We start from the raw sequence: 71,007 nt of genomic DNA on the forward strand, positions 1-71,007 counted from the left end.
CCTTCGTCAAGTATAGCGTCAGCCGCTGCCCCCACGCGATGGATTACTCCGCCTCCTTCCTCGTCTGAGGCTGCGCGTGCGCGCCGGGGCTTTCCAGTGCGTGGCGTGCTGTACGGAGGAGGTGGCTGGGGGCGGGGCGGCTATATATAGTGCGCGGCCGGGGCGGCGGCCTCCCCCTTGTCCCCCGGCCGCTGACGGTGCTGTGTGTGCAGTGTGTGTGCTCCGGCCTTCCCGGACACACCAGCTCCGCCGCACCATTTATTACTAAAAAAAAAAAACCTTTAAAAATCCAAAAAAATCTTAAAACCCGAAAAATAATTATTAAAAAAAAATCCCCATCTCCTTCTTTTCCTCCCCATCTGAAACCGGCCGGTTTGGTATAAAATAACCCGGTGAAGCGAAGCGAAGACCCGGACCCGGCGCAGCCGAGAGGAGACCCGCCCAAACCAGCAACAGCCACCGCAGCAGGAAAAGCCGCCGCCAGCAGCAGCCCCCTCCGCCCGCCCGCCCTCCCTCCGCCGGCAGCGACAGCAGCGAGCGCTCGAGCGACCCGGAGCCGCCCAACCGCCGCCCAACCGCCACCGCCGCGGAGCCGTTAAGTTTGGAACCCCGCCGGCCCCGTCGCGGCCTCCTCGGCGCCCGCGAGTCTGCCCTGCCGCCTCGTCCCCCCTCCCTGCCCCCCCGCCGGCATGAACCCCAGCGCCCCCAGCTACCCGATGGCCTCGCTCTACGTGGGGGACCTCCACCCCGATGTCACCGAAGCCATGCTCTACGAGAAGTTCAGCCCCGCCGGGCCCATCCTCTCCATCCGCGTCTGCAGGGACATGATCACCCGCCGCTCCCTCGGCTACGCCTATGTCAACTTCCAGCAGCCCGCCGACGGTGAGCAGGGCCGGGGGGAGGGCAGAGACACGGGCCGCGGGGGGTGGTGGTGGTGGTGGTGGGGACTTTGCTCTCCCCTCCCCGGCACATGGGGAGGCAGGGAAAGGAGCCATTGGGCCGCGGGGGGGGGGGAGAGAGACACACACGTGGAAGGGCCGAGGAGGGAAATGCCGGGGGGGGGGGGAGAGAGCCGTGGCGTACAATTGACCGGGGGGAGGAATGTAATTTCTGCTTCTGCGCGGCGGGGGGGGGGGGGAGAAAGGCAGAAGCGTCTTCCTAAGCCCCCCCCCTTCTCCCGTGCTGCTTCCGGTTTCTGGAGCCATGTTCTCGCTCCTCTCCGAGGCCTGCTTGCACGTTTCCCCCCCCTCTCTCCTCCCGTTTCCCGGAGCATCCATTTTACAGAGCGGGCTGAGCCCTTCTCCTTCGTAGTCCCGGGCCTTGCCGCCGTGTTGCAACCTCCCTCTCGCTCCTGCTCCTCCCTCTCTCGGAAATGGAGGCTTCGCATTCGGGGGGGGGCAGGCCGAGAGGCGCGTGGCCAACTCGAGGGAGCTTCGCCGTCGCTCGCTGAACGCCGCGCTGGGTGGGGGAGAGAGAGAGACACGCGAGGCCTCGTGGCGGGGAGGCGCCTCCTCCACGCGGTCCAAACGCGAGGGCTTCGCAGGCCTCGTCGGCCGAAAGAGGCCTGCCCTTCCGCGCAGGGCCGCCGCCGCCGCCCCCCTTCGTGAAGTTCCCGGGGCCGGGCCGGCCTTCCGGCTCACGAGGCGCGGCCCTCGGCCAAGGGCGGGTCGGCGCTCTCCTCTGCCGGCTGCCGGGTGTCAGGCGCGGGGTGGAAGCCCGATGTGAGGCGTCTCGGGAGGAAATGCCAACTTAATGAGCGCCTTAAATGGCGGTGGAGAAATGGGGCGCAGGCGAGGCTCCTGTGCCCTCAGGAGGATAAAGCCAGGGGATACAAGGCGCGCTTAAGTGGGAGTAGTTCTTCAACGAGGGTATTTTTTGTTCTTAAAGTCAAGGTGTGGGTTGTGGCTTATAGCGTCCATGTCTGCGGTGTAATAACTTTTAAACCATTTTTTTAAAGGTGGCTGGTATGTCAAGGGGAACAGCCAGATAGGACTCCCTTTAGTCTCCAAGGGTAGCACCGTTTGTTTTATAATAAATTGCCTACAGTTCACACTAGGGAAGCAGGGCTTGGGGGAAATGCTCCCCTCTGCTAGCTGACAGAGCGGTGTGTGTTGCTGGCCAGGTTACTGTCCGTAAGTACTGATGAAGGGATAGGTGAGCATCTCTCAATCAAGAAACAGAAACTGGAGTGGAAGAGAGGAGCTTCCAGCGCTTTTAAACCCAAATTTCGATTGCGCCTTGTTTGCATTGCACCAGGCCGATCAATGTAGCTACTGAAATATACTGATGATTTAGTTAAAACAATCTGGACTGGACACACTGATTCTACAGCAGACTTACACTTAAAAATAAATAAATCCATATAAGCTAAAATACCATTCAGCCGTCCTTAAGGAAGGGTTGGCAGCGGGGCTTAGGAAAAAGCATTGGAAGCAAGTTTTCAGTTTTCACAGCTCTTTCTCATTTTGACACTCAAGGAAAATGAAAGAACATGGTGTTTTGATTGTTTCCTATATACTTAGCAGGAATAAGCTAATTGAGATACGTAGAACCCCTGAATAACCATCCAGGATTATGGATTTAGATTTGAACATTTTCTGTTAGACATACTGCTGTTTTCCTTCTGTCAGTTTGAGGGAGCGATCCTAAGCAGGTCTGCTCAGAAGTAAGTCCCATTTTATTCATACTCTCAGGAAAATGTTCTTAGGCTTGCATGGTTAGTCACCTTTGCTTAAGTGGATTTGTTCTTTGCTCAGCTGGTGATTAATTCAGCAGAACCTCTGGTAAACTCAGTATAGTAAGTGTTTAGGTAGCTGTTAATAACTAAATTACCATCTTGAAAATACCAGTCATGAACTAAATATCATGTCTGGATCTTTTTTGTCTTTACTATAACTAGCTTTGAAAGTGAAGGAATATAACTTGTTTAACCTGGCAGCCTTGAAGTTTGGGAATGTGTGGTTAGCCTTCATATTAGGTACAAAACTGTTATACCTGGAGATGGAAAGGCTTGTCATTTTTCATTTCCTGATTCAATTAGCTTTAAAAACAACTATTGGGTATTTTTGTATGGTTTGAAGAACTCTTAGTAATCAGGTTATACAAATTTTACCATGAAGGGGGAGAGCTCTTTGGCATTGTTCCAAAGAGGCTACATATTAATGCTTTTTCACAACTGGCTTCATTATTATTGATATCTGTGAGTTAATTATTCCAGTGGGAAAAGTATGAAACCCACATTTACAGCAGCGTTACCAATAAGATGACAGGAAGAAGCTACCCCCATTTTTTTCTAGCATGGGCTGTGTTGCATCTTGCCATATTCCTGCTCAATTCAATTTTGTAGGCATGGAAGGGGCTGGACTGCAACAAAGCTGTGCTGTGGTGGCGACTCTTGCAACTCCCTCGGTCCCTGGAAAGAGTCAGGCAGAGCTGTTATCTTTGCTGTGCTGTGAAAAAAAAGTGTAGAATTGAGGCATTAGCCTTAACTGTCTCTCTTCAACCTGACTGAGATCAGAAGGTGCAGAGAGAGTATGAAGAGGCCACCACCTTTATTTTCTGCCCCCACTAGAGAGGCTAGCAGAACCCAGTTGTACTTCCTGGTGGAGGAAATATACCTAGTTGGGACTGAGTAGTACCATTTTAATATGCGTTCAGCTTTCTACCTCTGTTCCTTAAAAGGATAGAAGCTTTTGACAGGTGACTAATGATGCTGAATGTATCACCAGATATGTGTACTGGCTGCTTGCTTGAAATAGGGTAGAGGTGTGGAAGAATAGCAATATAGGCAACTTTAAAAATACAACCAACTGGTCAAATAGAAAGTGTTATATTCCCATGAGCTTTCAAGAGGTGCACCTTACTTTGGGATGGAGGACTTTGATAGCTGTGGCTTCTTATTCGATTCTCTTAATAGAGGCAGCATCTACAGCTGTCACAGAAGCTGCTGCTGACAGGAGCTACCCATAGGTCAAATGGAAAGATGGAAGACCTTTTTCATTTACTTGGTCTGTACATTATTTGAAAGGGCGCATGGGAGGAAGGGTTCCACCTACCAGAAAAGACTCTTCCATTCATATATTTTCCTGGTGTCCACAATGGCCTATTTCTAAAGCGAATTTATGCACCGGAGAGAAGATGCACACACATACACACATCCTGTGGCTCCCTTTCCTTGACAGATGAACCCTTTCCATTGGTTGAAGGTACTGTCATATAAGAATTTATGAGCATTTATACAGTTTAGTTACTCAAATTTTTGACAGATTTTCTTATCTTATGGAATTGGGGATTGTCTCGCATGGGACCGAATTGGTTGAAAAGATCTATTATACCATTTTGGTCTTGTGGAAAACATCGCAGAAGGCCTAGAGACAGAGGAACAGAGATTGGGGGTTAATTGCTGTGTGTATTGGTTGGTACTAAATTATAGATGTGGTTGGAGTTCACATTTGTTTGAAATACTAGGAACAAATAACCTTACCTATCTTACTCACCAGTTCCATTTTTAATAGAAAACTTCTTTGGTCCTGCAGTGTTGAACAGAATGTTTTGAAGCATATTGGTTAGGGAGTCATTTCAAAGAGATTTTGTTACAAAGAAGATAGCTTTGGAGACTATGGGTTGAAGCTGGTGATCTGTGACGAGAACAAATTCACTGAAAGCAATATCTGCCCATGTAGGATGCTGTGCAAGGTGTTGGCTGCTGAGTAGAGATCAGAAATCATCCTCTCTCTTTTTGTGCAGTCTTTTCTGTAAACCAAGCAAGAGCTTGAACAAGAGTAGCACATGATTTCCTCCTTGCTGCATCATGCTTTGTTCACAAATGTCTGTAACCATTGGGAGCAGATGGGGAAGAGGTCTGTTGCATCAGCTTCTTACTATCAAACTTCATCGGTGCCAATGCCATAATTTTACATTTGCTGTACCTTGGGAGCATTGTCACTTCAGAAGTAACTGTATTAGAAACTTCTGTTCTCCAGAATTGTTGTATCTCATAGTAGTGGACTGTTACATAATTATATCAGAAAGTTTCAGAAACAGGATGTTTCTGGGCACATTGGCTTTTGTTAGGGCAAAATACCCACAGTGGCATTTAATTAAGATATCCAGTATGCTATACAATTTAACTTTTCTATGTTGCATCTACCCTACAAGGCATTGGGCTCCTTCCTTGCCGGGAGTTGAGAAGTTTCTGGGCCATCCCAAGTCACTGCTTAGCAAACTACCTTCTTCCCTCTTTTCCCCCTGATCAACCCTTTTTTCAGTTGCTGCCACCACCCACTGAATTGAGTAGAGTATAACCAGCTGGAGGAGTGTGACCCCAGAGCACTATACCTCCAGAGCCTCTTGCTGGCTCTGCTGTCTTACTGTGTTCACGACCTCCCTTAGCCAAGCTCTGACAGGAATGAGCAGATGCCCTTTTGCGCAGGTGGGGATGAAGGAGTCAGTTTGCCCACTGCCCTTACTTCATCTTTGGTAATGTGGTTGAGAGTAAGACATGTTATTAGCGGAGTACAGAAATCAGACTTCTAGTGTTCATGTTATAAATGTTTAATAAAAGAGTCACATACACACTGCAGATTATTTATAGGCAGCAAGACTGAACAAAAAGATGGAAAGCAAAATGGCAAACTGCAGTCTGTCTTGTCCTAACTATGTTTATCCCTGACTAGTGTAATTAAAGGAACAGGCACCATTTCTCAAAAGTACAAGCCCTCAGAGAAGTTACACTACCATGGCCCCTTTGAGATTACTGTTCTAATCTGAATGATGTCTGATGTCATCCGTTGTTGGCCCATTTTCAGGTAAAGCAATACAGAGACGGATGTTTCATACAGCTAATTTCAATCAATTTATGAGCCGTCTCTAAAGCACTCTGGCCATTTCAAGCAGCACTGCTTCCCACCCACCCCTGCTTACAATATTACATGCATTGGATTGCTGTGGTGCTATAGCACAAATCTCAGGACATTTTAAAATAGGCTAAAAAGAAGACGCCGCAGAAAAAGGCGAGGGGGGAGTGATCCTTTCCGAATCGCTGCAGACATTTTAAACAGCACACTGGAGTGATACAGAAGCACAAGGAAAAACTGAAAATGGGAGAAAGCAGTTTTCATAAAAACTGGCTGAGCCCCAGAATGCCAACGGGACACAAGCAGCTTTGAAAAGGTAAAAATCCGTTAGCAGCTGGGAGCCAAAATGGTTGTGTCTGAAATGACACCAAAAATCCATCAGCAACCGGCTGCTAAAACTGATTATAAGGGCAGTTTGAAGGGGAACCATGAGCCTGAGGTTTGGACTTCCCATTGTGTGGCTACATGTGATCCAAAGGAGTCCTTCATTCCTGCCAGCATGAGTCCAGAGATGTGAGCAGTACAAGAGCACCTGGCAGGAGAGAGCTTTCCTTTTGGGCTCAGATAATTTATACTCCCCCCCCACCTTAGTTTTCAGCTCTGTTTTCAGATTTATACAATCCAAACACTATTTTTTTATTGGATGCTGTTGCGCCTTGAATCTCAGTGAGAAAGGTAGACTATAAATAATGTAAATGTATATTGTTTCCTCCTGTTTCAAAGGGAGAAGTGACCTAGCTATCCTTTGGTCCCTTTCCCGCTCTGGTACAGGTGTGATTTCTTCCTCCTTTGATCTTACATTGGCAGTGTCCGTTTGTATGTCTATTGCCTGATAGTCCTTAGCTGGGAGTCAGTTTGTTCCTAGTGTCTTCTTAGCCCTGAATGATTGACATTGCTTTATTACACCAATCCTCCAAGGTTGGCTAACTACAGTGAACTTTATGGAGAAATTGGGGGCTGAAGGGCCATTCGTAACATAGTCCATCACCTGGAATAGTGCCTGAATTTTATGTAGTTCAGGAAGTCAAGAGAAGCTTGAATTCTGTATGGGAAGTCAAGAGCAATTTTCTTAGCTGAAAGGCTATCAAATGTCATATTTGGTTTGTCTTGAGATTAAAATTAACACTAATTAATTTGTTTTTGCAGCTGAGCGAGCTTTAGATACCATGAATTTTGATGTCATTAAAGGCAAGCCAGTGCGTATCATGTGGTCCCAACGTGATCCATCTCTGCGTAAAAGTGGTGTTGGAAACATCTTCATTAAAAACTTGGACAAATCGATTGATAATAAAGCTTTGTATGACACATTTTCTGCTTTTGGAAACATCCTCTCTTGTAAGGTGAGCTGGACAGGATGCAGAATGTTGTTATAGCATCGTGGTTAATATAATTGCATTCAGATGGTCTCACAATAGTTGCAATATTCTTTGTAGGTTGTGTGTGATGAAAATGGATCCAAAGGCTATGGATTTGTACACTTTGAGACGCAAGAAGCTGCAGAAAGAGCTATTGAAAAAATGAACGGAATGTTGCTTAATGATCGCAAAGTGTGAGTATGCAGATGTTTCCTTGGAGCCTTTAAAAGTCAGAGCTGAAATTCAGCATGAAAATACACGTTAGAAAAATCTGTAATCTAAATTAGTGTAGCTCACTGGAAATATATTCAAAAAACTTCATTTCACGTGAACCAAGTGACTGTGCCATCATTCAGACAGTCATAGCCAGAAAAGCTCAGTCGGGAGGTTTGGCTTCCATGCTGTCTGCAAGAATATTCAACTGTTCATTTGTGTTCCAACAGTTTGCTTACGCTGTCAGTTGTGTATGCATTCTCTTACTGCTTTCCCACAGCTTCCAGCACTCTTCTGCTCTTTGTCACATTTCCACACATAAAGTTTACATTTCACAGTGAGTGATGTATGGATGTAAGGCTTCTTCCTCTGCCCCTTATAGCTATTTCACTCGGTATCCATAAATAGGAAAAAGCAGGCAGACTATTCAGATAAAGAATAATTCAAGCATGTTTGTTTTTAAAGTGGTTTGCCATAGCTTTCTCCTCCCTAAAAACAAAGGGGAAAAAACAGCTTACAAACATAGGGGATGAGCATTCCACAGCCAGGAACCTCCTTTTTTCACTTATTTGGTCAGTTGCACTTTATGTTCCTGGAATCAGAGCATTCCACCAAATTAATCAACTAAGAATGCTTGCTCTGTGTATTTGAAATGAAATTGACTGAGGACTTCAGTGACTTAAGAAAGCCTTGGTCAATCAGTCTTCAGTAGACTTGGCTGAACATTCTTCTTTGCTTAGTTTGAAGCGATGCAACTCTGAGTCTAGAGACTTTAAATTAAATTCACCAAGGCTGTCTTAACCACAGAGGCATGTGTCTTACAGCCTCTTGATTGAAGATGAGAGAGAGAGAGAAAAAGAGGAATGCTGTCAGGCACAAGGACAGTCCATACATCCTAACTGGGACAGACCTTCTGATTAGCAATTATCTAGCTACTATGCTAAATGATTGCTAGTCTATAAATACAAAACTCTTTGCAATATTGCTTGTGAGCAAGTCTTTGAGGCGTTCAAATGGTTTCGTAGCATGCTGTGGTCTGGTGATGCTAAAAATGGACATTTCAAACCAGGTTCAAATGAAATTCACTGTTCTTGCTAATGTTCTCAGCATCCCTGACCATAGCACACTACTATATTTTCTTGGCAAGGGATACACAGTTGCATGCAATGACTACCCCATTCCCAGCATATCTTTGTGTCTGGACAGACAGGTAATTTGGAGGAAGCTTAGTACTCAGGTTTCCCTAACTGAAGAAGTACTGCAGTGAGCTACAGAAGTTGCTTACTTGCTGAGTGAGCTCGCATGCAGGAAGCTGGAGCAGACTTGCTTTAAAAATTTCAGAAAGTTCTGCTTTATAGGAAGAAAGTGATTACTTAAAAAGACTGAAGGCATCGAAGCAGCTGTTCATCTTGTTTCTGTAACTAGATTTGTTGGACGGTTTAAATCTCGTAAAGAACGTGAGGCAGAACTTGGAGCTCGTGCTAAGGAATTCACAAATGTTTACATCAAGAATTTTGGAGAAGACATGGATGATGAGAGACTTAAGGAACTCTTTGGCAAGTTTGGTAATGTAATTTTTTAAAATCAGAACTGAATTTTTTATTATGCTTATGGGTTTTACGCTGCCTTTTCAATGACTATTTCATTAAACGTTCTTGCTTCTGTACCTACGTAGTGTAGTCCTCTATTTCAGTTCCACAGAGTTCTTGAGCTTTTGGCTTCAAGCATAGGAATAGGCAATGCGCTTAGTGCTTTTGTGGATGTAATGCTCACTAGCTAAACTAACTAGGGCTCCCACTTAACAAGGAAATAGTTCATATCATTTGCAAGCTAAAATGTCAAGCTAGTATTGGTTTATTTGTTGGTTGGTTTTATATCCCGCTCCCCGCCCCCAACCAAAGCGGAGCCCAGAGCAGCTTTCAACAAGTTAAAATATATGTAGTTCATACAAAATAAAATTACATTATAATTAAGTATAGATTAATAATAAAACCAAATTTAAAACCCAATGTTGGTCAAGTTACTGTAATAGCAGCTGTACAGCAAATCCAATGATGTAGGGCGAAGCAGCCTTCAGATAGAGAACATTCCACTCCCCAGCATTTGAGAAAACAATGATAGGGGAGGGAAGGAAAAACCAGTTACCAACTGTAGCGCTGGGGGGAGCAAATGTGCTAAATACTAAGCCAGTGGTCACAGTCTCAAAGAAGCAGAAGTCGATCCACCCAACAAAAGATGAATATGTTGCCCTCAGCCATAAGCCATAGTGATCTCATTCTAGAGGAACAGTTTCCTAAATTGGGCATTACCTTCAGATGACTTTGTCAATATTTAAGCAATTAATATTTAGAAGCAACTATGCTTTCTTGTACAGAGAAGATCTTAAACCCATGGATTAGATCGTAAAGTAGCTTCTACTAGCACAAAGGGGCACTTCTGATAATTCTAGAATTTCGGCTAGTTCTCCCTGCCAGTGCCCCACCAAACCTCCAGGAGTTGCATAATTTCAGGGGCTGCACCAGGAAAAGGGAAGTGGGATGACTGTGTCTATGAGTGCTACTGCAGCTGCAGTTCTTTAGGATCCTATTTGTGGAAACTGTGTATGTAACAAATCTTGTGTGTCTTTTAGGGCCTGCCTTAAGTGTGAAAGTTATGACTGATGAGAGTGGGAAATCCAAAGGCTTTGGTTTTGTTAGTTTTGAAAGACATGAGGATGCTCAAAAAGTAAGTGCATGCTTTCTGTTAACTTCGTACAGTGTTGTAATGTCACTGAGTTTGTGTTTATGGATCTCTTTATTTATCTTTTGTGTGAACATGTAAAGCAACATGTGCTAAATCTGCCTTTCTGATGTGGTTTTATGTTCACTTGCGCTGTTGGTTTACTGATGCAGGTCTTATATAGATCTAATACCCAAGGAATATTTATATATTCTTCAAGTCTCACCTTTGTACAGAGGTTCATGCTCTGTATGAGACACCTCTTGTATGTGGAGCGTGGAAGCAGACTGACTCAGTCTGTAGTACATTCTGTGCATGGGGTTCTTTGTTTTTTCTTAATAGCTCAAATGCTGTTCTGGTGGAACCTGACAAATGTGTGAAATTAATGACAGCAGACATTTTAAATTGCCCTTTTTTATTAAGGCTGTAGATGAGATGAATGGAAAGGAACTGAATGGAAAACAGATATATGTTGGCCGTGCTCAGAAAAAAGTGGAAAGACAAACAGAGCTCAAGCGTAAATTTGAACAAATGAAGCAGGACAGAATCACCAGATATCAGGTAGAACTTGAACTGAGCAAAATGTTTTCACTATTGATCTTATGTTCTGCAAGCAGTACATGTACTCTATTTAATTTTTCAGGGAGTTAACCTTTATGTGAAAAATCTAGATGATGGAATTGATGATGAGCGCCTACGCAAAGAATTTTCTCCCTTCGGCACAATCACTAGTGCAAAGGTAACAGCTGGATTTTCAACAGCTCTTGTGATTTGACAGTAACTTGGAAGCAGTAATTTTCAGCCCGAAATGACTTTGTGACACTTCTGAAAACTAGCTTATGTTTTCAAAAAATAGCTAATTTTTCAGCAAAGTATATACAAACAATTCTTTTACACATAGTCATGATCTGCGTCTCACCAGCACTCTGCTTACTCCCTTTTGCCTGCTGCTGCTTGGCTTGCTGCCTGAGCTAAGTCACTGAGAAGGTCAGTTTCATGGAGAAAACTTTTAACTGGTTTGGGATCCTTTGGACCAAACAGAATCAGGTAGTGTGCTGCCACCAGAGAAAGTCCAGTTACTTACTGGGTTTTCTCAGTGTAGTACTGGAAGTTATGTTCTCTGGTCTACCTCAGCTAGGTGTGTCGGTATGTATGACATGGGATGGAGCTGTCTTGCAGGACTGTCCCTGTCCTGCATAGTTTGATTTGTGGCCATGCACCCCAATCTGGTGTGGGACCATCAGTGCCCTTGGAATGCAGGAGCTTCCACCAGAGCAAAGGTGACAGCTAGCAGATGCTTCACTTCCTCTTCCCATCACACTGAAACTGGCATCATCCCCTGCAGTGCACCTGGGATTCGATTCCCCCATTCCAACAAATAAACTTGGGTTATTTTAGCACCAGAGTGACACCCTCCCCCATTCATAACACCCAACTGTCCTGTTGTACTCTAGATTAACATTTTTAAAAAGCTGTTGACTGGTTCTTGCTCTAAAACTTAGTGGGATTAACATACCAATTCATGGTTGTTGGATATTATAGGTTAGATCCAAACTTACCTTTGAAATCCCTCACTTAAGCAGGGTTCAGAGTTTACATAGACTTTACACTTAATCGGCGCCCTACACTACTTGAAGTCTCCTATCCTCAAGAGCAGCTTTTTGGATGGAATAAGGGGAAGCAGGCAAGATCTGTTGTGTAAGTGGTGTAGTCACAGCTCTTGAAGTTCATTGCCACATTTGGTGCAATATTTGCCCCACCTAGCCACCTCTGTGCCATTAAAAAAACCAGTCAATCTCCGTGCCCACATAGTGGGGAAAATAGCTACATGTTGATCCTTGCCATCTGGGTTGCTTCCAGAGGAAGCAGGACACTGACATTTGGCTACTATACTGTGGAAATTTTACAGTCTTGTACTCCATTCAATAACGTTTTTAAAAAATGTTTGGATGTGCTTGTTCCCGTTTCTGTGCTTGTTCACCTAAGGCTGCATTTTTATTTTTGGCAGGTCATGATGGAAGGGGGCCGAAGTAAAGGATTTGGGTTCGTCTGCTTTTCCTCACCAGAAGAAGCAACCAAAGCAGTTACGGAAATGAATGGTAGAATCGTGGCCACCAAACCACTCTATGTAGCCTTAGCCCAACGTAAGGAAGAACGCCAGGCTCATCTCACCAACCAGTACATGCAGAGAATGGCAAGCGTAAGGGCAGTGCCCAATCCTGTCATCAACCCTTACCAGCCAGCGCCTCCTTCAGGTTACTTCATGGCAGCTATTCCACAGGTATGGCTTATAACTTCCTTTTTGTCCTTGAATGGGTAGAATTTAGTACAGACGGAATGACTAAATAGTTGTACTGTTTAAAATAGTTTGTGTGTGAAATGTATATAGGCTTACCTAACTTTTGGATATGATCTTTTGGATACAAACTAATATTGACACCCTGTTTTTGCTAGACTCAGAACCGTGCTGCATATTATCCTACCAGCCAACTTGCTCAACTCAGACCAAGCCCTCGCTGGACTGCTCAGGGTGCCAGACCTCATCGTAAGTGGCTTGCTTTGCTTAAGGGCACTGGGATTTGCATCAGTGTCAGTTTGACTAAGTAAAAATGTCTCTGTTGGTTTTGAAATGGACACTTACCCTGAGCTATCTTTAATGCAGCTTTCCAGAACATGACAGGCGCCATCCGCCCTGCAGCTCCCAGACCACCATTCAGTACCATGAGACCAGCCTCATCACAGGTTCCAAGAGTAATGTCAACACAGCGTGTTGGTGAGTTGGGAGTTCAATAAATGGAAAGAGCTAGGAGGGCATTTAATGCAGGCTGCTCAAGTGGGAGTTCAATAAATGGGAAAGGTAGCAGGGCATTTAATGCAGGCTGTTCAAATGGTGCCTGTACATTTGAGCTGAAGACATTTCTTAAACTAGAGGCCACAAGGAAGTCCATGGAAGTGCAGTTCCAACAGCCCCTTCCATTTAGCCTAAAATTTCTTTTTTCAGCTAACACATCAACACAAACTATGGGTCCACGTCCAGCTGCCGCAGCAGCTGCAGCTACTCCAGCTGTGCGCACCGTTCCACAGTACAAGTATGCTGCAGGCGTTCGCAATCCTCAGCAGCACCTTAATACTCAACCTCAGGTTGCTATGCAGCAGGTAAATATAGCTACACAAAATTTTGTTGGGGGAAGCGTCAAAGCCTTAGCTGATCCCGTGCAGGGCCAGCCGTGCCTAAACCCATTTAAATTAATAGGTTTAGATGTTCCTGACTTGGCCGACTTGGATCGGTTCAGGCTGCAAGTCTAGTTTTTATGGGAGTTTATCATGTATCTGCTCAGAGTTGCAAAGTACGTAAAGGCTTGTCTTGTTGGTACGTACTCTTTTGTTAATAAACAGGTGTACAGCTCAGGTTAGAAGATAATGTGGTTCAATAGCTGATGTATAATGGTTAGAGTGGACTAGGGCCAGTTTACTAGATCAGATCCTCTGCTCAGAAGAGCAGCTTACCAGGTGACCTTGGTCCAGCCACACTCTCAGCCTAACCTAATTCACAGACTTGTTAAGATAAAGGAGGGGGGGAGGAGAGAACCAAATATTTAGGCCTTCTTTCAAGAAGCTTATTGGAAGAATTACTAATTATTGTGAAACTGCTTTTTAAAGTAAGATCAGTTGACTGCCTTTTAATGTGCAGGCATTCTTCCTTGCTAGGGTTCAGATTAGCAGACCATACCAAGATATTAACTGAGAACTAATTAAATCTTGTTAAATGTTTCATATTGTAGCCTGCTGTCCATGTGCAAGGTCAGGAACCTTTGACTGCTTCCATGTTGGCTGCTGCCCCTCCACAAGAACAAAAGCAGATGCTGGGTAAGTCATTGCTGGATAAGGCTGTGACTCTGGGGACACCAGGACCTGGAGATAGTGGGCTCACACTGGATCACACTTGCATATGTTATTACTAATATCTCAGAAATTTAAAAAAAAATGATGTTTGAAAATGTTGATTGTGGCTACTGCAGATATTCTTGCCTTAAACTGTGAGGGGGATTGTGTAAAAGCTAGAAAAATTGGTGTATGGATATTAGGTAGAAAAACATGTGGAAAGCGAGTGTGTGTGTGCGCGCCATCAAGTCACAGCTGGCTTATGGCAACCCCGTAGGATTTTTGAAGGTAAGAGATACTCGGAGGTGGTTTGCCATTGGCTGCTTCCGCGTCGTGACCGTGGTGTTCATTGGAGGTTGTCCATCCAAATACTAACCAGACCTGACCCTGGTTAGCTTCTGAGATTGGACGAGATCAGGCTAGCCTGGGGCTGTCCAAGTCAGGTCAGTGGAAAGCATGGTAGAAGATATACACTTAAGGGTATATGCTTTTATATTAGTCCAATGTGGTGTGGTATTAATAGCATCAGCCAAATTCAGAAAAGCTTCAAGGTATGCAGCGGGTGTTTTAACATATAGAGTTGTTAGCGTTGTTAATTTTGTAAACTTGCCAACTGTTTTCCAGGAGAACGGCTGTTCCCTCTTATTCAAGCCATGCATCCTACTCTGGCGGGTAAAATCACTGGTATGCTGTTAGAGATTGACAACTCCGAGCTCCTCCACATGCTTGAGTCTCCTGAATCTCTTCGTTCGAAGGTAAATGGAAGTTTTGTGTCTTGCCTTTCATGTTGTGCCAGTTGCTGTTGGACTACCTTACTTTTAAAGTAAAATTGTTTCTGTAAATAGGTTGATGAAGCTGTAGCCGTACTGCAAGCCCATCAAGCTAAAGAAGCTGCTCAGAAAGCAGTTAACAATCCAGCAGGTGTTCCAAGTGTCTAATGTAAGTATCATCAAGAATAGCTTTCAAATGTGCACACATTTGTTCCTCTGTTGAGGATGGTATAGCCCAGTGATGGCGAACCTTTTAGAGACCGAGTGCCCAAACTGCAACCGAAAACCCACTTATTTATCGCCGAGTGCCAATGAGGCAATTTAACCTGAATACCACCCCCAGAGGGGGCCCAGAGGGAGAGGCTAGGGTTGCCAAGTTCCTCTTCGCCATGAGTGGGAGGTTTTTGGGGTGGCGCCTGAGGAGGGCGGGGTTTGGGGAAGGACTTCAGTGCCATAGAGTCCAATTGCCTGATCTCTATTGGTTGGAGATCACCCGGGGTGGGGCAGAGCCGGAAAGGCCAGCGGCTTGGAGGAACCGCGCGTGCCGGCAGAGAGGGCCACGCGTGCCGGAAGTGGCACGCGTGCCATAGGTTCGCCAACACGGGTATAGCCTCACGATATAGGGGTTATGGCCATAGCAGCTTGGTAGTTGAAGTGCCCATACTGGTATAGCACAAGTTATCAGCTGGTACTTTCTACTAGGAATTTATGGAGCATCATAATGAGCAATGGTCCTACATGTATTTCAAAGTGGGCTTTAGTTCCCACTGTGTTTTTACTAAGCTTACTGCTGTAAACCACACAACCACAAATGACTTCAGTTTAAAAATGTAGGGCGGCATCCTCTTGGCAAATCGCAGAATGGTTCTTCCCTTTAGATTTGAGATCCCACTGAACTCCACTAGAATTTAAAAAAATGCTTCTATCGTTTACTCACAAACAAAACTTTGTTCCTGAGATGCTTACAATAAAATACACAATCCTGTTAAGCACAACCACTGGAATCTTTCATGGGGGAAAATTACCAGCTGGTTTAGTGGTATAAAATGCACAATGAGATACTCCAGGAGTGCTTTTTAAAATATCAAAAACAGGCAGCAGATATTCCAGAGAGCAGATTTTTAATAATGTTATCATTAAAGCAAGCAGTGGGTTTAAAAACACACAACAGAGCAATCAAAATAATTTGGGGGTGGGGGGAGACATCTTAACCTGGTGCTGAAGACTTGGCACCCTACAGTTGGAAACAGGCATTCCACAGTTCAGCACCATATTTCTTGTTGCTTGTGACTATGCCATCCCACTTCAGAAAATCAGGGTACATGGAGTTGGGCATCTGAGGAGGACCTCTGTTGGTGGGCAGGCTCCCTGGAGCAGATGGTCCTTTGGGTACCTTGGTCCCAAGCCATTTTCAGCCTTAAAGGTGATAATTAACATTTTGAATTGGGCCCAGAAGCAAATTGGCAGCTAGAGCATCTCTTTCAGGATTGGTGAGATAATTCCCTAGTGCCAGTTGCTGTGCATTTTATACTAATTGAAGCTTCCAGGCCATCTGCATAGCCCCACCCCCAAGAGCACATTACAATAATCTATTCTAAATGTAATCAGAACTGGCCTAATCTTTCCTCTCAAGAAAGCTGCATTCTGAATTAGCTGCTTAATTTATGCTAGGAAAAAAAGTATCACTTTGGCTTGGATCCATGGGGGGGCTTTACCACATGTGGAGTGCAGTTTCTGACCTTTCCCTTCCTGCTGCAGCCTGAAATGCTGTTCCTGGGGTGGGGGGTGTCTCAGTCTTCCAGAGCAGTATTTTGGAAGGCATTTTGAGCAGCAGCAGAGTGGGGGTGATGAAAAAGTTGTGCTCTACTGGCAGATTTCTACCTGCAGAAAAGCTTCAGTGACTCCAAATCATATTTTGTCAAAACTTTGGCAGAATAAAGCATAGCTCTCTGATACATGCTTGTGTAATCATGTGCTTTTTGGATGCAAACCGATACCTAGCAAACCCCAGTCCTGTCGTGGTGTTAAGCCAATAGAAATTTTACATTGCCCCAGGCCAGGAGTGCAACTTCAGCAAAAGCTACAGAATATAATACAGATACATTCTTTTTGAAATACAAAAAACGTATTTCCATATTAATAAATGAATTTTTCTTACAGATGATCCGGGACTACGCACTATAACTTCGCTTCACCGAAGAAAAAAATCTAAACATGGAAAAATTATTAAATATTGAGAAAAACATTGCAAAAATATAAAATGAAACAAAAAAAGGAAAGGAAACTTTGAAGCTTATGTACACAACAAGCGCCAGGACTGGCAAAACTGTTAGTCCTAGATTACCTATTGATTTAAAATACAAAAAAATAGTAAAAGGAAAAAAACAAATTAATGTTTTATAAACCCGGGGAAAAGAATTTTCAGCACAGTACAAAAAATTTAAAGCATTCCTTTCTTTAATTTTGTAATTTACTGTGGGGAAAGAGCTCAGAATATCACTACTGTTATAGTTGACAGTACGAACTGATAGCTGAACACAGAACCATAATTTGGATTATAAAATTCTTGCTTTAATAAAAATTCCTTAAACACTGATCTATTTGCATTTTCTTGGTATGTTACTAGTAAGGAAGTAAAGCTAGAATACCATTGACTGTAAATTCAGTTTCAGATGAGATTAACCTACATTTCACCACCTGTTAATGGAGTATCTGGAAGCACGGACATCTGGATTTTATCTTTCAGACTTCAAATTCTTGGCAGCATTTTATAAACTTGGTATATACATGCTCATTGGGCTTAAGTGAATCAGCATTAATGGCTGAAATGTGCAAATATAAAGGTTTGCATTTTACTCACACAAGGGAGGAGGGCAATCTTGCTAATTCTACTTGTAACCTCAGCCTTCTGACTTTTTGTCTGACAGTCCTCCATTCCCGTAGGGTATCAAAAAGGTTTGCTAAGGAAGGAGTGATCCACTTCTGCCTTTGGGATGGAAATAAGATGCAGGCTAAAGGGTGTGAAGAAGAAGAGTTGGTTTTTATATACTGACTTTCTCTGCCACTTAAGGGAGAATCAAACTGGCTTACAATCACATTCCCTTCCCCTCCCCACAACAGACACCCTGTGAGGTAGGTGGGGCTGAGAGTGTGACTTGCCCAAGGTCACCCAGCTGGCTTCATGTGTAGGAGTGGGGAAACAAATCCAGTTCATGGCTTCATGTGTAGGAGTGGGGAAACAAATCCAGTTCATCAGATTAGCATCCACCACTCGTGGAGGAGTGGGAAATCAAACCCGGTTCTCTAGATCAGACTGCACCTCTCCAAACAACCGCTGTTAACCACTACACCACGCTGTACTTGTGTACTGTTGCTTTTGAGGTGCAGGTTTGCTGGAGTTAATAATACAAAGCTTGACTTCATCCTATTTCAAGGCCACAGTTCTTACCAAAAAGTGTGTTTTAAAAGTGCGGAGCTTGCAGCTCAAAATATTTTTTTGTGTATTCGCAGCAGACTTAAAGGCTGCATAAAAAGTAGCAGAGATATTTAACCAGATTTGTTGGCAATGATCAGCAACCGAACAGTATGTGTGGGATTTCTTGTGTGGAGCAGTTGTCATAGAGCTACTGATGGAAAGCAGAACTGGCAGGAGAGGACAGCAGTTGAGTACATGAGCTGCAACTCTAAAACCATTTTTTTTTAAAAAATAACACAGTCTGTATTGCTCCTTAGCTCCTGCAAGAGCTGATACCAGCATTCTACAATTTGGGCATGTTAAAAACTGACTTCTGTCTTTTCAGAATGCAGTTCCACATTTCCCTGAACATGGGTCAGCAGTAACATGGTAAAAGTGCAATCCTGCTCATGCACCCAGAAAGTTCACCGTAAGCAGCAAGTGTGTCTGCCCTGCCTTCAATTGCTGGTACATTTCTGCATAATTATATTGATTAGCCCTTAGTGCCCAAATACAAACTATAGCTTTTGTAAGACAAAAAGGCAGGCATTATGTGATTTGCCCCAACACAGTGTAAATTTGTATGACAGACAGTATAGCAAATGTGTATTGAACTCATTTCAGGAGGATATGGTTTACAGCTAGAGGAAATACATTGTCATTAGGTTTTCAAAGGGACAGAAATTCACCTTTAACCTCTTATTTCAAATATTTCTTGATGATCTCATGGAACTTAGCGCTAAAGCAACTGGTAGCTAAAGAGCAGTAGTAAGGTTCCACAGCACTCTGTTCACTATTGCAACCTCCAGGAGGTTGCTTTTTGTTTGAGGCTTGGGTACGTGTCCCTTAATACCTTTCTAATCTATAAATTTAAAGCTTGAGCCCTGTGATAGAAGAAGAGTTGGTTTTTATATGCTGACTTTCTCCACCACTTAAGGAAGAACCAAACCAACTTACAGTCTCCTTCCCCTCCCCACAACAGACACCCTGTGAGATAGGTGGGTCTGAGAGAGCTCTTAAGAGCTGTGACTAGCCCAAGGTCACCCTGGTGGCTTCATGTGTAGGAGTGGGGAAACCAACCCAGTTCTCCAGATTAGCATCCACTGCTCATGTGGAGGAGTGGGGAATCAAACCCGATTCTCCAGATTAGAGTCCACCGCTCTTAACCACTACACCACACTGGCTCTCCAATAGCAAATTGTTCACTTTCCTTCAAGATCCTCTCATTCTGGAAGCTGCTGGGTGGCTTCTTTAGTCCTCAGTACAATGAAACATTACAGTTGGCGAGGTCTGCCCGGGGTTGCTTGGTGTTAGCACTACCGTCCAGTGATACATGCTAAATTTATATTGGGGTTTTGGGGCACGGAACAGGATGACCAAAAATCCTACTGTGAGTGCCTCCAGGTGGCCTGCATCTTCCATGGTATCCTACCAAGGGAAGCAGCTTTTTCTTAGCCCAGTTCTAAATATGTCTTTGCCTAATTTCCAAATTACAGATAAACATTGTACATGGTTAATTTACAGCCTACAGTGGTTGAGTCATAGAAATCCTGCAAGTCATTCTTATGACTAAGAACATATCTAAAGCCTCGTCTTTACAAGAGCTGCCAATCCAGCCCTCCAAATAGCTGCTGAACTCTTTCTTAGTACATTAACCTTAATCCCTCGCACGTGGGACATGCTGTCTTTTAACCATTGCTTCCTTTGCTGGATAAAATGTTATGTTTCCACAGAACAGAGTAGAAGGAGTCTCCTTTTTGAGTTTAGGATTCCAGAGTTGATGACGCTTTCATTTGCACGGGTGCAGGTGTTGGCATGCCACTGGGTGGTGCAGTAATCCCAAAAGTAGTTTTTGAGTGAAGGTCTACTTCAATGAAAATGCTAGTGAGAAATACCACCTTTCTACAATGTGTTCTGTAAAAGTATCTGCTGCTTTGATACTTCCGCAGTTCTGCCGTTGTCGGTGGTTATGTTCATAGTACAGACCTTCATGGGGCTTACCAGAATGGGTAGGTTTTTCTGCTCCCTCTACCTGCTTTACTGTACTTATTATATGTGGGGAACTCAGGCCTGATTTAAATATTATATCGGTGAAACAAAACATGCCCTTGTTGACTACACAGGCCTAGAATCTTGTGTTCCTTTGGAACATTAAGCATGCACAGCTATTTAGATAATTTTATCTCAATTCCCCCCCCCAGTGGGGACCCGAAGCAATTTACATTGTTTTTTCTTCCATCTTATCCTCACAACAACCCTGTGAGGTAGGTTAAGCCTGAAAAGTGAGTGGGCCGGGGCTCCCAAATGCTAGTCCGTTACACCATGCTGGTTTGCACAGCCAGTAGTCCAGCTGCAATTAGATTATGGGCCTATGCACAGTTGCACAGATAAATCATTCTGTCTTGCCGATGTTATGTTTAAATCACATCTCTATCTGGCTATTTTTTCTTGGCTGTAAAGGGCAGCTGAGGAATTTTAAAAAAAACCATGGCTGAAATGTAATTTGAATTTTGGTCTGCTTTAGTTTATCTGGTGATCCACTGTCCCAGTCCCCCTCCCCACCCCCATATATATTAGGTATGAAGAGTTAACTGTAATTCGAAATCACAGTTCTATGATACTGGCTCTCTTATTCATAACCAGAAAAATATATTGGGAGTGAAGAAGGGAGAATTGTCCTGTTTCAAGGCACCGCCGCCCTGCGAGAAATGGCAGCACCCCTAAATCAGTCCCAGTTCAGTATTTCTGTTCTGTGGTGTGCAAAGAGGGCGATAGCCTTCTGCAGCAGTCCTCTGTGCCAGACCCTCTTCCTTTGTTTCCTTCCCCTGCCAGGGTGCAAGAGTACTGCGGCGAGCAAAGAATGACGGAGCCCTGGTTTGGTCCCAGTGAGGCTCTTGCTTCTAAGCCAACTGATCTGGCTTGGCAGAGAGTTCAAATGAGAAGCAGCTGTTCCAAGAGCAGCACTTGGACTGGCTGGGATCCATCCATGGCTTGCATGACAGATTTTTGGGAAAGAACCGTAACTGGAGGGGAAATAGCAGCTAGTGTTCATGGAAGATTTTGTGAAGAGCCTCAAAGTATGTAGGCTCTGTAGCAAATTTGATGGCATCTTTGAGCTTGAGTCTCATTCAACTTGCATAACAGTCTGCCATGTACACAAGGGCACCTTTGGATGAAAACCCAGAGGTTCTTTTTGATGGTCGTGCAGTAAATGCGTGTTTCTCTTGAAAATTTCCACAATATAGTATATTGTGGTTTTGAAACAGGCACACGTAGGCCTCCTTGTAGAGGGGTAAGCAGTTTCTTGAAAGCATGAGGGTAGCGATGAAGTGAAGGGTTAAAAGGAAAGGAACTTGCGGGGGGGGGGGCACAAATGAATGAACAAAAACAACAGGCTAAAGAATGGAATATATAATGAAATAGACAAGAAACCTACAAGAAATACTACAATGTATCACAATCTATATAGTGTCTAAACACACATGAAGATAAAATAGTCCATTCTTTCTAGGCATCACTTGCCGTATCAGGAACTCCAGGCCTAAACTGGATGCGTATCCAAATATGTATCCCATTTTGCATGCTGTGTCTCTGCAGTGTTATGACTTAATACAATGCACATCTTGCCGTGGTCCACAGACAGGCAGGAATATCCTTTGGGGTTCTATTAATGCATTCTATTAAAGGCCAGGCAGCACAGACAGACTTGCATCTGTACTGGCATGAGTGTTAAACAGGCAATCGGATTATCTCAGTGGTAGATTACCAGATAGCATTCCCACTCAATAGTAAAGAATCCTATACAAGGGTAAACTGGGCATAGAAAACATGTTAAATTTTCAGAGGCTAGATCTTCCCCAATACTGTGAGGGTCTTTCCCTTCCAAATGCAAAAGGATCCTTCAGGATGGGGGGATTGGGCTTTGAGACTATGCTGCTGAGGCTGTGTGTTTTCTGAGCTCAGTCTGACTTCTCTCTCTCCCCTCCCTCAAAAGGAGGAAGCAAAGAGGATAGCTGACTTCATTCCTGGGGGAGGAGGGGATATGGGTTTACTTCTGTACCCGCTTCTCTTCTGCTAAGGTCCACAGGCAGGATGCACGTTCTCCCACTACTATAGGGGCAGAGAAGAGAGTGGGAATTTAAAACAAAGAAATGACCACACCCTATCTCTTTACATATGGTTTTACAGATAGGAGGGGTGCCTATCTATCCTTATCACTGTCCTCTGCTTTGATATGCAGCACAACTAGAGGGGGTGATAGAGCTGTGGGGGGTTGAAACCATCGAACATGGGCTGATATTTTGCCCACACTACCACGAAGTTAGATCAAAGCTTATTCCCCCCCTGCTTGGTAAATTCCCTGAAGAGTCAGTTGAGCTTTTGGCAAAGAAGCTCCTATTAGGAGAAGATCCTCAGCTTATTCTCCAAACTGCCAAGTTCTGCGCTGTTGCTATTAAAATACACAGAACTTCATAAGAGAATGATCATTAGAATATTTTACAATTTTATCAATTTTAAGGTGATAATTTTAATCGGTTTTTATTGATCTTACACATTTATTTGTACGGGCAGTCTGTTTCTGCGGTGCAAAACTATTGACTCTGGAAATTTTGATGCGTTGGCATGTGATTGGTCAGTTGACTGTATTAATACATTTGATTTGAGCTGTGAGGGTAATCTCTGCTACAACCTGGAACTTAAGTACTGCAGTACAAAATCCCCTTTATTGGTGGTTGTATGCTCAATGATCAGCTTATTATTTTCTAACTATTGCTAACCTTCAGTGTTACTACTCTGAAGATGCCTGCCACAGTTGCTGGCGAAACGTCAGGAAAGAAAATTCCAAGACCACGGTTACACAGCCCGGATAACCTACAAGAACCAATATTGCTAACCTGTTTACTCACCAGCTGTTCCCTCCCCCCCCCCCCCCGCTGTACTTCTGGAGCTTATGGTAGCCCTGTTACGCTACTACAGAAACCAAGGAAACACTGACTCTCTCCTGTCCCACTCCACCAGCATTCAGTCATAAGCCATTTAGTGGAAGGCTCTCGCTCTCCATTTCTTTCACTCCAGTGCTGAAAATGTTGGTTGCATTTTTGTCCTGCCCGTCTTTCAAGGAGCTCGTGCTGGCATCATTATCCTCTGTTCCAATTATTCCTCTCTCCCAACAACCCCCCTGTGAGGTAGGCTAGACTAAAAGAGAATGATCTTGTAAACTTCATGACTGAAGGCTTTTCCACACACTTGACTTGCTCCTGATTTTCTTGGCAGCCAATCCACAAGCATTGAGATTGAGTTGAGCACACAGTTGTTCCGAATGTCTGTCTTCCCTCTGTGTTTTCACAGTTGTGGAGTCAGTTTATTTTCTTCTGCACGTGCCTTCAATAATCAGAATTTTCAACAGAGGGAGCTGTCATCAATGGTGTCACAGTACCCCCTTTTTTTAACGGCTCTAAAATATCAATGGCCCTGACCTGGATGGCCCAGGCTAGCCTGATCTTGTCAGATCTCAGAAGCTAAGCAGATCAGTCCTGGTTAGTATTTGGATGGGAGACCACCAAGGAATACCAGGGCTGCTGTGCAGAGGAAGGCACTGGCAAACCACCTCTGTTTCTTGCCATGAAAACTCCAAAAAGGGGTCGCCATAAGTCGGCTGCGACTTGACAGCACTTCACACACACACAAAATATCAATATATTGCTACAGCATGGTAACAATAGGATTAGGTTCTCTGAATTCCAAACTTTCATTTTGTTAAAAAGTAAGTCTCTAGCCCCCTTCTCTCACAGAGACATGCCTTTTTTTTCCCTTTCAGGGTGGAGGGGGATCAGAGGGAGTGGTTTGACCAACATAGGATAAAATTGGTCTCAGGAGAACAGAAAAAAAATCAGGGAGGGGAACAAAATGAAAACTGAAGGCACAAAAATGTGTGTGGAAATCAGGGGATAAAACTGAAGCAGTATGGGGCCAGAACTGGAAGTTGAGTCTTCCTGATCTTGCTATGCCCCCCAGCCACTGCACCATAGGGGCTTTTAAAAATGTTGTGTGGAAGCACAAGGACACCCACCTAACAGCACTGCAAAGATTGCTGGGTAGCGCATGGAGGTAGAAGCCAAAGATGGCCTTATTGCAAGATTTCTGCATAATGCTGCTGAACACATGAAGCTGCCTTATATTGAATCAGACCCTTGGTCCATTACAGTCAGTATTGTCTACGCCGACTGGCAGCACCTCTCTAGGGTCTCCGGCAGAGGTCTCTCACATCATCTTTTTGCCTAGTCCCTTTCAACTGGAGATGCCAGGTATTGAACCTGGGACCTTCTGCATGCCAAGCAGATGCTCTACCTCTTGAGCCATGGCCCCTTGTCTCTGTTTTCATTTCATACACAAACAGGGCAGTAATGTTTACCTACTCTGTTGGCTCACTTTTGGATAATAAGCACTTGTGGTAAGGATTTTTTTAAAAAACAGCTCTTCATTGTGTAAGAGCCCTTCCTCAGTGAAATATTTGTTGGGTTTGTCAAGAGGCTGGTGTGGTGAAGGTCATTTGTTTTAAAGAGGGCACAGCTGGGGTTTGAGTCAGACAAGACTGGGGACTGTGATGTGTTCCTGCCTGCAGATACCATCTTTCTATCCAAATGCAAACAATGGGACGTTATGCTGGAGACGCGGAGCGAAAACACTGCTACAGCTGAAGTCACCATATGGGCTATGAGAGGTTGTGCCACGCACCTTCCAGGAAAGTGTTAAACCCTGCCCATCAGCATCTTGTACTACAAACCAAAGAGTATCAAAAAAATCTCTCTGAACTGGATTCTTCCCTAGGGAGACAACTTTCTCTACAATTAAGCTCTTGGCAGACTTTTCCAAGATAAGGCAAGCCATCTACTTTACACATTTTTGCTCATTATCCTGCTTTTTCTGTAGAGAAACACATTTTTCCCTTTATAACCTCATATAAATGGCTGTTTTATATCTCAGTGAGGACCTGCCACATGTTTCTCACTATTACACATTTATCTCATCCTTCTAAGGAGTTCAGGGGGGCTTACATGATTCTCCATTCCTTCATGTTATCCTAACAACCTTGTGTGGTAGGTTGGGCTGAGAGTATGACTGGGCCAAAGTCACCCATTAAACATTTTAAAATAGTTGAGTGGGGATTTGAACTTAGGTTCCTTTCCCCAGTACATTACTCTAACCATTATACCGCATGGGCTTTCTGATGAAGTGGGCACTAGTCCATAAAAGGTTATGCTAGATCAGGGGTGGGGAATGCCAGGCCCGGGGGCCGTAAAAGGCCTGCGAAATCATTTGGGCTGGCCCTTCATGAGTCCTGGCAGATCTCTATCTCAGAAGGATCTAAGACTGGCGATCCACCCCCTCCCGCGGACAGGAATAGCCTCTATTCAAGGCGGATGCGAGTTTGTTTTGCTGAGAAAAGGAACCAGGGTCATCTAGTCCAACCCCCTGCACCATGCAGGAATTTCACGAGTGGGCCATCCTACCCCCCAAACACACACACACACCCAGCGACCCCTACTCCATGCCTAGAAGGTGGCCAAGGTGCCTTCCCTCTCATGAACCGCCGCAGGTCATAGGATCAGCATTACTGCCAGAGGGCCCTCTAGCCTCTGCTTAAAAAACCTCCAAGGAAGGAGAGCATACCACGTCAAGTATATCAGAAAAAAACAAGCATCAACGCCTGGTGCAACCTTTGCAATAAAACCACTTCGGGTCAGGGGAGCAGGAGGACGGGCCGGTCAGCGTTCCTAACCGGGGCTGGTCCGTGCTAGGAGCAGCCCCGGCCCGACCTGACTCCGAAGCACGTGGGCGCCAACCTGAAGAATGCTGGAAAAGACGCGTTACTGGGCCAGCTCCGTGGCCAGTTCTGCACGGGGGAGGTTTCGCCGCTCTCCAGACGCGCGTTCCCCCCCCCTCTCCGGATTCTCACAACTCTGCACGGGGGGCTTATTGTTGAGTTGTGAGAATCCGGAGAGGGGGGGGAAACGCGCGTCTGGAGAGCGGCGAAACCTCCCCGTGCGTAAACGCTGCAGCGAGGCAGCCTTCGGCTCCCCCCAAAAGAGGCGAGACCGGCTCCTCCCCGGGAGTTTCCTCCCGCCGCCGCCCCTCGCCTCGCCTCTCCCGTCACGTGGGGAAAACAAACCCCCCTCCCCCCCCTCGCGGCCGCCCTGCCCCATTTGCGCGAGCCGGGCGGCGGGGCCGGCCGTGGGCTCTCCAACCCGGCGCCATGAAGCTGCATTTCGGCCTCCCCCTTTCGGAGGACCTGCTGGAGAAGTCCGGGGGGCGCTACGTGGTGAATGAAGGGGCTTCCTGGGCAGAGCGGGGCCGGAGGCGCCTCCCGCCCCCTGTTGGGGGGGGGGCGGGAGCCAAGCAGAGCCGGCCGGGTCTCCGAGGCGAGGGAGTCATCGTCCTTCGGGGGTTGCTTGAGTGGCGGAGGGAGGGTGGGGGTCTATGCGGATGGCCAAACTTACAGATACTTTACATGGCTATGGAAGAGTTAAAAAAAAAAAACTTGGTTAAAGGCCATCGCGTGCTGGGATGAACGGGCAAAATCGAATTTTACAAGTATAGTTAATGAATTATAGATAAAATGTAATGTAGTTTATATAATAACTGTATAAGATAATTTTGTCAGCCCTGGTTAGTATTGGGATGGGAGACCCCCGAGGAATAGCAGGGTTGCTGTGCAGAGGAAGGCACTGGAAAAACCACCTCTGGTCGTCTCTTGCCATGAAAACCCCAAAAGGGGTCGCCATAAGTCGGCTGCGACTTGACGGCACTTTACACACACGCGCATAAGATAATTTTAAAATACTGTCAGAATAATTCTCTGGAAGCCCATTGGTGGTGGGATACACATTTTAAGGTGGGTGGTGGGTAATTGGGCGCTGTTTATTCTATAATATTATAATAGATTATGTAAAACTATACCATAAGTGCTCTTTTTGTTTTGTTTTTGTGTGTGTGTTTTTTATATATGATTATAATTTGTTATTTTTTTATTATAAAAACCAATAAAAATTTATATATATAAAAAAAGGTGCCGGCTTGGAGGGCTTTAAGAGGGGAGTGGACATATTCATGGAGGAGAGGGGTATTAATGGTTATTAGTTAGAATGGATAGTGGTCAGGCTGCATACCTGTTCTCTCTAGTATCAGAGGAGCATGCCTATTTTGGGTGCGGTGGAACAAGGGCAGGATGGTGCTGCTGCAGTCGTCTTGTTTGTGGCTTCCTAGAGGCACCTGGTTGGCCGCTGTGTGAGCAGACTGCTGGACCTGATGGGCCTTGTTCTGATCCAGCAGGGCCTTTCTGATGTTCTTATGTTCTTAAGGTGGCGTGGAGGGAGAGTGGGGAGGCGGGCGGCTGATGGGGCCCCAGAATCGCCACAGGCCGAGTCAGGAGCTTGGATGTGCCCATAAGGGGGCAATAAGTGTGTCTGGAGGGCTCGGAGCTTCATTTGACAGCTCGCGAAGGGTAGCCCTGTCAGTTTGCCACTTGCAGTAGAAAAGAGCCAAGAGTCCAGGAGCACCGTCAAGACTTCACAACATTTCTGGCAGGGGGTGAGCTTTCTGAAGAAGTGAGCTGTGGCTCAGGAAAGCTCATACCCCCCGCAGGGTATGAGCTTCAGAAAGCTCACCCCTTGCCAGGAAATGTTTTGTTAGTCTTTAAGGCGCTACTGGACCCTTGCTCTTTTCTACTTTGTTTGACAGATGTTGCTTATCGAGGGGGCTTTAAAGGGTGGACTTTGTCTATGGCCTCAGCCTCTGAGTAACTGGTTGGCCAGTGTGTGGGAGCAGATGCTGGACTAGCTGGACCGCAGATCTGATCCAGCTGGGCTCTTCATAGGAGTTGTGTGAGAGAAAGGTGAGGAACGTGAGGACGGGCGGCACTGGAACGGGTACCGGTGAAGCGAGGGACACAGCTGGGGTTTGTTTTCTGTGAGGGGGAGGAAATGAGGAGCGTTATTTGTGTTGAAGTATGAGAAAGGAGGTGAGTCTTGGGGCGGGGTGTGGAAGAAAGGGACCTGGGGCTGTTGTCTGGCAAGAGGGAAGAAAAATGTGTGTGTCCACCAAAAAGCAGATGTGGGAATTGGTTCTTTTTGAGCTACACTTTTAGGAACCTTTTCACGTGGCCTGGGAAAAGTCACTGGCTGCTTTAATAGAAGAAAGGGTGATTATATATATATTAAGTGGCATGTTACAATGTCTGAAATAATGGACATGTGTTCTAGAGCTGTGTGGATTCTAAAATAATAGGTGGTGGGGGAATGTGCCATCAATTCACAACCAACTTATGGTGATCCCAGAGGGTTTTCAAAGGCAAGAGACATTCAGAGATGATCTGTCATTGCTAGCCTCTGCGGACTGACCCTGGACTTCCTTGGTGGTCTCCCATCCAAATACTGACCAGGGCTGACTCTGCTTACCTTCTGAGATCTGATGAGATTGGGCTAGCCTGGGCCATCCTTATATTTTATAAAAATGAAATAGGTAGTCCTTTACGATAAGGGTTATTTGCTGTTCTTGGGTGACGCAGAAAGGATGAGCCTTCTGGGAAGGGCAGATGTGAGAATGTATATTTACGTGGCGGGAACTGCGGCTTGTACAAATGAAACAGGAGATTCTGCAGCCTGTGGTATGTGACGTTAGGAGTTTTTGTCAGGCAGGAGGATGCCCCTGTATTCGGATACGCCTGATCTGTAGGAAAACAGTTAAAGAGTCTGTATTCGGGGAGGGCTGAGTTTAGGTAGAAGAAAGTCGCAAGTTTCTAAAAGTCTCATGAGAGGATTTAATTTAGAGACTTGTGTATTTTCAGCTGTACTCTGTGTATTTGGAAGGCTTTTTATTCTGCAAAGTGCGTTACAGTCAGTTGCACCACTGGAATGAACAGGTAAGATGTTCCAGTTCATTTTCCTGGTTCTCTTTCCGCTTATTATCCCCTCCCTTTTTTATATGGAAAGGGCACATTCTGTACTATTCATTGGTTAGGTGTGGGGTCCCCAAATATTCTGACTACAAATACAGACGCACCTTCCCAATTTAAGTTAGAAGACTGGGTAAGTGTTCCCATATTGTGGAACATTTGACTTTCTTCCAAGCTTGTACATGAGTAATGAATTGGCTACATTTACTATTGTGTGAAACTTTGTTTTTAGAAGAGACCAATGAAACGTTTGTGCTCACCCTTCGTATCTTTAGGGACGGTTTCCTTGAGAACGTTTTCTGAATTGGAGCCTTCTCAGTGTGTTCTTTCTGCGTATGAAGGTCAAGAACAGCTTGTGTGATGACAAACGTTATCATTTAATCTGTAGAAATACAGATGAATGGAAAAGTCTGTTCATCCTTGATGCTGCTTCCCTTTCCACAAACTCCTATCGACCTAATATCTGCCAGCTGAAGTGATTACATTGTTGACTCGGTGATCACACCACTTCTAAGTTTTAGACCAAATGAAATCAGTGGGCTCTTGGGTATCCTGGATAATACTAATGTCCTTGGAGGTAATTTTCCTCAGGCTTGCATTGAATGAGTGCCTTCCTATCCGTTTCTGTTATTTGGTGTCTTAGTGATGCATACACCAACACCAAAATGCATTGGTACCAGTCTAGATTTATTTACCTATCTTTTCAGTTAAGACGAGTCTTTGGGAGAGGTATCCCTGCATTTCCTCCAAAGTTTTACCTTGCAATGACGAAATCAATGGTGGATGAAAGGAGGGCTCAGCTAGAACAATATCTACAGAATGGTACAGCAAATCTTGTTTTGTTTTTCTAATAAATAAACAATCACTTATAATGACAAATGATGCAAGTGTTAGCTTCCAATGTTTCAGGTCTTGGGCATGCCTAAAAATGTCTCCTTCATTCCCCTGAGCTGAGCAGAATAAGTAAGTCCCAAGCATTTACTTATAGATGTTGATCCAGCTCGTAAAAACTTTACTAAATGAGATTCCGCAATATTATTTTTCATACGGGTCATGCCGACAAAGCAGCTTTCCCAAAGATTAGTACAGCAAGTTACAATCAAATCTACATGTTCAGTATTTGGACTAAATTTGTTTCCCTGCAGCACAAACATTACCTGTTTTGATTTGAAGCAAGTTTTCCTTTTTTATATAGAAATCCTTACATGTTTCTTCGTAGGAGTATTTATTACAGATTGTATAAGAGCATCATTTTACCTGGTCCTTTGGGGATCCTCTCTCAAAAAAGGATTAATATTGTCTACTGTGCTTTTCTTGGAGAAATGGTGGATTATCTTTTAAAAACAGAGAGAGAAATTCCTTACTGTTGATAGTCAGACTTGATTGTTGTGTTTTTGCTTTTCAGTGTCTAGTGATCCAAGTGTTACAAACAGTGATGTCTTCATTAGTTTCTTCAGGAAATTACAGTTGGTAAGTTTAACTGTTCCTTACAGTAATCTGGGTCTCCCAGATCATAGTCTGACGCTCTTATTTGTGGACTAACTTCCAAAGGATTCCGTCTACAGGGTTTTGTTTGAACTAGAAACCTAATTTAGTGTTCTCAGTTGTTGTTGTTGCTTTAATATTTGTTTTGATTTGGACATGCAATTAGGGCTGTCAATTCGGTTCGTCCCGAACTGAAAAAAAACAGCCGAATTTTCCCCGATTCGGCAGTTTCTAACTGGAACAAAATTCAAAAAAGGAGGGAAAACAACAAGCCAAATTCGGCGAGTTCAGGGCGATTGCCGAATAAATTCGGCAAATCCAGGGGCTCCGAATCAGCAGCATAACCATAAAGGCATTAAAAACACATTCGCGCCTTTCCGCGGCTCTGGGGGGGCATGTTTGGAGGTAGAGGTCCCAAAATTTCAGTGTAGCTTCAGGGGACCCTTCTTGCAAGAACCCCCAAGTTTTGTAAAGATTGGGTCAGGGGGTCCTGAGATATGGGGCCCGGAAGGGGTCCCCCCCCAAAATTGCCAATTGGAATAGAGGCATTAAAAACACATTCCTGCCTTTCTGCGGCTCTGGGGGGGCATATTTGTTTGTTTTTTATATAAATTTTTATTATTTTTTTATAACATAAAACATAACATACAAATAAAAAGAAAATACAAAAGAGCACTTATTTAACAATTGAAGCTACTTATTATAGTAAAAAATTACAACATTCATAGTGCCCTAAAAAACCAGCACCCACCCTAAGATAGTGTCCCATCACCACATTGGACTTTCGGAGAAGTGTTATGACAGTTTTAAAAAATAAGTATAGTAAAATCATTATAAAAAACCACAATCATTAATCTACAACTCATTAACTAAATTAGTAAATTTATTTTCACCAGTTTGTCCCAATATGCGACGGCCACTGACCACGTTTTTTTTAAATCTTCCATATCCTTACCATGTAAGGACTCTGTTAATTTGGCCATTCGCATATATATCCATAATTTCTCTCTCCAAGCATTAATTGAAGGTTTATTTACTTGTTTCCAGGTTTTAGCTATTGTAATTCTCGCTGCTGCAAAACTGTATTGACATATGACTCTATCACATCTATCTAATTTATTTTCAGGTATCCCCAATAAACAAAAGGAAGGGTCCATTTTCACTTTGGAGTTAATCAAATTATTCGTTTCATTTAATACTTTTCTCCAAAAAAAATTATGTTTTTTACAAAACCACCATGCATGCATAAATGTTCCTTTATCTTTTTCACATTTCCAACATAAATCCAAATCACCTTTTTTCATTTTACTTATCATAACAGGGGTAATATACCATCTATAAAACATTTTATATAAGTTTTCTCTTATTTCATTGTAAATTGTAAATTTATATTCTTTTTTCCACAAATTTCCCCATATTTCCAAGTCAATATTGTATCTTAACTCCTTCATCCATTTCACCATCACTGGTTTGATTCTTTCATGTTCTAGATTCATTTCAGTTAATAATTTATAAATTCGTCCTATCAATCCTTTATTTCCCTTGTTTAATATAATTTCAAATCAGGATTTATTTTCATTAAAACCCTTCAACTTATCCTTATTAAATATATCTTTTTAATTTATAATACATAAACCAATCTTTTATTTTAAGCTCTTCTCTGCTCTTTAACAACCAAATCCCTTCCTTACACTCAATAATCTCTCTATAAATATCCATATCTAAATTTAATTGCATACCCCTCTTCATAAAAGCTTCTACTGGATTAATCCAACCTGGAGTTTTGTTTTCAAAAAATCCTTTATATTTTCTCCAAGTTTGAAATAAACCATATCTAATAATATGAGAATTAAATTATTTATTTACTTTCTTTCTCATATCACAAATACGCATGCCATCCGAAACGTAAATTGAATCCTCCAGGGGGGGCATTTTTGGAGGTAGAGGCCCCAAACTTTCAGCGTAGCTTGAGGTGACCCTTCTTGCAAGAACCCCCAAGTTTGGTGACGACTGGGGCAGGGGGTCCCGGGTTATGGGGCCCGGAAGGGGTCCCCCCACCTATCTGCCCATTACAGCCTTTAAAAACACATTCGAGTTGGGCCGTACCATTACCCCGGCCCGGGGGTCTGGTCTGGTGGTTGCCTCGGCAGTTGGGCCGTACCATTACCCCGGCCTGGGGGTCTGGTTGCCTTGGCAGTTGGGCCGTACCATTACCCCAGCCCGGGGGTCTGGCTAAAAGGCAATTAATCCCGAGTTATGGGGTCCCCCCATCCACCCATTGGAATGAATGGGAGCAGGCAATCCTTAATGTGCATCTAGAGCAGTGGTTCCCAACCTTTTTTTGACCAGGGACCACTAGGACTTTTTTGTTCGGTGCAGGGACCCCAAGGTTCAAAGTAAAAATTCTGAGAATTTGAAAATAAACTTTAATCATAACTGTTAGTTAAACATTAAACTTAGAATAATATTTGAGTATATATTTTTATAATAGAGAACTTTAAATTGAAAATATTAATTTATTATGGGTTTATAACTTTGTTTCGTGGACCTTAATTTAGTTCTCGCGGACCCTTGGGGGTCCATGGACCCTTGGTTGGGAACCAGTGATCTAGAGAGTGGCAAATCCAAGGCAAAACCTCCCGTGCCAGAGAGTATGTGTGTGTGAGTCTGCTAGAATCATATTGGATTACTCCTGAGTCCTCCCAGTCCCTGCTCCTTATAGAAGAGAAGAAGACATCCACAGTAAGACCCAACTGGGGGCTTTTCTCTATCATTCTCTATAATTTTTTTCCTGTGTGTGTGTGTGTGTGTGAGGGGGGAAGCCAAAGGGGGGTGGGTTTACCTGTTCTGCTGGGGGGTGGGCTTGATTGCCTCTGTGTAGGACTGTGCTTTCTACTGTTTTCACCGGTTGCCAACTTCGTGTGGAGTTAACTGTGGGTCAGTGAGTCTCTCTGGCTGGTTCCTATTGTTTCCAATGGGCTGTGCATCTGCTCCTGTTGTTTCGAATAGGCTAGCCTGTCATTTGTTTTAGTACATCCCCTGTAATGTATTTCAGTAGAGTCAATGCAAGTCAACGACATTCCCCTCTCCCGTTATCTTCAATGGGCTGGGCAGCCTCTCCTATTGCTTCCAATGGGCTGACTTGTCATTCGTTTTAGTACATCCCTTTTAATGGCTTTATTCCAACGGGCAGATGGGGGGCCCTCTGACCCAATCTTAACAAAACTTGGGGGTTCTTGCAAGAAGGGTCCCCTCAAGGTACGCTGAGATTTTTGGACCTCTACCTCCAAAAATGCCCCCCAGAGCCGCGGAAAGGCGCGAATGTGTTTTTAATGGCTTTATTAGGCCAAATTTTTTCCCCAACTCGGAACTCGGCGCCAAATTCCACGGATCCGAATCAGGGGAGTTTGGACTTCGGCATTTCCCGAATCAAAACGGGCTGAATTTTGCCTAATCCGAATTTTACCGAATTGTTTTTTTTCAACAGCCCTACATGCAATATTTGAAATAAATTCAATTTATTTCATCTTGGAGTTTCACAGTTCAGTCCATTTAATTATATTTATGCTGTAGCACTTTTCAGTGCAAATGTCCTCAAAGCATTTTATTATAAACCATAAAAGTATCAACCGTTATGAACCAAAAAGCTAAAATACATGAGCAAGTATTTGTACATATTTCCAGATTTCTACAAGTCAAATCCTATTGCATTGTCTACTGGATGTCCCATCCTGTTAATTGTATTGACTCATTCTGTGTAATCTGCCATGAGTCCCAGTGAGAAAGACGGACTATAAATAAATAAGGACTATCTTTGTAAACGGAGCTGGGTCTGGGCACGATTGAAGCTGGTGTTCAACTGAAAATTAGTCCAGGCTGACTAGACGTTCAAAAGTAAATTATTATTTACAAGGGGGGACCCACGAAACTTGCAGGGAGGAATACTATCTCTGCACCCCCACATTGCTGAGCTTGCACGAATAGTTCCCAGTGTCTACCACCATCATGGCCAGGCTCCAGGGCTCCACTGCAGCTGCTGCTGGGCTCAGACACAGCGAAGTAAGTACATTGTTTCCATATGCGCAGCCAACACTTTTTAACTTAAAAAAAAACTTTTTATTTTATTTGAGGGGAAATTTAAACATTTCAGATTTTTCTGCAAACCTGGGGAGCCCCCCAAGTTTGCAGAATAGTCTGTTCAGCATCTGTTTGGCCCCGATCCACAGATTTAGGGATCCACACATGGGGGTCACACATTGCTATTAGATATATAGATAAAGCACCTCCCCTTATAGGTGCTGTACAAAAACAGAAAAGCTCAGAGAGGATCTGCCCTGAGAGTGCCCAGTAAAAATCCTCATTGTAGGCATCAGCAGTCCTCGTACCCTTAATGCTCTTCTTTGAGCCACCTTGGCATGTGTGTGTATTATTTCCTTGCACAGTAACTAAAGGTTCTTTTGTTTACTGTGATCCATAAATGAGTCCCTGAGATCATTGTAAGAGCTTGTTTTAAAAGATGGTATGATTATTGGGCTCTGATGTTAAGTAAACAGCTTTGGGTTGTGTCAGGACACGGAACAGCAAGAGTGTAGATGTGAAAAAGTCAACATCTCTTTGTAATAGTCGTGACAGCTACAGTCTTGGGCTGTATCTAGAGTGTTGCAACTTGAACTTTCGAACTCCATTTCTGTATCTTCTGGCACAGATAACTTTGTGAGTTGGGAGTGGCAAGAGGGTGGGTGTGTCAAAGCTCCGTAAGGCCGGGAACACAACCGCAAAGGGTAAAAGTGATGATTTCTCCTGAGTCTCAGTGCAATGAATTAAAATGACATCTTAGTTTGCTTGTGAACTTTTAACTCTGCCCTTCTGTCAAAATGGCACTCAGGAAAGATTTACAAATTACATGCCTTTACAACAAAACAAATCATGATACAAATAAAACATGGATATCAAAGATATTGAAATTAACTCAGTTTTACAATATTAATTTCCCCGTGTGTGTCAATGCAGCAGTTCATTAGCCTGCCCCATTGCTGTCTCCCCAAAACCATTCCCCATACTGTTGATTCTGGAGTAACCTTTGACCTCCACTTCAGTCATGTGCACGATTAGCATGCCTTGTGCCACATTTCTCAGGGCCAGTTGATGTGCTAACATGAAAGGCTGAACCAATAAGACAACATAAATCTCTGCATAGCATCTTTCAATAGGAAAGTTAGTTTCTGCAGAAATCATAAGATCTAAGTAAACGTCAAGATTCCACTTTAATTTGTGATAAGCTTTCTCTTCAAGTTATTGTGAAGGCTATGAAACATGTTAAAAATTAAGTTTCCATATTAGATTTAGGAGATTGGTCTATTGTAATATAGTGAGGTGGTGACTGGCTTATATATAATATATTTATATTTTGCTTGTCTTACTGAATAAAGAGTTATAGATTGTTATATATAGTGCTATCTCTCTGACTTCTATGCTTGAAATATAACATAGGCATAAGAGCTTGTTTTCTGTAAGCAAAATAATAAACTTTATTATGATACCATAAAATCAGGTGTATATATTATCAATATTACAAACAAGCCAGGGATATAACAGGAATATAAAACAAACATTAAGCAGCCTAAAGAAAGCTGTAAAACTAGAGCGAACCATAAAACAGAAAAAGATCAACACTGCTTAGTTAATATCCTGGGTAAAAAGAAATGTTTTGACCTGGTGTATAAAAGACAGGCATTTGGTGGAGCCTCAAGGAAGAGGGCATTCCACAGGCAAGGTGTCATCACTGAAAAAGCCCTGTCCTTGGTTCCATCCACCACAGCTCTGCAGCTGATTTCACAAAGAGTTCTCATTTGCTTATTATCCTTGTTGTCTCTCTGAAGAGGTTTTCACCTTCAGCCGTAAGGGCGACAAGGATATGTGTTCCAGACTAATTTTTTTCATTTCTTGCAGGATACATTTAAAATCCAAACCCAACAAGCCTTTCTAGATGTTTACTTTGCTGATGGGAGGCATCTGAGAATGGATATTCAGACATCAGATACCGCTGAAAGAGTGCTAGAAGTAGGTAGTTTTTCAAATGGATTCAACAGTATTTCCTATGAAATGTTTATCATTGTCACAGAATGGCTCTGCTGCCCTCTGCTTTGGGTCCTCTGAGAGGTCACAGCATTCAGTGGTTGTCCTGGGTATCTGCCTAGTGGCACACCATTCTTCCAAGCCCACCTGCCTCCCAAAGGAGTATTTCACTTCTTTCTGGGTATCTGCTTTGTTACCAGCCTGGTTATTTAGAGGGTATTCCGGAGGGGGGTGGCAAAAGTTGATTGGAGGCGGTGTGAACCTGCACCAACATAAGTGCCTACTTATCATGGAATAAGGGGCACTTATGCTGGCATGGAGGGTATTTCCGTTGGTGCCTGGGTGCTGCGGAGCTGTGCAGGGCTCCCCCGCCAGCACAGCCTCCCGGGAACTAAATCCCAGAAGAGAATGGCGGCACCAGCATGGGGTGGTGGGGGTGGTCCTGGGGAGTTCCCAGGGTGGAACTTACTTTAGTCAGCTGCCTAACCCCTTCCAGCCCGGGGATGCCCCTCGCTGCTGTGGTGTGGCTACAACACTTTTTTTGGGTGTCGCAGCCCCACTGTTCTCAATGGGGGCATTTTCCCCATTTTTGCCTTTTTAATTCTCCGTGGTGGCCGGGAAGCCTCTGAGGAGGTGGCATGTTTGCACCGCTACTGGCCATTGTGAATCCACCCCCCCTTAGGAATAGGCTGCCCGAGTGTCTTCTGCTAAGTGGGCCAACATTCCTAGCACTCTATCTGCGTTGCTGTTTAAAGGCTATACCTAGCGGTTGGGTCTCCTGCTGTGCTTCAATTAGCTACTGCAGGGACAGTTTATCTCTGGGATCTAGCAATCTGTTGACTGACCATCTCCTTTTCTTGGTACCCTTTTAGTAACATGTTTGAGAGGAGAACTAACGGTTACGGAGAATTAACCCCCCCCCCCAGCATTCAGAGCAATAAGAAATGTATTTAAAAGAAATTATGCACACAATACTCTGTACAGCAATGGATTGAGCAAGGATACAAAGTAAAGGTGCATACCCACAAGCTGTTCCTCCTCTAAACATACCCTGACTGTTGTTATTCTAGTAGGCTATTTACTCTTAAAGTTCTACCAGTTATTCGTTACTTTGAATCTTTGGACCATCTGCCCTTTGTTAGCTCCACGTGATAATGGTAGCCATCAAGATGGAGCCCAGGTGTGACAGCTCCTTCCTGCAAATTATCCCCTGACGGAGTCAGCAACCATGGACTTTGTTCCCCTCCTGACAAGGGGATTTATTTCCTTTGTTTTCTTCCTACTTGGGTCAGTCCTTCTCAACCAGGAAGCGATACAGTCCTGTTGCCATCAAGCCCACAGAATCCATAGCTGTGTCAGAGCTGTCTCTTTTAACATGTTTTATGATGAAGAATTCAGTAGAACTTGAAAGTTTTCAGCATCTTCATTAAATCAACAAAAGAGATCCGTTTCATCTCTTGAAACCTTTGTAGGAAACATCAAATATTTATTTAATTTTTCTATTTCTCTCATAAGCTATTTTGCAATAATTGATTTGTCTAGAATACTTTACTTTCACAGTCTATGGGAGAATTGTCTCTCTCTTTTTCTTCCACAGGTCATGTCCTACAAGATCAAGCTTTCAAGAGAACTAGTAGGGTATTTTAGCTTATTTCTTATTCAGGATCAAAATGATGGAGAGCTTTCTGGTAAGAAGTGTATTGTATACTACACTGGATATTCATTCATGTTCCTTTCCATTTGTATAATATATCAAACCTCGGCTAAGTGATAACTTTTTTAAAAAACAAAATGTATATATCCTGCGTTTTTGCCCTCACAAGAGCCACCAAGACAGCTAACAAATTAAAATATACATAATAAAATCAGATCTTAAAACCACTAAAACTACATCCAACCCCCAAAAAACCAACAAATCATTAAAACAAAAACTTAGTGAAAGTAACATTTTGGCTAGGTTTTGATATTCCTATCTAACTATAGCTTGCTGTGAAATTTGAAATAGACCAAAAAGGTGAATCTATGGTCATATGATATAATCTAAATGTGTTTGTCTTCTGTAATGCCCTCTGACCTGGAAGGTCTGGGCTAGCCTGATCTTGTCAGATGTCGGAAGCTAAGCAGGGTCGCCTCTGGTTAGTATTTGGATGGGAAACCACCAAGGAAGTTCAGGGTTGCTGTGCAGAGGCAGGCAATGGCAAACTCCCTCTGTTAGTCTCTTGCCTTGAAAACCTTATGGGGTCCGACTTGATGGCACTTTCTACCACCAATGTGGCCCTTGGAGAAGTTCACTATCAGAACCTTTTAACTTCTTGTGTGAATTCTTAGTTTACAACCCTCCTCCTAATGCTAATATATTAATAATCAGGCTTATTGGGGGGGTCCTCAATAATAAATCTAAGTCGCATTAAATAATTTGAGGAAAAACCAGCTGAGTTTTATCCGTGTCTCCTGCTCACAACTGTCATATCTCAAAGGGAGCTTTGATCTTCAAAGCTCATCGCCCAAAAATCTTGTTGGTCTCTAAGGTGCTACTGGGCTCGAATCTAGCTGTTCTACTGCGAATCAACACGGCTACCCTCTAAAATTATATATTTTATGTAACTTCTGACCCATTCCCAACTACACCTTTTCCAGTTTTATCCTTAGGAAAGCAGTAACACAGCAGAGTATAAGATCGGTGGTTTGATTTCTATCACAATGTAAATTTTACTGTGATGAATTGTAAAGAATGGATGGATTATTCCCTACTAAGGACATGCAACCAAGAAGACATAAATTTGCTTGAAGTAAAATGGGGGAAGAGAAATCCATAAATACAAACATAAAAGTAGACCCAGAGAAGATGTGTGAATGAGCATAAAGTACAAATCTTTCCACCATTACGTAATATCTTGATGAAAACCAAGTTTAGAATATCGGTATGATCCAGCTGGTTACAACTTCATATTGTTTCCAGATAAAAATAAGAAGAGAGTAGTAATTAACTGAAGAGCTAGATCTATGGAATTTTCAAGGGATGCACTTTTCCTGTAGAGAAGGAGAGAGGAAGGAACTGTACCTGTGGGTTTTCTCACATCCCAGTGCATCAGGTGGGCAGCCACAAACAAGATGAACACACAGGTTTGTGTACCTAATGCCTATACTGGCATAGCAAGTGGTTTACTAACCCCAGAGACAGTAACTAACAAACAGGTTTCAGAACCTGTTCCTCATTTGTGTAGGATGTTTTGTATATTTTGACAGGCCATCTCTTCATGGTTATGGTTTTCTATAGGTCACTGCAGCCATTTCCTAATATCATGAAGGCCTAATTTCTTTGTTCTGCTAGTTTCAGACAAGCTAAGCAACAGCTTCTGCTGTGCTGTTCCATCTGCCTGAGAGGATGATGAATTTTTGTTTCATAAAATTTTCCATTTTCACCCTAATGGCTGAGACTTAGCCCATCTACCAATATCAATATGGGCAGGCTGCAAAACTATGTGCACATCAGATTATATATAAACTACTTCTCTAGTAGACAATCAGGGCTTCATTTAAACCGGATGAGATTTTTTTGGTAGACAGGTCTCTCTTTGAGAGGTTCTGTGACTTTTCTTTCTCCTTGAACCTTCCCCAAGAATGTGTTGTCTCAGTATTGTAACCTTGGCCCAGTGCATCCTAGACTTCTGGTAGTCTCCTGTGCAAGCACAGACCCATGGGATGACGACATGACGTTTACTAGGCAGACTACGTTTACAGGGTGGTTTGCCATTGCCCTCCCCAGTCATCTATGCTTTACCCCCAGAAAGCTGGGTACTCATTTTACTGACCTTGGAAGGATGGGAGGCTGAATCAACCCTGAGCCAGCTACCTGAAACCGACTTCAGTCAGGATCGAACTCAGATTGTGACAGAGCTTTTGACTGCAGTACTGCAGCTTACTACTCTGCGCTACGGGGCTTTAAAGGACTTCTGAAAGTCCTTTAAAATGTTTACGATGGTTCTTGCTAATCCAACACTGAATATTCAGACATGCAATCATCTTTTTATAAAGATGATTAACTTTATCCAAAAGTTCCTGGTTTGAATTAACTCCTCTTTGCAGATGGCTGGATGAACTGGAGTTTGCTTCTCCCCACCTTCCTTAAAAATAAAGGAAGAGGAACATATGTTTTGAGTATTTAGACACGACATAATTTCGGTAGTCCTGCTTCCAAGTAAACATGTTTAGGCTCTGACTATAAATCCCACAGAGTTGAAGGGGACTGACTTTTGGTAAGGGTGCTGCTTAGGCCCTCAGTACTGTTGTATAGATAGAGCTGTCTGTGTGCAGCAGTTTCCGAGAAGAACAAACGAAGTACAGGATGTAGTTTTCTGAAGAATCGCAACTTTCGTTAAAAATGCCTAGATCCAGATGTTTGGAAATATGTGTTGATGTCTCTGAAGCCACAGCAGTAGGTGAATAAGATTTGCGGAGATTGTAAATGAGGCTTCATTGTTTGGCATTTGGCACAGTTCCTTGCTCCACATGACTAACAATATGAAGAATCGATTATTCAGAATACTCAACATTTGCAAAATAAAGTATGCAAAATAAAAGATACCGAGCGAGTATGCACAGAATTCAACCTTTTTTGGTGCAGTGTTTGGATTGGGTGCAGGATTTTTAGCAATGGGTACACGTGCATTTTGATATAAGCAAACTAGCATTTCACAAATTCTGTGTCTTTTCCCCTCCTCCATAGTGTTGAAAAAACTGGCCGAATTTGAACTTCCCTATGTGAGTCTTCAGAGTATGAAAGAGTCTCCTTGTAAGATTGCGATCAGAAAGTGGTGAGCAGGAAGCTAAAGCGAGATCAGCAAAATGAATTCACAATAAATGTGACAACCAGGGTGGAAATCTTCAGAGTTTTAGCATCTGATATTATATGGCTTGGGTTCTGGAAAAATTCCACTTTTTTTTCTTATGGGTTCCGGTGGTTCTTTTCCACCTATCTTTTTGACATGTTGGTGCTATTTTGAAACTAATTGAATTTGAAGACTCTCTTCCTCTAAGTGAGAGGAGCCAGCGTGGTGTAGTGGTTAAGAGCAGTGGTTTGGAGCGGTGGGCTCTGGAGAACCAGGTTTGATTCTCCACTCCTCCACTTGAGTGGTGGACACTAATCTTGTGCACTGGTTTGGTTTCCCCACTCCTACACATGAAGCCAGCTGGGCGACCTTGGGCTAGTCACAGCTCTCTTAGAGCTCTCTCAGCCCCACCTACCTCACAGGGTGTCTGTTGCGGGGAGGGGAAGGGACGGTGATTGTAAGCCGGTTTGATTCTTCCTTAAGTGGTAGAGAAAGTTGGCATATAAAAACCAACTCTTCTTCACTTTGCAGGAGAGAGCTTTTGAATCCAACACACAATTTATACTATTGTCAATTGTACTTAAGCCATTTTGATGAGATTCCAATATATCATCTTCTTCTATAGTGGAAACTAATATCTGTAGAACACTTTTGGGACCTCTCCCTATAAGTTAAATGACCAGTCCATCCCTGGCAGTCACAACAACATGGTCTCCACTTGCATTGTGAACGTAGCTCTCAAATGATACAGACTTACTTGCCAGCAAGGCTAGTGAATCAGATAGCACATTTTTCTCCTCCCTTTGTACATTAGGCAAATACTCAGTGAAGCATGTGTAGGTTCCTTATTTGCAAAACTTGTTTCAAACTGACTCTGTCTTCCGTAACTAGTAATGTTTCTATAATATTATCTTTGTATTTGTCACTGGATCAACAACGCTTAGTTAAATTGTGCAACTCCCTGCCCCAGGATGTGGTGATGGCGGCAAACTTGGAAGGCTTTAAGAGGGGAGTGGACATGTTCATGGAGGATAGGTCTAACCATGGCTACTAGTCAAAATCATGATACATAATCATGATACTAATCTTGATACATACCTATTCTCTCCAGGATCATAGGAACATGCCCATTATATTAGGTGCTGTGGAACGCAGGCAGGATGGTGCTGCTGCAGTTGTCTTGTTTGTGAGCTTCCTAGAGGCACCTGGTTGGCCACTGTGTGAACAAACTGCTGGACTTGATGGGCCTTGGTCTGATCCAGCATGGCCTGCCTTATGTTCTGAACAGCTTTGTTTTGTGTAAATTTTCAAATGTTGGCAGGTATATGGACCCTTCCCTTGATAAAATACTTATGGACTGTAGAACCTCTGTGAACTTACTTTATATACAGGTAAGTTCTAAAAGCAAACACTTTTTATTTATAAGAAATAAGTGCCCAGTATCGTATTGTTCCAGTAGAAAAGAGCAAGAGTCCAGTAGCACCTAAAGACTAACAAAATTTCTGGTAATGTTTGAGTATTTGAAGAAGTGAGCTGTGACTCACGAAAGCTCATTCCCTACTAGAAATTTTGTTGGTCTTTAAGGTGCTACTGGACTCTTGCTCTTTTCTACTGCAACAAATAGATCACGATGGGTAGCCATGTTCGTCTATCTTATTGTTCCACTTACAAAAGTTTGAAGCCTTTGCAAAGGTGTATCCTTCCAGGCAGCTATCTTCCTCTTAAATAGCAAAGGTTATGAACATTAAGTTATGAGGGGCCAGCTCTAAAATGGGAAGGCCCAGAGCAGAGGGCCGACAGAGTCCAGTAGGCGAGGGTGTGTGTGAGCTATTTAGTCTGGACCCCCCAAAAGCCCTACTGAGATGTGCCCTTGAGGAGATCACTCTCTGTAGCCTAAATTGGAACTAAAGAGAGCAGCCCCCTGAAGCATTGAGGGGAGGAGGTGGGATATAAATGAAGTAGATAGATAAAGGTTTAGGACTGTCAGGGTCTCAGGAGGCCTGTAAAGCTAACATTCTTCTCTGCAGCTGTACAGAGAAACAGACTGTATTGTCGCCCCCATCTCTGTCCACCCATGGTGACTCCTGTCCCTCTCCCTGGAAGCCAGTAACCAATAGCTTGAACGTGGAAGCCATCTTAGCTGTAGTAATGCAGACATTTCCACAAACATCTGGATATCTTGCTGAAATCTAGCTCCGCTATGAGGCCATGCTGCTACTTCAGGGATTGGGGTAGCCTACGGCCATAACTACTGTTTTCCCATTGGGCAAGTACATGGACCCTTCTCTTTGACTGTAGTGCATGGCTTCTTTGTTGTAGCATTATCATTCCTGTTCCCTTACTGATGTGCTATTTTGGGAAGACCCTGATCCCTGTATACAGCAACCATACTGGTGTCTAGAGGCACTTGCTGGCCAAGGCCTACGATATCATGGAGTTTGGTTGTTTGAGTCCTATTAAAGGAGAAGAATGTACTGTGGACCATGATAGACAGTGGTGGTTTAGCTTTAAAAAAAATTCATTTAAAGGCACTGCAGGAAATAGAGAGAAAATGGATCAAGCCCAGCGCTGGACAGATGCAGAAACTTCAGATGCTACAAAAAACACTAAACAAAATTAAGGTAAGCTAATTTTTACAAGTAACCGTGATAAGTACAATAAAAATATTGTAAAAGTACTACTACTTATGAAGGCTGCTTAAATTCTTCAAATCTGATTGCAAAATACGTGCAAATTACACTCTTCCAAATATTTTAGAGCTGAAACTTAATTATAAGTAATGGCCAACAGTCAAAACTGTTATGCCTGAAATGTGGAATAAAATGGTTACTGCTGCTGTTTAACCTGTGTAGACAGATTTTGGCAGTAGAGAGAAAGTATTGAAGGTATTACGGTACAGACAACAATAGATTAAACTGTATTGTTTATATAATCATATTTACTAAGACTACCTCCATTTCAGTTCCACAATTATTGAAAATCCTGCAACCTTTTGGTGAGGTTAGAGCGGAACTGAGCAATCCTGAAGGGGGGCCGGAGCTGCTCAGGAGTCGACGTGACCCCTGCGTCAGTGTACGTGCCACTTGCGCCGGCTAAGTGGACACGGGCGCTGGCTCTGGGGAGCCACACAGCAGCACGAGGCTCTGGCGCTGCCTCGCCAGTAGTGTTTTCCTGGTGCAAGGCCTCGCGCAAGCACCGATTGGGCCATTCCTGGAGATGGAGCTGACGTTAGTAAGCTCCCTAAGCCCTTTCAGCCCGGAAATGCCCATGTTTGCAGGCGATGAGTTACGCCTGCAAAAAGACAGGCGTAGCCCCGTGGAACTATATGGAGAGATCCCCGAGGTTTCTGTTGTGAGTATATTTTCAGCTTGCTGCACTTGGTAACAAGTCTCTGTGGAGGCGGTGCGCCTGCACCGTCCCTGGGCACTCCAGAATCACCCCCCCCCCTTTAGGATTGGGCTTCCCGACTAGAAAAAAATACTCTAGATTTTCTACTGTGACACAGTTAAATTTTAAAACATAACACACAGGATACAAATCCCCTTCTGGGAAGCTTTTAAACTTTTTTTTTAGGTTAGTGAAGATTTAGAAATTCAAGGGAAGCATTCTCTTTTTAAAAAAAAGTATTGTCCCCCCACAACCCACATATAATTAGAGAGTATTGTGAGTAATAAGGTACACAGTTGGGAGAGCGGTTTGTCTTGTTCTTGGGACTGGATTTTATCTGTGGAATGATTAGTCATGATTAAGGAAAGAAATCCAGCCCTGAACCCAAACTGTCCACAAGTATGTTAGAGTAGCCACACCTACACTTGCCTCTATAACAATCTTCATGCTTTTCATAAAAGAACTAGCTGAGTCCCATCGTGCATTTGAACGAACACTTCTCTCTTCCTTTCCCGCATGTCCAGAGTGGGAAATGGGAGGGACCTTCCTCTCTATCCCTTCCTGCACTGTATGTTGCAATGAGGAATTCGTTGGCAAGGTAGATCTGCTGTTACGTAACCTCAGTATACTCCTTGCCTTTATGCTCTTGCTGCTAGAGTTAGAGGTAGGAAGGCATGGCAAAAAGGCTGGTGTGGAACTGATCCCAAGAATGAGAAGCAAAAGTCCGAAACACCGGGCCCGAACCTCCCCTTTCATTGTTCTGAGGCAGACTCAGAGGATACAGCTCTGACTCAGTTTTCATGTACAACAAGAAGGATACAGTGGCAGGGCATAGATCATCTGGGAAACTGTCCCTACTAAGACAGAGTTATAATTCATATCTAAAATGAAGCCATTTTGTGCAGTGTTTAAACCCATTGAGAGAAATTTTTTAAATGGCATAATAACTGGATTCCCAAACCCGGTTTTCTAAACTTAATTTTTTAAAAATCCTTTGTAGAAATTGCCATAACACTAACACTCCTTACAACAAGATGTGGTCAGAGTTTAAAGGTCATAAGGGGTGCAGACTAAAAAATATTTTGCCGAGCTCTGGGAAAAATATTTGAACTTTGTCATCTCCAGTATATTTAATGTACTTACATTCCTCTAGTATAGGAGCTGTGCTTTTCACTAAATTTAACCAAGGATGATCTCATTAAATAATAATACATTGCCCAAATATTGCATCCAACCTAGATATAACAAATGTAGAGAGACCAAAGCTGCTCATGATGGAAGCTGAGCACCCAAGGCCTCTGGAGCTCTTGCTGTTGTATTGGCATTCTTGTAAACTGGGAGTATGTTTGCTTTGGTTTGGTTTTCTCATTGACATAATAGCATTCCTTCAAGTAGTACTCCTGTCTGAAGGCGTTTCCCTGGACCTGGGACAAGATTCGGCCCTGCCTGATCTAATTCTATCCATGCAACCTTCATGAGTCAGTAAACTTTGTTTTATTTCAGAAAAGTTGTAATTAAATCATATTATGCAACGGAATTTGCAGCTGAGACCAGGCCCCTCTGGTTAAGTGTAGCTCTTTTATCTCTCTTCCCTGCTCTGCGTGTTGGCTCTGCTGGTGCAGTATTGCTTTCTTGATACTGAAAATGTGGGGCACGGACAGCGTGTAATACGAAGAAGGAAGAAATGTTTCTAATAATTTCTTCCATAGTACTTCTACACTGAGGAACATCTAGGAATGCCAAAACAAGGCTATATTTTTCCCTCGTCGCATTCTGCAGGAGTAAGTCGATTGCTCCCTTTCATGTTATTCCATAACAAGTGGATGAATTCTAGAGACCTTGAATTTCTTCCTCTGTCACAGGTTAAGTATCCTTAAGATACAACTGTAAGTGTGCATTGCTGAGCTGTTCCTGGAGTCGTGCCAGTCGCACTTTTCTCAACACAGAGATCATTCCCATTTGACATTGACGTTTTAGAAGCAATTAGCAGGAGAATGTCTGCATTGTTTGAATGTTGGTGTGGGATGTGGCCCCGGGTGACCGGCAGCCGCATAGGTTGGATCAGATTGTGCTGATAACAATGGAATCCTTGGCTTCTGGCTCCTGCTCCTGTTGCTAGCCCTGCCTCTTTCCTCTGTACTGTGTTGTAAGAACACAAGAAGAGCCCTGCCAGATCAGGCCAGTGGTCCATCTAGTCCAGCATCCTTTCTCACAGTGGCCAACCAGTATGGTTGCCAGCTCCAGGTTGGGAAGCTCTTGAAGATTTGGGGATGGAGCCTGGGGAAGACAGGGATCTCAGTTGGGTACAATGCCATAGAGCCCACCTTCCAAAGCATCCCTTCTCTCCAGGGGAACTGATCTCTGTAGATGAGCTGTATTTCTGGGGTTTTCCCAGATCCCACCTGGAGGCATCCTTACCAACCAGTTATTCTAGAGGACCAGAACAAAACAGGGGATAGAGATGAAGGCTTTCCCCTGACAACTTATAGAATGACCTATTTTCTGCCACAGCTTTTAGAGCTGATTCGAGAGGTGCAGCACTACGGATACATGCAACTGGACCCTTGCTCCTGTGATTATCCAGAAGTAGGTTGCACTGCTGCTATTCGTGTTGGAAGTAATGAGATTAGCTGCTGTATAAAGTTGCCTAGTAACCAGATCAAAGAGGTCAACTTCAAGATCAACAGGGTGAGGTGCTGGCAAGTCACATTCCTAGTAAGTACCGTTGGGAGAGAATTTGCATCTTTGACATTTTTTAACCTGTATTGTTTAATTGTTTTGATCCCCCTTTTTTTTCTTCCTTAATATATTTTGTATTGGAGAATTCCCTATGGGCAAGTTCCTTCCATGGAGTAAACTTCCTTAATGCAGCAGCAGGTGTATAGCAGGGAAGCTGCTGTTTGGCTGTGCCTTCCACCTGTGTTTATGCAGCAAGACGTGTGCATGTGTGTGATCCTTAGCGGGATTCTTAGGGATGCTTTACACAAAGAGGGGCGTGGCTCAGTGGTAGAGCATCTGCTTGGCATGTAGACGGTCCCAGGTTCAATCCCCGACATCTCCAGCTAAAAGGACTAGGTCATAGGCGGTGTGCAAGACCTCAGCCTGAGACCTTGGAGAGCCACTGCCAGTCTAAGTAGACAGTACTGACTTTGATGGACCAATGGTCTGATTCAGTATAAGGCAGCTTCATGTGTTCCTAAAGGGAGGCAGTAATCCAAGTGTGAACAATGCACAGATTTATGCCAGTGCATTAAAGCTCCTGTGTATATCTATTATTAATTGGGAAACCCTGTAGCCTGAATAAGCTAGACTAGCCTGAGCTTGGCCATGGTTAGTATTTGGTTGGGAAACCACCAAGGAGGGCCAAAATTGCTTTGCAGAGGAAGGCAAATGAACCCCACCTCTGCTCATCTCTTGCCCTGAAAACTCCATGAGGAGTCGCCATAACTCGGTTGTAACTTGACAGCATTTAATTATTATATTAATAAATTAATGATAACGTGAATATTAATAAAGAACTCTCAACAACTTGTGTTTGGGCTGCAGACACTGTGGATTATTAATCAATATTTCAGTTATTGGTAATGTTAAGTACTACAATTTGTTGTTCAAATATGGCTTTCTTATACTGGCTCTTTGATCTCTTGCTTCAAATTTTGAAGTTGTTTGGCTCTTTAATTGTTAAAGGTTACAGAACCCTGTCCTTCAGAGCACACGAGAGTAGTGTTGTTTCCTCCTGTGGATTTGATATGGCAACAAAATTAACCACTACTGATAGAATTTCATGTATTTATTGACCAGGCTCTTGAGAAGTCAACTGGGAAGTTGTAGGGCAATATACGGTAGCAAGATTAACAAAAGAAGGACTGAAAGAATTATAGGGAAGCACAGGGAGCAGAGCAAATTCCAACCACTGGAAGTGCAGCATGGAAAGTGTTAAAGGAGTGAATATTTTAGTACGCTTCTTTTTTTATTGTGTTGCCCAGTAAGAAGGCTGTTTCTTTGAATGTCACTTTCCATTTTATAAACCTTGGTGTGTGGCTGTTCTGTGCAATCAGATTATTTGCTATACCATTGGATTTCACACAACAAAATACAGTTACATATTGTGCTAGTTTCTTGACTTCTTAGTTTTAAAACAATTCTAAGTGAACTCAGACTCAAAGAGTCTTTGAATTAATCCTCCTGTATTAGTCTTACCTTGTTTTCTTCTACCTGCTCAGGGATCTCTTTCAGGCCAAGGGCTTGACCAGGTCTTGGAGCTCAGGTTCGAGTATAATGATTCTGACACGTGGAGATGGATTGTCTTCAACACAAAGCAGGTTTGTCTTGATGCCTTTAAATAAAGGAGTCAGAAAGACTGGCTATGATGTGCATCTTGGAGCCTGAAGGTTTTTAAAAATTAATGTTTTTTGGGGGGGTTGGAGCAGAGAAGCAGGCATTGTGGCATTCATAACCATTTCCTCACTTCTTTCAGTCTCCCCCACTTCAGAGTTCAAAACTAGTGTGTACCCACATTTTGAATCTGGGGGTGGGAACAGAACAGAAGAGCTGCAAGCAGTGTTTGGATATACTCTGTAGTGCCTTTGTTCCAGGCTCTTACCCTCCTGAAGCTGTTTCTCCTACACTTACACAGCACTGGATTCTAATACATACACTTATGCGTAATGTTTCTTATCTGTTTCAGCTGAAGAGGCAGTTACTATAGTCATCTTTAGGTGGTGGGTATCAAAATGGACAAAAAGCTAGAAGATCTGTAATGGATCTTCCTAGCAACTTTTGAAACTGAATTATAGCTATACAGGGAAGGGAGGAGAAGGATTTAATCCATCCTGACAGGGTTTCCTTAACTAAAACTGATCCACTTCCCCATACTGTTACAGCTCCTTAAAGAAAGACTTCCCCTCTTTCTCTCTCCCCCCCCCCCCCCCGCATCTTTTCCCTTTAAAGAACTAAACAGTTTTATTTGTGGAAGTATGCTTAAGAACAGAAGAAGAGCCCTGCTGGATCAGACCAGTGGCCCATCTAATCCAACATCCTGCCTCACACACTGGCCAACTTGTTCCTCGGGAGGTCCAACAACAGGGCCTAGAGGCCCAGGATCCCCCTGATATTGCCTCCAGGCACTGGAATTCAGAGGTTTATTGCTTCTGAATGTGGAGATTCCCTTTAGTCACCAGGGTTAGTAACCACTGATGATAGACCTACCCTCCATGAATCTATCTAATCCCCCTTTAAAGCCTTCTGTGCTGTGGCCATCACTACATCCTTTGGCAACGAATTCCATGTTTTAATCACTTGTGTAAACAAGTGTTTCCTTTGGTTTGTCCTGAATCTACTGCCCATCAGCTTCATTGGATGCCCTCAAGTTCTAGTATTTTGGTAGAGGGAGAAAAAAAGTCTTTGTCAACTCTCTCCACCCCGCGCATAATTTTATAAACCTCTATCATGTCCCCCCTTCTCCAAGGTGAAAAATCACAGACTCTTCAGCATTTCCTCACAGGGAATGTGCTTCAATCCTGTAATCATCTTGGTTGCCCTCTTCTGTACTTTTCCCAGCTCTGCAATGCCCTTTTTAAATACAGCAAGCAGAACGTCACACAGTATTCAAAAGGAGGCTGCACCCATAGATCTATGCTTGGGGTGAAAGGGTTAAATTCCACTTCTCATCTCCATTTGGCCCCAGTCCAAATTAGGACTCTGCACAGCTGTAATTCAGCATTAAAAGACACTGGGAGACCCATGATCTCTGTTGCATCTGGTTTGACCTAATAAATCTCTCCTAGTAAAAATGCTTAAGTGCTGTAATACCCCATCCATTGAAGGTGAGCATTCCTTCATTCATAGCAAACCATAAACTTTGCACTTGCAAAAGCCAGCGTGGTGTAGTGGTTAAGAATGGTGGTTTAGAGCGGTGGAGTCTGATCTGGAGAACCGGGTTTGATTCCCCACTCCTCCACATGAGCAGCAGAGGCTAATCTGGTGAACTGGGTTTGTGTCCCCACTTCTATACACGAAGCCAGCTGGGTGACCTCAGGCTAGTCACACACTCTCAGCCTCACCTACCTCACAGGGTGTCTGTTGTGGGGAGGGGGAAGGTGATTGTAAGCCGGTTTGATTTTTGGAGAAGCTGATTATTGGCTATAGCAATATGTCAATTGCTAGTTAAGAAAAAAGCCCTCTGGGGACTTGGGGGGCGAAGGGGGAATTACAGCCGCAGGGGACCCAGGCAGGGGAAAAGATGTTGATGTGGGCGGGACCAGGAAAAATTGCACTTTGTTGTCCACGCAGCATCCAACCTACATTGATGGTGATTGTTTAAAAAAAAAAAGAGGGGGAAAAAACAGTCATGCCAAAGCATGTTTAGACAAGATCACAGCAAAGCAGGGGGACAGGAAAGCTGGAGGGTGTGCTATGCACCACAATGTTACATAGATGCTCTAAATAAAATAACTGCACTTGGAGGCTCAAGCCAGGCCAAAATACTCATGTGGAAGCCACCAAAGTTAAAATGCAACATTTCTCTCATTTTTAGGCGTTTCTTCTCAGTAGTTGTTTAAAAAAGATAATATCGGAGCAGCTGAGCATGACAACCGAAAGCAGTCAAGAAATGGTAAGCGACGCTCATCTTGATGATCCTGCTTGCCTGACCATTAGCTTCTGGTTAGTTGTGTATAGATATAAATAAATATAAAATTCCTACAGCTTTCACAGGGGAAAAGGTTGAGTTATATGTTGGTTACATATATATTTCCATTTGACCTGGTTCGTTTAGAAGTGATTTTTATATTTAACAATCTCTTTTAGCGGACTGAGTTGCCAGAACCAGGCAAAGCTAAGAAGCAAAGCATTCATCCGAGCCAGGTTGGTGAATAAAATTGCATGAATGGGGTAGAGAGAAGGAGGTGTAAGGATGAGGGTACAAAAGAAGATGGTTCCTGGTAAGCTATTCGAAACGCCTTTGGGGCAGCTCTGAGCCACGTAATCTAACCTGACTAATACAATGGGATTGTTCTAATGAAGTTTTATGGGAAGGCTACTGACAAGCATCAGAACAGGATAGACAAGAGACAAAAAATGTAGCTTAGTGGTCAGCAGTGAACCAGGAAGCCCCAGATTCAAGTCTTGCCTCTTCCAGACTCATGATAGGGCCTTGGGTAAGCCACTATACTCTCTCTACTTAATTTGCAATATGGCAAAAACAATTCAGACATGTATTACACAGTGCCATCCTAAATAGATTTATATCTTTCTAAGCTCATTGACTTCAATGGACTTAAATGACACTTGGCTGGGCCAGGCTCTGTCTTGCCAGCCCAGATTGAGAGTGGGGTGGTGGTGGCTGTCTTGGCTGGCTCGCGGGCTGCATAAGAACTCTCAAGGGGCTGGATGCAGCCCACGGGCCTTATGTTTGACACCCCTGGCTTAGGGTGTCACACTGCTAGTTATGTAGTTGAAGCACTTTAGAACCTTCTCTTTCTCGCTTCCTGCTGCAGAATGTTGGTGGTATGCCCCAACAAGCACACGTTATTATGTACTTCTGCATTAATCCTTCTGATTGGGCTGCACAAATTTGGTTCATATGTCTTTTTATGATAGCAGTGGTGGTTTTAGTTATTCTTTAGCATTTCTGTTCTTTTGCTTACTTATCATCCCAATATGTTTTGGTTCTGCACAGATATTTCATTCTGGTATTATGCCAAGAAAAAAGCTGTTGGATAGACCAAGCGAGGACGACTGTGTGTTTGAGAAGATAAGAGAAGAAGATTTGTGATCAGTGCTTTGAGACTGGCTCCTCTTCTTTTTGTTTCTTAAATAAGGAAGAGCCTATAAAAGTGAGCCACACACTTCATCACTTTGCCAGCAGCGCTCTTCATTTTCTTTGAGAGAAAGAACATTTTTGGTTCTGATAATTCAAAACATCAGTTAGCCGCTCCTGGGAACCATAAGTTGCTACAACTGGAAGAAGAAATACTGATATTTTATACATATGCTTAGATTTATTAAAAAGTACCCTGGACTTTACGAATAGACACATTATTTGTCATGAATCAAAATAACATTAAAAAAATTGTTGCCCCAAAAATATCAGAAATGCAGCTACTGCAGTGTTCTCTGCAGTTCCATTTCATGGGATACAAACTATGAGAACACAACTACATTGCCATGACTTTTCACTGTTTTGGATGAATAATGTACTTAACTGCATTGAATCTGTCCAAGATTTTCCTAAATACAAGGCATTTCTAATCCCAACCTTCGACATTTAATTGAATGTCTCATCATGATCCCTCATTTCTGTAAAAATGTTATTCAAGAAACTGAAAACTGAGGATTTCTATTATTCTCTCTAGATCTTGTTACATGCATATCTTCATCTGATATGCCTTTGAGTCTCCCCCCTCCCCAATCTTGGTGCTGATAATTGCAATAAATTATTTATTGGGGTAAGGGAAATGTTTTCCCAGTTTTAATTATTCCGGTAAAATATAGTCTCGGTCTGTTTCTTAATCATGTGTGTTCTATAAGTCTTTAAAAATTGGGCCAGTAGGGGTAAATGTGTAATAAAAATGTTGTAAATGTATTAAACATAGTTCTGTGAAAGAATTTCAGATATGGTCACAATTTTTTTTTATGACAAACTACTTGTTACATGACAATAAGACGGGAAGAATGTGAGGAGTGCATTACTAAGAACGTCCAGATGAACAATAAGCATTTCTTTAAATATAGCAGGAAATCAGCCAGGGAGGCCATTAGTTGACAAAGGAGAGACAGGATTGCTTACAGATAGCTGAGAAAGTGAATGAATTCATTGTATCTCTTACCACAATGGCTAATGTGAGCATGTACCCATGCCGAGCCACTGTTTTTGGGATCGGTATGTGACAAATTGAGTCAAACTGAAGTGATAAAAGATGAAGTTCTAGAAAAAGAAGAGTTGGTTTTTATATGCCGACTTTCTCTACCACTTAAGGGAGAATCCAACCGGCTAACAATCACCTTCCCTTCCCCTCCCCACAACAGACACCCTGTGAGGTAGGTGGGGCTGAGAGAGCTCTGAGAGACCTGTGACTAGCCCAAGGTCACCCAGCTGGCTTTGTGTGTAGGAGTGGGTAACAAATCCAGTTCACCAGATTAGCCTCCGCCACTCATGTGGAAGAGTGGGGAATCAAACCCGGTTCTCCAGATCAGTCCACCACTCCAAACCACCGCTCTTAACCACTACACCACGCTGGCTCTTCTAGAACTATTGGGCAAATTCAAAATAACTCTTTAGGTCTAGATGGCATACACCCCAAGATAACTTCAATATGAAATTGTTGATGTACTACAGAATATGTCACCTGTTGCTAAAATTAGTCTGTACCAGAGGACTGGAAATCAGTGAATGTTACACTGATTTTACAAAAGGGGTCCAGAGGGGATCCAGAGAATTACAGACCAGTTCCCCTGAACAGGGGTTAAGTGAAATAGTAGAAACTGTTGTTAAAGACAGGATTGTTATGGTGATTGATGTTTTTGTATATTTGTAAAAAAAAAATATGAAAAGATAATTAAGCATACAGAAGAACAAAGCCTGCTGATGGGGAAATCAGCAAGGTTTATATACAAAGGGAAGTCATACCTCATCAGCCCTTTGGAATTCTTTGAAAAGGTTAACAAGCATGTGGATAAGGGTGGTATGGTAGACATTATATACTTGGGCTTCCAAAAGGCATTTGACAAGGGACCTTACTGAAGACTCCTGAGTAAGCTTAGCAGTCGTAGAATAAGAGAAAGCATCCTTTAATAACATAAGAAAAGGCCATGCTGGATCAGACCAAGGTCCATCAAGCCCAGCAGTCTGTTCACACAGTGGCCAACCAGGTGCCTCTAGGAAGGCAACAAACAAGACGACTGCAGCAGCACCACCCTGCCTGCTTCGCACAGCACCCAATATATTCGGCATGCTCCTCTGATCCTGGAGAGAATAGGTATGCATCATGACTAGTATCCATTTTTACTAGTAGCCATGAATACCCCTCTCCTCCATGAACATGTCCACTCCCCTCTTATGGATTAAAAATCGATTAAACAGAAAGCAGAGAGTAGGAATAAATGGACAGTTTTTTCAATAGTTGGGAGTGAGCAGAGGGGCCCCACAAGGAATTGTATTGGGCTAGCGCTTGGAATTTTTTCATGAATGAGCTAGAATTTAGGATGAGCAGCGTAGAGGCCAGATTTGCAGATGATACCAAATTATTTAACCCTGTAAACTAAGTGGAGGGGGGGAAGGGAAATGCTGCTGGCTTTTGTTTAAAAATTCTGGCAACCAGCTCAAGTCTCTAGTTTTTACACAAATCTGGCGCGTCATTGGGTTAAAAACAGCCAGCTTGACCGTCTGTTACCTTTGATTTATATGAAGAAGCAAAGGGAGAATCCTGCAAGACACGAGAAGCGTCCCCTCCCCTCCCATTTCATACAGCCGTCGAGCTGCATTTTCAGCCGCCGGCCACTAAGTGGCGCTCACCCGTGGAGCCGTCTAAGGATCGTTTGCGCCATTTCCTAAGCGCGGCGACGCAAAGAATCCCCAGGAGCTACGAAGGGACGATTTCGCAAGCAGAACACCGGTTCTAGAGGGAGGTTCCTGGAGTCCCCCTCTTGCAGGGCGAAACGGCCTACGAATCCGTGTAACAACTCAAAAAGGTAGTGGGTAGCGGGGCGCCTTTCGATTGCACCTCTTGAAAACTAAATAATATTTGCAGTTTTCGGGTTTTTTCCCCTGCAGGATTAAACCTCTGCAGGATTGGCCACCTTCTTTTTTCCCCCCTCCCCTACCTTCACGACGCGATTCGCTCCAAGCAGGACCACGCAAAAAGAAAGAGAGAGAGAGAGAGAGAGAGAGAGAAAGAAAAAGAGAGAGAGAGAGAAAGAAAGAAAAAAGAAAGAATGGAAGGAAGAGAGAGATAGAGAAAGAAAGAAAGAAAGAAAGAAAGAAAGAAAGAAAGAAAGAAAGAGGAAGGAAGAGAGAGAGAGAGAGAGAAAGAATGGAAGGAAGAGAGAAAGAGAAAGGAAAGAAAGAAAGAAGAAGGAAGGAAGAGAAAGAAAGAGAGAGAAAGAATGGAAGGAAGAGAGAAAGAAAGAAAGAGGAAGGAAGAGAGAGAGAGAAAGGAAGGGAAGAGAAAGAAAGAGAAAGGAAGGAAGGGAGAGAAAGAGAAAGAAAGAATGGAAGGAAGAGAGAGAAAGAGAGAAAGAAAGAGAGAGAGAGGAAGGAAGAGAGAGAGAAAGAATGGAAGGAAGAGAGAGAAAGAGAGAAAGAAAGAGAGAGGAAGGAAGAGAGAGAAAGAGAAAGAAAGAGAGGAAGGAAGGGAGAGAAAGAGAAAGAAAGAATGGAAGGAAGAGAGAGAAAGAGAAAGAAAGAGAGGAAGGAAGGGAGAAAGAGAGAGAAAGAATGGAAGGAAGAGAGAGAAAGAAAGAGAGAGGAAGGAAGGGAGAGAAAGAGAAAGAAAGAATGGAAGGAAGAGAGAGAAAGAGAGAGAGAGGAAGGAGGGGAGAAAGAGAGAGAAAGAATGGAAGGAAGAGAGAGAAAGAGAAAGAAAGAGAAAGAATGGAAGAGAGAAAGAATGGAAGGAAGAGAAAGAGAGAAAGAAAGAGAAAGAAAGAGAAAGAAAGAAAGAAAGAAAAAGGAAGGAAGGAAGGAAGGAAGGAAGGACCTTTCCATTGGATCCCGAGGCTCTGCCAACCCTCACCGCGACTGAGAGCCGGAAGTGAGCGCTGCCGGGAGCTTCCGCGTGTTGTGCGTCTCTTTGGGCCAAGCCGGGCCTGCTTGCCGAAGGCGGAGGAGGGGGCTGCCGCTGCCACCGACCCGGGAGGTGCCAAGGGAGGCTCGGCTGTTGCGGCCTCGTCGGGGCCCAGGTCGGCTTTGGGGGCTGGGTGGGGGCTCCCTAGAGGGAAGGCGGGGAGGAGGGGGTTGCACGTGCATCCTTTGTAGGAAGCAAGACTGTCTTGGGGGGAATGCAGTTTCTGCCTAAGGAGGGCAGGAAGAAACCAGAAGGGGCCTGCTCTTTTCCCCAATAGGGCTTCCGCGTGGCAGGCAGAAATTCAGCAGGTGGAGCTTCGTCTCCTTTCTACCAGCACTGCATTTCCTAACTCAGAGGATCTGAAATTCTACTTGCCACACCGGGGGAGGGGGGTATGGTAACCCAAAACTGAGCTTCCCTACCCACACCTTTGTGCGGTGTCACTTTGGTAATAGCTCATGAACACATGAAGCTGCCTTATACTGAATCAGACCCTTGGTCTGATTACCAATACTGATTACAGTCAGTATTGTCTACTCAGTATTGTCTACTCAGACCTGCAGCGGCTCTCCAGGGTCTCAGGAAGAGGTCTTTCACATCACCTCCTTGCCTGGTCCCTTTAACTGGAGATGCCCGGGATTGAATTTGGGACCTTCTGCATGCCAAGCAGATGCTCAACCACTGAGCCACACAGCCTACAGAGATGTAGGGAGATCCCACCTGTGAGGGGCGTGGCCTGGATATGAGATGTCTTGGCCAGATCTCTGTTCTTGCGCTTTGTAGAATCTCGATTTTTGTGGTTTGTAGATTATTTGTAGAATCTCGATTTTGTATCTGTAATTACATAGCAAAGAGGGTGGGAGGTAGAAGGCAGTTGAGGCTGTGTGTCAGTACCTCCGCCTTTCTTTTCTTTATGGCACCCTTCCACCACACAGCTATTGAATTAGATAATGCTTTAAGAGGAGTAGCTACCACTGGGATTACTCCTACTGTGTTAGCATTTGCACTGTGGTGATTTCTCCTCCAAGGAGTGAAGCTCCTTGGAGGAGAAATCACCACAGTGCAAATGCTAACACAGTAGGAGTAAATTTTCACCTGAAATACAAAACCATACTAAGAATGGACTTGAATACGTCTTTCTCTGTGGGCAACAATTCAGACTCAATTTTTATTCTTTTTATGTCTCTTACTTGATTCAAAGGATTTAAAGTAGCTATTAAATATACTGCTTTCAGAAGCAGAAATCCCGAGTAAAATTTGTGTTTGTATGTAAAGTGCCGTTAAGTCACAGCTGACTTACAATGACCCCGTAGGGTTTTCAAGGCAAGAGACCTTCAGAGGTGGTTTGCCATTTCCTGCCGCTGCATAGCAACCCTCAACTTCCTCGGTGGTCTCCCATCCAAATACTAACCAGAGCTGACCCTGCTTAGATTCTGAGTTCTGGCTAGCCTGGGCCATCCAGGCCAGTAAAATTTGACACTGCTTTTATCTTGTGGTCTGAAAGGGGAGAGATTGCTGCAGGGGAGGTTACTCACTCTTGATGTCGTTCAGGAATCGAACTACTACCAAAAAAGGGGGGGAAATGTAGGTGCAATAATGGGCCCAAAGACTCCATAATTATCCTCTGGCAGATTAGAGTTGTTTGGGGCTTTTTAAAAATTGAGATTTATGCTCGCCCGCGTAACCTCCCCACTAACCTTGGTACATTTAGGGAACTAGAGGCCTCTTGCCCATCTTCGGGTCCTTTTCTGGACCACTTCAGCCGGCTTCCCCAAGCCAATGTTGGCAGGATCCTGTCAGCTGTTAGGCCTACCACGTGCCCCCTTGACCTGTGCCCTTCCTGGCTGGTGAAGGGCAGTCGGGAGGTGGTAGTGGGCCCTTTGGGAGAGATTATTAACTTGTCCCTTAGCTCTGGGACCTTCCCAGAGGTGTTAAAGGAGGCCGTGGTCCAACTGCTCTTAAAAAACCCATCTCTAGACCCTAAAGATCTAGCCAACTACCGCCTAGTCTCAAATCTTTCATTTCTGGGCAAGGTAGTTGAGAGAGCGGTCGCCAAGCAGCTACAGAGATTCCTGGGTGATGCATCAGTGTTAGACCCATTCCAGTCGGGCTTCCACCCTGGCCATGGGACGGAGTCGGCTCTGGTCGCCCTCACAGATGATCTTGTCACCAGCTGGATCGAGGCGAGTCAGGACTGCTGATACTGTTGGACTTGTCAGCAGCCTTCGACATGGTCAATCATGATCTTTTAGATCACCGCTTTGCCGACATTGGGATCCGGGGAGTAGCCCTTCAATGGCTGCGCTCCTTTCTCCAGGGTCGGGAACAGAGTGGCGCTAGGGGAAGAGGTTGCGCAGTGGCATCCTTTGGTGTGTGGGGTGCTGCAGGGTGCGATCCTCTCTCCTATGCTGTTTAACATCTACATGCGCCCTCTTGCCCAGCTGGTTAGGAGATTCGGGCTGGGTTGTCATCAGTACTCTGATGACACCCAGCTTTTTCTGTTGATGGGACAGCCACCCGGACTCCGCCCCAGACACACTGGCCAGGTGCTTGGATGCCGTGACTGGGTGGTTGAGGAAAAGCCGGCTGAAATTGAATCCATCGAAGACGGAGGTCCTGTGGCTCTGTAGGTGCGGCTTGGGGCCGGGGTGCTGGCTCCTGGCTCTTGACGGCGTGAGTTTAACACCTTCATCCGCAGTCAGGAGTCTGGATGTGATCCTGGATGCCTCCTTATTTATGGAGGCCCAGATCGCAGCCGTTTTTCCTTTTTCCATCTTCACCCCCACCCCGATCTAGCCACAGTGATCCATGCGACGGTCATCTCTAAGCTAGACTACTGTAACTCACTCTACGCAGGGCTGCCCTTGGGACTGATCAGGAGGCTTCAGCTGGTGCAAAATGCAGTGGCGAGGCTCCTTTCTGGGGCCTTTCTGCGAGAGCACATAACTCCAGTGCTGAAACAACTGCTCTGGCTCCAGCTGGAGCATCGGATCAGGTTCAAGGTGCTGGTTTTAACCTTTAAAGCCTTATATGGTCTGGGACCATCATACCTACGGGACCGCCTCTTCTGGCACATCCCCCCAAGAGCCTTGTGCTCAGGGAACAACAACTTGCTGGTGGTCCCCATCCTGTGGAGTGTGCAGCTGTCCTCAACAAGGGCCTTTTTGGGCCTGGCCCCAGCCTGGCCAAACAGTCTACCAAATAACATCAGGCCCCTGCTGGACCTAAACGAGTTCTGCAGGGCCTGCAAAACAGAACTGTTCCACCAGGCCTACACCTGAGGGCAGCCGCAAGCCTTTCCAATATATAAATTGCTGGCCTCCCAATCCTCCCCCAACTGGTTATGGGGTTTACTGGCTGGCCAGGACTGACCAGCAGCTGAAATTATGCCATCTTGTCTTTTAAAATATGTGGTATGAATTTTAAGGTATGTTTTAATATAGATGTTTTAATATAGATTTTTAATTGATGTTTTATGTTGCGTTGTGGGCCACCCTGAGGCCGGCTTGCCAGGAATGAGAGCAGGATATAAATGCAAATAATTAATAAATAAATAAAGGAAGGAAGCTTTAGTTCCCTTATGTTAATTTTGTTCTTGACTTGTTTTAATCAGTCCCAATCAATCTCTCCCACACACACACACAGACACAGCAAAAGAAATATATAAGCAGCTATCAATATCAAGTGTAAAAAAAAACCAGGGTCAGCAACCCACCTCTCTACAAAGATCCATCCCCTAGCAGAATGCCCCTCAAATAGCCAATAATATAAGCCAAAGATGTACAAGGCTGAAATCTGACCGATCAATTGGAAGTGTACAGGAACAGGACTGTAGACTTTTTGACTTAAAACCCGTGGAGTAAAGTTAAAAACTTTAGGAAGAAAATAGATTCCTTTGAAATGCGGTGTTGGAGGAGTGTTACGGATTCCGTGGACTGCCCCCAAAAAACAAATCAGTGGGTTATAGATCAAATCAAGCCTGAACTGACCCTAGAAGCTAAAATGACTAAACTGAGGCTATCGTATTTTGGTCACGTCATGAGACAACAAGAGTCACTGGAAAAGACAGTCACACTAGGAAAAGTTGAGGGCAGCAGGAAAAGAGGAAGACCCAACAAGAGATGGATTGACTCAATAAAGGAAGCCACAGCCTTCAATTTGCAAGATCTGAGCAAGGCTGTCTAAGATAGGACATTTTGGAGGACTTTTATTCATAGGGTCGCCATGAGTTGGAAGTGACTTGACGGCACTTAGCACACACACACACACACACACACACACACAGTTAAAAACACTGCAGTTAGCTAAGCTGCACCAAGTCCATCTTTTTATTCTGCCCTTCCTCTAAGGAGCTCAGAGCAGCATATGTGGTTCTCTCTTTCACTTTACCCTCACAACAAGCCTGTGAGGTAGGCTAGGCTGAAGGAGAGAGACTGGCCGAAGTGTCATGGTCATTTCTATCAGTAGCTTATAAAATGCCTTTTCCCCTGGAGAAGCTACCATAGTAGACTTCCCCATGTGTTTCACTGCTCTGAGTTCTTCTCTCTTCCATCTGCCAGAACTTTAAGACTGCCTGGAAGCTGTAGTACTCTAGAGGGTGCTGGTGATCTAGGAAAAACCTCCATTTGCTTTGAGCTGCTTCAGTTAGTACATGACTTGGGATGTTAAATAGCACACTTAGAATGTCTTCAAATCTTATAGCTCTCTGCTGAGATCAGGCATACAATATAGATAGTCTAACTGTATACTAGCCTGCATAAATCCCACTGATACAGTGGGTCTGTGAAGCAGCAGAACAGTTTGCAAGATTGCAGCCATTTAAAACTTTAAAAGGAATAATAAACCCACAGGTGAGGTCTTTAAGTTTATCTTGTTCCTGGTTAAATTTGCAGTTGGGGAGGGGGTGCCATCAATGGGGATGGCCTTTAAATGGCAGCTTGGATGCCAAAAACCATGAAATGAAGCACAGTTCATGCAAAGGATCTCTTGTCACTTCCCCGTTGAGCTGTGGGTGTAAAGTGCCATCAAGTCGCAGCCGACATATGGCGACCCCTCTGCTTTACACCAGAAGGTCCCAGGTTCAAATCCCTGCCACCTCCAGTTTAAAGGATGGGGTTGTAGGTGATGTGAAAGACCTCAGCCTGAGACCCTGGAAAGCCTCTGAGTAGACGATTCTGAAACTGATGGACCAATGGTCTGCTTCAGTATAAGGCAGCTTAAGAAATTTTTTCATGCTGGCTTTCTCTCAACACAGTATCAAAGGTCCCATTGACAAATATAAATTGTCAATTAAAATACAATAAAATCCATTTTTTAAAAAAAACTTAGGATACCATTGTAACGCAACCTGAAGAGCAGCTCCGACCTGAATCTGATTTTATGGCATTTTTAGTGTGCTCTTTGTGGACTAATACTGTGCCTGCAGTTTTTAGCATTATCTCATCCTTGCCATATGTTCTTCGCCTTTAAGGTATTTTCTTTCATGTTTGTATTTACCAAAAGGCTTCTTGCCTTGGAGGCAAGTGATTAGATCTGGGGCAAGCAGGACACTGATTCCCTAGTAATGAATTTCAGTAAAGGAGCAGGGGAGAAAGATTTTGTTGACATTCACTGGTAGTGGCCTTTGTGGAAAAGCCACAATCCATCAGTTATGCCTCCATAGTTGACAAGAAGGATCAATGGGGCACTATATGGAAATGGTTACCAGAGCTTGATGGTGATTGGATGGATATCACAGTGTGGCTGCCTACATAATCAGCCATTGGCCTGATTACCTGTGGTGAATAATAAACGCCTCCAGGTGAGCAAGAATGGCTGTGCTCTTGCCGCTTACAAGCAAGCTCTCCCTCTCTCCCAGTGTGTGTGCCATATGTTCATGTATGCATAATGCGTCAGTGGCTTGGCACTCAAAGCAAGTGATGGGCATACCACGCTTGTCGTTATTTGCAGATTCTGTTCCTGTTTCGTCTGAGAGCCAGTGTGGTATAGTGGTTAGGAGTGGTGGACTCTAATCTGGAGAACCGGGTTTGATTCCCCGCTCTTCCACATAAGTGGCAGACGCTAATCTGGTGAACCGGGTTGGTTTCCCCACTCTTGCACATGAAGCCAGCTGGGTGACCTTGGGCTAGTCACAGCTCTCTCAGCCCCACCTACCGCACAGGGTGTCTGTTGTGGGCAGGGGAAGGTGATTGTGAGCCAGTTGGAGTAAGTGATAGAGAAAGTCAGCATATAAAAACCAACTCTTCTTTTTCACAGAAAAATTAATAGGAAAGCTGATATTTATTTTGTACATATGAAAAAATATACAGCAGAGAAGTGGATCCCAAAAATTTATAGCAGGCCTTTCAGGGCTGTTGTGTGCAGAAAAGATTATATTTTCAGCAGTGAAGAGTTGCCTCTACTTGCTTGCTGAAATTTAAATGTAAATAAGAAGAGAAAGGAAATCCCATTAAGGGCAGCTTTATTTATAGCGTGCATAAGAACATCTGATTTGCATACCTGTATCTGTTACCTTGAGGCAGCCTAGAGCATATGTTTCCTTCTTTGGTAGCTGAAGAAAAATATCTTTCCTCTCTTCCTTGTTTAACTGCAATCTTTGCGTCGGCTGAAGTGAAGCCCCGAGGGGGAGGGTTCTTAGGAAGCATTTCTCAGCAGTCTGACATTCATAGTAATGCCCTGAATCAGCCATCAAAATGAGGAGCGCTACAGATCCTTGCACTAACAGAACAGGGACAAAAGAAGTGCCTCCTGCTTAGAAAAGAAGTAGGCTGCTTCCCCACAGGGTGTTTTCCCTGAACGGAGAGCAGCATGCTTCCAAATTTAATGGGAGCTTCCCCACAACATTGTGCTTATTGTGAGCGCAACTTGTGAACCTCCCGGACTTTCGCCTTTGAGCCAGACCAGAGGAAATTCCCCTTTGATCTGGCTCAAAGGAGGAGAGGTGGGCGGGAATGCCCATGGGGACTTCGTGCCCATGTTCCACAGCCAGTGCGGGAGCGGCAGTGAAGTGCAGCTCTGGTTTGTCCCTGATTAAGCCCTTTAATGGGCTTCTTTTCTTAGCAGAGCTGCAGTGTATCTTTGCAGCATGGCTCAGCTGCGGGGGTCTACAGGGCATGATTCTCGTCACATAAGTGCTTTAGCGTAGGGGCGGGCGTGTGGCCACCATACCCGCCCTCTTCTGTGTGGCTTGCGGCTGCTATTACAGCAGGGGTACGTTTTTTTCACATCCCTGTGAAAGCAACCTGAGAAAATAATGTGGAGCATCAAACATGGTACCATCCAATTTGGATCTTTGTTTCATGTGTTTATTCTTATTCAGAAATGTGTTTATTCTTGAAGTTGAACACATGAAGCTGCCTTCTACTGAATCAGACTCTTGTCCATCAAAGTCAGTATTGTCTACTCAGACCGGCAGCAGCTCTCCGGGGTCTCCGGCAGGGGTCTTTCACATCACCTACCTGCCTAGTCCCTTTAACTGGAGATACTGGGGATTGAACATGGGACCTTCTGCATGCCAAGCAGATGATCTACCACTGAGCCACAGCCCCTCCCAATTATTCAGAAATGTGCTGGCTCCCGGTGTTGGCGTTGCCTTAACTGATTTCAGTTCACCATTTGTTTTCCTTTCATTGTCCACCACAGGCTCGGTACTTCTTCCAGCTAACAAGGAGCCATGTCCTACATTTTCGTCAACGATTCCTCACAGACAAATGTGCCTCTGCTACAAGCTTGCATTGACGGAGATTTCAACTATTCAAAGAGGCTGCTAGAGAGCGGCTTTGACCCAAATATCCGTGACAGTCGGGGCCGGACGGGTCTCCACCTGGCCGCAGCTAGAGGCAACGTCGACATCTGTCAGTTGCTGCACAAATTTGGCGCTGACCTTCTGGCTACCGATTACCAGGGTAACACGGCCCTTCACCTCTGTGGGCATGTGGATACCATTCAGTTCCTCGTCTCCAATGGACTCAAAATAGACATTTGGTAAGTCTGCTGCTATCATGGTTTTTAGTTTATTGCTTTTTCAGTTTGAATGGTAATTTATTGCCTGATGGTACGACTGCAGTCAAAAAAAAAATGAGAACAGCTGCAGAAGGCTGCTTGTGAGTTCTTTGAGATGTTCCCATTTATTCTGCAGCAGCATTTAAAAATCAGGCGACAGTAGAAATGAATTGACATTCTGGCCTCCTGCCTAGCTAGCTGATAAGCAGCACAGAAGTCTTCTGGAGTTGCTGTCTTTGATACTTTATCTACATATCATCTTTACCACACTGAAGAAGCTGAAAACAGCCTCAACGGCTTTTCCACACCATCAGTGTAACCTAGAGCAGCACCATATAGAGCCTGCTGGATTAGACCAGTGGTCCATCTGGTCCAGCATGCTGTCTCACGCAGTGGCCAACCAGCTGTCCTGGCGGGCCAAACAAACAAGGTATAAAGGCTGACGCCTTCCCCTGATGTTGCCTCCCTGCACTGGTATTCAGAGGTTTGCTTCCTCAGTGTGGGTGGTTCCACTGAGTACATGAAGAGCTGTCATATTGAGGAGGGTCCCGAGTTGTTTTCTGTTGCCCCCGAAGGTCGGACCAGAACCAACGGGTTGAAATTAAATCAAAAGAGTTTCAGTCTAGACATTAGGAATAATTTTCTAACAGTTAGAGCGGTTCCTCAGTGTAACAGGCTTCCTCAGGAAGTGGTGAGCTCTCCTTCCCTGGAGGTTTTTAAGAAGAGGCTAGATGGCCATCTGTCAGCAACACTGATTCTATGACCTTAAGCAGATGATGAGAGGGAGGGCATCTTGGCTATCTTCTGGGCATGGAGTAGGGGTCACTGGGGGTGTGGAGGGGGGAGGTAGTTGTGAATTTCCTGCATTGTGCAGGAGATTGGACTAGATGACCCTGATGGTCCCTTCCAACTCTATAATTCTATGAGTCACCATGGCTAGTAGCCATTGATGGATCTCTTTTCCATGAATCTAACCCCTTTTAAAGCCCTCAACGTTTGTGGCCATAACTACCTCCAGTGGCAGTAAATCCCACAGTTTAATTACTCAATGAATAATTGCATACAACTTGTAGGTCATGTGCTCAGTTTCTACCCTAGCAATGCCTGTTCCTAGTGGTCACTGCCATGGTGTCCCTGGACTTCCAGCTCTGACACCAAAGGTTGCAAAATGAAAGCACCAAGCGATTGGAGTGTGAAGGAAGGAAACTGCTCAGGATGAGTGACCTCTCTTAACAAGTATTGTATGATGTGGCTGGATCTTAGTCGTTCCCATATAAAGGGGAAAAATGCTGCCAGTTCTTTTTCCATTTCTGTGGATTAAAATGCTGTTTTCTGATGATTGGCCCACCTGCCCCCAGACCTCGTGACTCAACATTTCTCTGAAATATTGTATATTCATTCTTCCAGGCTTGTAGCATCTGTCATATGCCAGGGCCCAGACAAAAGCACTTAGTGTGCTGAATAAATACTGTTTGACAAACACAATTAACAATCATCCGGGAATGGCTTCTTGTTTGAACTATCTGCTCAAATATCCTAACCTTTTAAAGCTTGCAATAAGCCTTAAAATGAGTGGTGCCTTCGCTGAGTTTTTTTTTTCTTCTTAAAAAAGAAAAGAAAAGAGTTGGTCTGTGGTTCATGACTAAAAGGATGAAGCACTAATATGATCAAATACACAAAATAAATGAATGTTCTTGCAACTTACAGTCACGACAAACTATCTTTCTTAATAATGCTCATTACTGTTGTTGCTTAGTCCCAGTCTTCAGTGCTCTTGCCAGTATCAAATAGCAGACTTTATTTCGATAAAAGGGAAAACAAAATAGAAGCATCCCTCAACATATTTCCATGCATGCCTGTTATGCAGTAAATCTACCATACTTGAGAGGAGAGACTTAAATCCTGCATTGCCCATTCTGAGACCTCCCCAAATTGTTTTCTAGGTTGGGTTTTATTCCCCTCTTTTTTCTTCTATTATTGCTTTCCATATGACTCAGCTAAATAATTTGGAGGCTCTCTTTGCTGGTGTTGCACAGTACCGGTGGCTGCCGGGTCTTGTTCCTGCTGAGGGTTTCTGCACAATTAGGTTGAACAACATGGAAAGTGGAATTCAGCTGTTACAACCCTCTGCTAACACAGGAAGTGACCCTAACAGTTGTTGAGCCAGAGGGTCTCACTTCAAGAGACTATCCTGCAGCCTCAGATGTTCCAGTAACATGCTGTTAAGGTAATCATAAGAACATCCTGCTGGATCAGTTCACGGCGGTCCATCTAGTCCAGCATTCTGGTTCATACAGTGGCCAACCAACTGCCTGGGAGAGCCAACAAATCAAGCATAGAGCCCCAGGCCTTCCCCTGATGTTGCCTTCCAGCACAGGTATTTGGATGCTTACTGCCTCTGTAAATACGGAGGTCCTGTTTGGCCACCATGAATAGTAGCCATTAATGGATCTCTCCCTCATTAATCTAACCCCTTTTTAAAACAATCTGTGATCATGGCCGCCTTTTCAGGCGTGGACAACAGATTCCAGAATCTAATTACTTGTTGAATAAATACTTATTGTTGTCCACCCTGAATTAGTTGCCCATCAACTTCATTGGGTGCCTGTGAGTTCTGGTATTATGGGCGAGGCAGAAAAATTGGTCTCTCCCTCTCCCCATGCATAACTTTATAAACTTGAACAGTCACTGATTTAAAGCCCTTTTAGGCTAGGTGCTTCCAGTAAAATCTGTAGGGTGGGGTTCAAATGAGCCCTCCGAAGAGACAGGGTGTGTGTCTTCTGCAGAACTTCCAGACCAACTTTCTGTGCCTCCTCCCTTGTTCCTAAGAGAGGTACAACAGGAAGGGGGAGATGGGAGAGATCTGTTCCGAAAGCAGAGCTCACAGTTCTCCTGATCAACCCACGGAAAACTGGCCTGTGTGCTGGCTTCTTCCCCCCACCCCACATCTGTCCTCACTTCAAGCCTAAACACTTGTGGAAGCTCATGTTTAACTCTCTTTGGGTCCTAACGTAGCAATCACCAAGGTGCGACTCCGCTGGTCCTGGCAAAGCGAAGAGGCGTCAATAAGGATGTGATCCGATTGCTGGAGTCCTTGGAGGAGCAGGAGGTGAAAGGATTCAACCGAGGAACGCACTCAAAGCTGGAAACCATGCAGACGGCTGAAAGTGAGAGGTATTGCCAAATGAGCGTGTCTGCCTGTTGATACCGGCGACTGGTTTAGCATACCCGAGTGAATTGTCGTGTCTGGAGTTTGTTCGGCGTATTGGAGAAAGGGCTTCTCATAAAGCAGGAAGTTTCTGTACTCACTAGGTGTGCTTGGGCTTTCGTCCTTAAGGTGATTTTTAGATGGAAAACTAGATTGTGGCCAATGGATTTGGGTAGTTAGCCACAATTGCATAGGCCTAGCTGTCTACAGAGGCAGTAGATTGGTCTCCGGGCTGTAACTTTTCAGGCTGCTGTAGGGTTGCCAGGTCCCTTTACGCCACCAGCAGGAGGTTTTTGGGGTGGAACCTGAGGAGGGCGGGGTTTGGGGAGGGGAGGGACTTCAATGCCATAGAGTCCAATGGCCAAAGTGGCTATTCTCTCCAGGGGAACTGATCTCTATCGGCTGGAGATCAGTGGTAATAGGAGGAGATCTCCAGCTAGTCCCTGGAGGTTGGCAACCCTAGACTGCTGGTGGGGGTTCACATGGTTGGATGCAGCTCCCCTGCAAAGAAACAATTCCCTGCATATAGAAAACAAGGCCTTGGGGAGAAGGGTCCTAGCCTAGCATTTCCCTTGCTAATTTTCTATATACAGGGACCTCTTTTTCTATGGAGCAGCATTCAGTCTCACAAGCCTTCACTTACAGTCTGACGAAACAGTCCAAATGCAGGTATATCTTTTTCATGAACACCAGGCCGTTACGAACAGCTCCAGAATTGCATCTTTCTGAGAGCCAGATGGTGCTTTGTGGCAGGTGCAGTTTTCTGGCTATCCATCATAGGTGTCACAGTGAACACGGGAAGGTTTGGAAAAGAGGCATGTTTGTGTCAACAGTAATACATTATAACACCATGGGAGGCGGCTGCCGGCTGGGGCAGACAATACGGGACTAGGTGGCCCAGTTGTCTGGTTCTGAAGAAGGTATCTTCACTCATTTGTGCCATCGTTGTAAAGCCGAAAGCGTTCCCTTGCAGCAGAGAAGTAGGCATGGATAACTACTCCGTAGCTGCTGCAGGGAATGTGCAAAACACACCCACCTTGACGATTTCGTGCATGTGCAAAGCTAGTGTGTGGCCGCAGAGCAGCAGCTAGAAAACAAATAATCAGGTCATTATTTTGAACCTAATGTTGGATGGGAACACAGAGCGGATTCTCTTCAGCGTGTTCTTCCACTTGCACCATAGGTCTAAACGCTGGAACAAAAATGTAGTTCTTTAGGCTTTCCTTAATCTTTTTTGTGACTCTCCAATTACTAATAGAGTTGAGTACATTTAAAATCATGATGTTCTTTACCCAGACTTGGAGAAATGCAAGCTCTTGCTTTCTGTTTATAAGTATCCTGATGGCTTCGTTTGTGGTTCATGAGTCATTCAAATAATTCAACAAGTAGAGGATTTTCTTTTCAGTATTTTTTTAAAAGCTTCACCTGCAGCATCCTTTTCCCTCATTCACTTTGTGACTTGGCAGCTACATAAACAGCACCCCCCATGTCTCTTGTAAAATGGTTTAAAGCATTGTCTTTTGCAGCAGAACTCTGTATGACAACAGTCTAGGTATTTAGCACCCATTTACATTTTGTTTGCTTTGTGGCTGAGTGGGCTGTGTGCGATAGATGCAGAACATGGCCATTAGGGGCCCAGTTTCTTGCCTAACACTCTTGTCCCTGCAAACATTTGCTTCTGTTTGTCCCGTCAAATTAATTGCTACTCACTTTGCCAGACCGAGTTTCTGAAGAAACAGACAAACCTGCCTCCTTTCTCAAGTTAACAGCCGGGGTGCAGAGCTGCTAGCTTGGATTTCCAGCAACTCTTGTCCTTGACTCTGTTGCAGTGTATTTCTTACAAGAAATACACTGCAACAGAGTCAAGGACAAGAGTTTCGCTTGGACATCCAAGACCATAGCTAGCAGCCGGCCACTGTGTTGGTAGCAACGTTTCACAAAAATGCAGGCTGTTTTTCTTAGCAGCAGAAAGAATAACATCTGGGATTTGTATCTCTTCCAAGTTCTACCAAAATAGCTGGCATTCAGGCACTTGCTACCATTTCAGTACAGAGAGCTTAATTTGGTTGTAAAGTAATGGAAAATGTTACAGGTGGTTTCTGCGGGGGGCGGGGGGTTCTGGTTTCAACAAAACAGGCCTAGTTTGTTTACAGTCACCAGGTGACCTTTTCCACTGTACCTTTCTTTAACCTCTGTGAGGGTTATAGATTAACTGGGCAATCCTTAATCGGTGGAAATGCCTCTTGTGCACCAGCAGATACGTCCAAAGGCTCCATAGCTGTATTTGGGGGCGACATGAACGAATCCCTTAGTAATAGCAAGCCAGGAAGCTTTGCTAAGTAGGAGATGGTTTCAAAACAAAAAGAATGCTATTCGTCTTGTTCTGGCAGTTTCATTCTGTGCTGCATGCTGAACAATAGCCACCAGATGCAGACTTAGAGCCCTTGCTAATATTCCAGGATGCTTCCCGGAATTTTCTTTTTAAAAAGAGGGAGACAGACAGGAGGAAAAATATCTTCCTTGTTCCACTCAGTCGCTCAGAGAGACAGAAATGTGCACCCACCTTCCAGTGTTCTGACCAACACATGCCAAGTAGGGTTGTGTCAGATACCCTAATTCACATGACTGTGGCATAAAAGTGGCGCAAGTATTGTCCCCCGCCCCAAGTATCTTCATGTGGCAGCCAATGTGTTCCTTTCTCCGCTCCCCCTTAACTGCCCTTTCGGAGTGGTCCTTTTCCTCTTGCGGCTCATGCGGTGCGTGTGATGGAATTACAGATCAGATTTGACTTGTGCGAGATTCTCACAAAACCAGTTTACTGGAAGTTAACCATTTTTTATTTTTTTTTTGCCCCTGAATATACGAGGCTGCTTTATAGCGAGTTGGGTTGTTTGTTGATCTAGCCCCATACAGTCTGTTCTGACTGGAAGCAGTTTTTTGGGGTCTGAGATAGAGCAACGTCATTCCCAGAGCCTGTTACCAGATATCCTTTAACAAGAGATGTCAGGAATTGAACTCAGCCTTCTGTGTGAAAAGAAGTC

At 44.1% G+C, this 71,007-nt stretch overlaps 3 protein-coding genes across 3 annotated transcripts in view; all 3 read left to right on the forward strand.

Annotated features, from left to right (window-relative positions):
• Positions 1-630: 630 nt before the first annotated feature.
• Positions 631-17,389, forward strand: PABPC1 (poly(A) binding protein cytoplasmic 1). Its single transcript, XM_056854249.1, has 15 exons — positions 631-882; positions 7,002-7,195; positions 7,289-7,404; positions 8,849-8,988; positions 10,053-10,147; positions 10,565-10,702; positions 10,785-10,880; positions 12,150-12,422; positions 12,596-12,686; positions 12,804-12,914; positions 13,143-13,297; positions 13,924-14,008; positions 14,648-14,778; positions 14,869-14,962; positions 16,954-17,389. Exons 1-14 carry the CDS (start codon positions 690-692, stop codon positions 14,959-14,961), a joined length of 1,911 nt encoding a protein of 636 aa, XP_056710227.1. The 5' UTR covers positions 631-689; the 3' UTR covers position 14,962; positions 16,954-17,389.
• Positions 17,390-26,501: 9,112 nt separating this feature from the next.
• Positions 26,502-52,765, forward strand: SNX31 (sorting nexin 31). Its single transcript, XM_056854252.1, has 14 exons — positions 26,502-26,567; positions 29,091-29,165; positions 29,906-30,020; positions 30,604-30,668; positions 36,633-36,743; positions 38,356-38,446; positions 41,485-41,572; positions 42,909-42,978; positions 44,116-44,208; positions 47,486-47,689; positions 49,198-49,296; positions 51,510-51,587; positions 51,782-51,838; positions 52,653-52,765. The coding sequence occupies exons 1-14, from the start codon at positions 26,502-26,504 to the stop codon at positions 52,746-52,748; spliced, it is 1,308 nt and encodes a 435-aa protein (XP_056710230.1). The 3' UTR covers positions 52,749-52,765.
• An 11,637-nt stretch (positions 52,766-64,402) lies between these two features.
• ANKRD46 (ankyrin repeat domain 46) overlaps positions 64,403-71,007 on the forward strand; it is an 8,810-nt gene continuing 2,205 nt past the window's right edge. Inside the window, exons 1-2 of the mRNA XM_056854251.1 lie at positions 64,403-64,740; positions 67,774-67,932. Of these exons, the coding sequence (XP_056710229.1) occupies positions 64,430-64,740; positions 67,774-67,932 (470 nt within the window). The 5' untranslated portion in view covers positions 64,403-64,429. The remainder of the gene's footprint in view (positions 64,741-67,773; positions 67,933-71,007) is intronic.

Source organism: Euleptes europaea, chromosome 8, assembly GCF_029931775.1.
Source record: "Euleptes europaea isolate rEulEur1 chromosome 8, rEulEur1.hap1, whole genome shotgun sequence".
NCBI classification, from domain to species: domain Eukaryota; kingdom Metazoa; phylum Chordata; class Lepidosauria; order Squamata; family Sphaerodactylidae; genus Euleptes; species Euleptes europaea.

Excerpts from the sequence above, each read along its gene's own strand:
- PABPC1 (XM_056854249.1), top strand. The coding sequence starts at position 690 with ATGAACCCCAGCGCCCCCAGCTACCCGATGGCCTCGCTCTACGTGGGG. Across the intron at positions 883-7,001 it reads CTTCCAGCAGCCCGCCGACG|CTGAGCGAGCTTTAGATACC; the intron begins GTGAGCAGGGCC and ends TTGTTTTTGCAG. Across the intron at positions 12,687-12,803 it reads TCAGGGTGCCAGACCTCATC|CTTTCCAGAACATGACAGGC; the intron begins GTAAGTGGCTTG and ends TCTTTAATGCAG.
- SNX31 (XM_056854252.1), top strand. The coding sequence starts at position 26,502 with ATGAAGCTGCATTTCGGCCTCCCCCTTTCGGAGGACCTGCTGGAGAAG. Across the intron at positions 30,669-36,632 it reads TCTTCAGGAAATTACAGTTG|GATACATTTAAAATCCAAAC; the intron begins GTAAGTTTAACT and ends CATTTCTTGCAG. Across the intron at positions 41,573-42,908 it reads AAGATTGCGATCAGAAAGTG|GTATATGGACCCTTCCCTTG; the intron begins GTGAGCAGGAAG and ends AAATGTTGGCAG.